General features: G+C 49.2%; 2 protein-coding genes across 2 annotated transcripts; both read right to left on the reverse strand.

Moving 5' to 3' along the window:
* Window positions 1–45,912: 45,912 nt before the first annotated feature.
* LOC123142623 (uncharacterized) lies at window positions 45,913–46,990 on the reverse strand. The gene has a single exon (XM_044561454.1). The coding sequence runs from the start codon at window positions 46,988–46,990 to the stop codon at window positions 46,118–46,120; it is 873 nt and encodes a 290-aa protein (XP_044417389.1). The 3' UTR covers window positions 45,913–46,117.
* An 839-nt stretch (window positions 46,991–47,829) lies between these two features.
* On the reverse strand, window positions 47,830–53,013 carry LOC123145268 (probable L-type lectin-domain containing receptor kinase S.5). The gene is made up of 2 exons (XM_044564638.1): window positions 51,552–53,013; window positions 47,830–49,123 (listed from the first exon to the last, which is right to left on the reverse strand). The coding sequence occupies exons 1-2, from the start codon at window positions 52,903–52,905 to the stop codon at window positions 48,252–48,254; spliced, it is 2,226 nt and encodes a 741-aa protein (XP_044420573.1). The 5' UTR covers window positions 52,906–53,013; the 3' UTR covers window positions 47,830–48,251.
* Window positions 53,014–72,089: the final 19,076 nt, after the last annotated feature.

A 72,089-nucleotide genomic window follows, 5' to 3' on the forward strand; every position in this document is an offset into this window, starting at 1 on the left:
GGAATCGAACTCATACCCTACATTCGTAGGGGTGTTTGGCTAACCACTGGAGCTTCGCGTTGCAAGTGACAGAGACAGCGCTAGTACGTTAAGAACAACCATGGCCACTCATAATTGATTTTCTTTAAAAAAAGAAAGTTCACAAATTTCAAAAAAAGTTCATGAACATGCAAAAAAACATTGCACTATTCAAGAAAAGTTCATTCATTCTAAAAAAGTTCAACAATTTTGGAAAAATATTCACAGAAGTTTGAGAAACTTCATCAATTTGCAAACAAAGTTCAACAAAATTTTGAATTTTTTTCACCAATTTCAAAAAAAAGTTCATTGAATTGAAATAATTCATCAATTTTGAAGAAAGAGCTCATTTATTTTTAAAAAAGTTCAAAAACTGAAAAAGGTTCATCAATTTTGAAAAAAGTTCATCAAATTTTGAACATACTTCGTGCAATGTGGAAAAATGTTCACAATTTGAATAAAAGTTCCTAGATTTTTTTTAAAAAAAGTTCATCGGTTTTGAAGAAAAAAATCGTGAATTTAAAAAAATTTCATCAATTTTGAAAACAACCTCATGAATTTGGAAACAAAATATCGCACATTTATGAAAAACAAAAAATAGGAAAAGGAAAAAAGAAAAACCAAATAAAACCGTCACTAACTGAAAACCAGGAAAGAACCCCACGAGCTGAACAAAGAAAAAAAAGCAAGTGTGCACAAGCATGGAAGATAGCCTAATGGTTAGTGTTGTTCCCTTTGTACGCAAATATTGCAAGTTCGAACCTTGTTGCTGATTTGGACCTAAGATCCAAGAAAAAACAAAGTAACTCTTATGACTAAGAATTATAATGAAATCTCTTGATAACACCTTCTTCGTGGTATCAATCTCTGCTCGAAGAAATACTCCAAAGACTTCGATAAAGAGGCTGCAATTGGACTGGAGCAATGATGTTGTCACTCTTTCACTCGCACGAACATTACCAATAATGGCTTTTCAAAGTGCTTGAGTTGCCCATCAAAAATATGTGAAGTCTTGATCGATGAACGTTCTTGGGCCGGGGATGATCCCCTAGAAGTGCAGGCCGTCGAATCACTAAAATTTCACCATGATATCGATTAAAGATTTCACCTTCATAAAGAATCAGACCAACAAAAAAGCTCGACACAACATCAACTCATCAGATTCCAATAATCGGATCTGCAAGGACAGAAAACTCTCTAACCTCATGGCACCGCCAGAAAAATGAGAGGAAATTTATTCTCACAAACATAGAGGTCTTGAAGATCCAAGGTCCCCCCACCTCTGAGCGCCAAGATGGCAGCCTGTTACTATTGTTTTTCCGAACGAGAGGACTCATCGCTATTAGATGGGCCAGGCCATGTAGACATCCTTTTGCATAGATTTTAGGAAGCTTGCACATGTATTCAAATATTTATCATTTCGGTTTTCTGGGCTTTTGTTGCTCCTTTCTTTGCTTTCGCTTTTATCTTTTTTTGTTTAATGGCTTTTTTCAACTTCACGATCATATTTAAATTTTTGTAGAAGTTTTCAAATTTGTAATATTTTCCCAAATTCATTTTCTGTCAATATGTTTTCAAATTTGTAAACATTTTTTCGAAATTAGTGAACTTTTTTAATATTTATGAAACATTTTTGAAATGCACAGACTTCTTACAGATATGTGAACCATTTTTTAGAACCCGTGAACTTTTGCAAATCTGCGATGTTATTTTAAGTATGTGAACTTTTTTTCAAATGCATGATTGTTCTCGAATTCAATTACATTTTTAAAAAAAAATCGTGTTTTTAATAATCTGCAAACATTGTTTAGATTTATGAACCTTTTCCTAATACACGTTTGGTCGATATCACTTTGTTTGGTTTAATGGGTCGGCCTACTAGTAACTTTGGTCGATATTACTATGTTCTGGTCTACTGATTCGATGAGGTTCAACCATGGGCGGACGTACGCATGAAGTTAGAAGAGAAAATCGTTGATCAACGCAACACATGCATCTCCATCTACTGTCTTAAAGAAACCTTCAGCCAATTTTGGGAAACATGAAGGAGCTTCCAGCCGAGTATATTATTTATTTATTTGTTGTCCCCTTTTTTCTTAATTTTAGTTCTCTTTAATGAACATTTTGAAATATCATTTTCTAGTTTTCAAATTCATAAACACTTTTATATTCATTAACATTTTTTAATTTGCCATATATTTTTTTCATATTTGTGAACTTTTTCATATTCATGAACTATTTCAGGTTAGGGATGTTTTATATGAATCTGTGAACATTTTTTGAATTCATAAACATTTTCAAAAATCATGAACACTTTGAAATTCACGAACATATTAATAAATTTGTGAACATTTTTCAAGGACATGATTTTTTTGCGAATTTGCAAACTTTTTCGTATCACAAACTTTTTTGTGAACATTTCCTATTTCAGGAAAAATAGCAAAACTAAAAACCTGCTAGCCATTTTCTCATAAGCGAGCGTTGTAGCAGAAAGAGCTTAGCTAACATTAGCATGGCAGGAGGAAAAAAAAAGCATAGCAAACCACGAACCGTAGAAGCTCTCGCTTGAAGCGTCTATAGTAACGGGCTGGCCGATTATAGCATACTAAAAATAAGTAAAGTAGAAAAAGGGAACGCGTGGGATCAATCCCAGGATCTCCTATTTGCTTCATAGCCGTGCTAGCCAGTGAGTTCCCGTCGGGTTCATCTTTTGTTGTTTTTCACCATTTTTTCTCCATTTCCTTCTATTTTTTTACTGGTTTTCTTTTTCTTTTCTTTCGTTTTCATTTGTTTTTCTTCGGTTTCCTCTGTTTCTTTCTCGGTTTTTTGCTTTCCTTTTTTTGTTTTGTTTGTTTCTTTTCTCACTTTTATCGCTTTTCTTTTGTTTTCCCTCATGTTTTCACTGTTTTGCTATACACATTATTGTATATATCCCATACATTTTTCTACACGTCAAATATGTTTCAAATACAAGATTAACATTTATTGCATACATGGTCAATATTTTTTCTACGCACGCTTAACATTTTCGAATACAAGATCTAGACATGTCAAATACGAGATTAACATTTATTGCATAAATGTTAAAGTGCTTGGTTAATACTTTTCAAGTAGCAGATTAACATTTTTTCTACATGGTCAACACTTTTTTGATACACATTTAATATTTTTTTCAAATGTTTGATCAACATTTTTTAATACGAGTTTAACAATTTTTTAATACATGGTCAACATTTTGTCTATACACATTTAACAATGTTCAGTTGTTTGATTAATAGTTTTTAGTACCATATTAACATTTTTAATACTTGGACAACATTTTTTTATACACATTTAACATTGTTTTTCAAATGCTTGATTAACATTTTTCAAATACAAGTTTAACTTTTCTACATACATATTTAATAAATGTCAAATGTTTGATTAACATTTTCAAATACTTGTTCAACATTTTTTAGATGCTTGAATTAATGTATTTTAAATACATGATCAACTTTTTGACACGCATTGTATATTGTTTTGTATAGATTTTCCGTATACATTAGAAGCATTTTCTCAAATGACGTTACTTTTAAAATGCTTAGTTAGGAGATTTATTTTAATTGTTTTGTGTAAAGCTTTTTTAATATATTTATTTAGAATTTTTGGAACTATAAGAGAAAGTAAAGGAAGAAAGTAAAATATCAAAATCAAAAAAATGTGAAAACAAAACAAGAAATACGAGGCTGTAAGGCTTCCCTTGGTCTCGCTAAAGGCGATATATAGCTGTGTATGGGAACTCCAAGTCAGCGCCTTTAGCGCTGCCTATCCAACTGGTGACCACGCTCAAACGCTTTGGGACAACCTAGTAAACCTAGTAAACGAGATGTTAGATGAAAAATTTTGAAAGCTTAAAAAACTGTTAGCTTTTTGAAAGACTACGAGACATTTGACCGTTAAGCTTTGAAAAAAGCTGTTTTTTTTTAAAAAAACAAAAGTTTTAAAAAGTTGAAAAAAGTTTGCAAAATAATAAAGTTCACAAATTCGAAAAAACTTCATGATTTTCAGGGAAAGAAAAAATTCATCAAATTTGGAAAATGTTTGCGTTTTTTTATTTAAAATCGTGTATATGGTAAAAGTTCATCAATTTTGAAAAAAAAAGTTTGCGAATTAGAAAATTCATGTATTTTGAAAGAAAGATCACTAATTTTAAAGAAAGTCTATCGGTTTCGGAGACAAAGTTCACAAATTTAAAAAGTTCACAGGATTTTTTAACAAAAGTTTCTGAATTTTAGAAAGTTCGTCGATTTTGAAAAGAATGTTCATGAATTTGAAAAAACTTCATCAATTTTGAAAAATAATCATGAAATTGAAAAAATATACGTATTTCGTAAAAGCTTACGAATTCTAGAAAAAGTTTCGAGTCAGTTTGCTCTTTTTCTTTTAGGTCATTTAGCAGTGGGGAGCCCAGATAATTGAATGAAGGTTGAGAAAGAATTCCAAGATAACAGATCCTTTCCTACTAGTTTGTTGTTCCGGCTATTGCTGCTTTTTTTTAATCTAGTTTCGATTATTCTCGGTTGTATATGGCTTTGTCGTCTAGTGATACCCCTATTGCCTAGTGGTTCAGGACATCTCTCTTTCAAGGGGGCAGCAGGGATCCGACTTCCCATGTTTTCTCCGAAGGGTGAAGGAGGATTCTTTGAACTTAAAATAAGGGCGAAGCATACATACAATATGCCGCGTCTAAAGTGTGTCCCGAAAAAGCCCAACGAGAAACTAAGAATCCTGTATAGAGAAAAAAGTAACTATCATTCCTTTTCCCAATAGCTTCCGCCTTCCTCTCTTTCATTTCATGTCGGTTCAGCCGAGCCAATAGATTCCATAGGTGGGAATGTTATGGAAGGAGACCCATCATTTTGCAATGAAAACAACATATAAAACTTTGGACAATTTCGGAACCAGCCAAGCGAACTTGGCAATCGTAGCAATTTATGTAAAGCCTCCTGATCCGGAGAAACATGCTCGATACACTTGTGGGAATGAAAAAGAAAAACATGAGATACTTTTTCTAGAAATATGAACTAATGAAAGTTTAACCCCTAAGGAAGCACTTTATGAGGCTTCTCATAATTTGATTGATTTATTTCTTCCTTTTCTACATGTGGAAGAAAAAGGGCACTGGTTTCGAAGAAAATAAAAACAAGATTCTGAAAAAAGTTCATGCATTTTTTTAAAAAGGATCATGAATAAAAAGTAATAGAAAAAATAGAAAAATTAAATACCAAACAAAATCGTTCCAAAAAAAACTAAAAAAAACCCGGATCCATAAGCCCCTAGAAGCTTTCGAAACCAACCTAGAAGCTTCTAAAAGCTTCCCAAAACCAAAATCTTCATGTCGTACGCTTGATGGCCGGCCCATTTAGTATCAAAAGAAGCGAGGGTGTGTGCGCGCGCTGTTTTCCAGATAAGCCTTTAACGGGTGTTTAAGGCGCGAGCGCCAGGGACATCAAGCGAGAGGATAGGAGGAAGCGAGTGAGCCGGCCGAACTAGGAGCGGATTTACTGGGCAAGATGTGGGTGAATCTGTGCGCCAAAACAAACAATTAGCGCCTTAAGTGATGTATAGGCGCTCCCTACGTTTCGCTATAATAGAGACATAGGAGTGCCCGTCATCCTCTGCCATGGTACATGCGAAATAGAATTCTCGGTTTGTACCATAAGATAAAAACTCTTTTCATTTTTCATCCTGAATCGCCAATGATGCTTTTGTTTTACCACTCACCTGTCTCCATGGTATAGGATTTTTTTGGGCAAAAGTTTCAAATGAAAAATCAAATTCAAAATCTTTTAGCTTCAAAACATATAGCAAGTTGAACCATATATGTTCACAATCCTGTTTTAGTTCAAGTGGTCAACCTGCCCGTCCTTCCTTCAGAAGGTTGTGAGTTTGAGCCACCCCTCGCACACCTTGGCCATGTTTTTAGGAGATTAAAGGAAGAGACGTTCACCCGACAGCTGGTTAGAGCAAACGCTTCTGAAAACTAAGGTGGCACCAGCCTTGCGTTACAATTCGTGCAACAAGATTGAACGACAACTAACATGTTTGCCTGGAGGAACAAAAAACTAACGTCAACTAAATGACATTTAAAAAAAAAACACTGCTATGCACAAGATATTATGTGTACCATTTATGTACGACAATGCAAATCAAACCGTCCATGCATAGCACTAAACTATAGCATACCACTTGATTGGTCATGTATAATGATGTACACACAAATTACCAAATTAGTACACACAAAATAGTTTCCCAATAAAGATTCAAGTAGTCAGGCTCGATCGATAATCATTGAATAATCCTGCATTACGTGGAAATTAAAGGCATATTTTTGGGTAGAGAGAAAGAGGTCCATACAAGGCTGTTGCAGACCTACGAGACTGTTTGGTTTGGAGCCCTCGGATGCCAGACCCAAAATTTGGTGTTGACCAGACTCATTGTGGCCTTTGGATTGGCACCAATAAATTGGTGCGCCCAACCCACACCGGCCATTCCAGCTCACATGCACATCAATTTGCTGAAGAAATTGGGGCGGCCAAATCGATCGCCAAGTATTTGGCGTGTCCTCACTTGGCAGGGTTGCCTTAGGCAGAAACCAAACAGCCCCTATGATTTTGGTATTGGGATGCCAAAATTTACGTATACACTCTGTAAACAACACAACTTCAAAATATCAATACAAACATGTGACAATTACATAATTTTGTATAAATATCATCATAAATGCAGCAGGTAGTCCCAAAATCGTATTAGGTTGTTACACAATTAGTGTTAAGCATACTATATGAACTATCTTACATTTTTTTGTAGGGATCCTCCTTTGGCATAAATGATCTATAATACGAGGAGGTTTCTAAACTTTAGTCAAGTGCCGCGCCATCTAACCCCTTTCCTACTGCTCCCCCCCTCTTGATCCAACCTCCGACTGTCGGGTGGTAGGTGCGACATATGCCAACGGGCGGCTTATCATTGTGGGAGCCAGTAAAACATCGCCGGTGCCTGAAAACGGGATGAGGCGAAGACATGCACGCCGGCGGATCTTACCCAGGTTCGGGGCTCTCCGTGGAGATAACACCCATAGTCCTGCTCTGCGGGGTCTCCGCATGATCACTAGATCAATACAAGTTGCTACAAGCGCTCCTTGAGCTGTTTGGATAGAGGAAGAGGAAGGGCGAGGCTAGCTCTCCTTTTCTCTCTAGGTGGTGTGTGGAATTCTATTAGATCAACCCTTTGCATGGGTGCCCTGGGGGGTTTATATAGGCCTACCCCCAGGGATACAATGGTAATCCGGCTGGGCGCGGGTCCCCGCCGTCAGTGTCTAGGCTCGCCGGCTTCTCCGCCGGTCATTGGGGCCCGCCGACTGCCGGCCTCTTGGCCGGCAGGCCGGCCCCACCGCTTGGGGGCTTTGTCGGCGGCTGATTACTGTTGCCTCGCCTCTGATGACGAGGGCTTCGTCGAGGTAAGCGTGGCTACAGTGTCGCCGCCTTGCGAGCTCTCACTGTAGCCTTACCTCGTCTTGTCCCCCTTAATGAGGCGCATGCTTCGAGGGAGGGAGGTAGCCGGCTATTGGAAGCCGGCCACACCCCTGGCCGACTAGGGAGGCCAGGCCGCCTTCGGATGTCTCTCTGGCGAAGGGGCCCGCCGCCCACGGGCCGTACTGGCGCCTGTCGTGGGTGACATCGAGGCCAACATGGCTACAGTGCCACGCCGGACGGGGGATGGCTGGCCTGTACGGCGCCCTGCGGCCATGCCTGTTCCGGGATTCGGGGGTAGTGGGCTGTACGGCGGCCACACCCCATCCTATCGCCGCCATGTGGGTACAGTCTTAGTGGGTGCAGTCTTGGCCGGCTTCTGGGAGCTGGCTTTCCTCGCGGCCGGCTCCTGGGAGCCGGCTTTCTCGTATCTTTCTTGGAGAAGGTTTCTGAGGCTGGGTCGCCCTCTGGGAGTCGGCCCTCGGCCGGGGGAAGGCGATCCTACACTTTGTATGCTTGAAGGCTCGAATGGCCTGGTAATTTTTCGAAGAGCCAGGGGGAGTCGGTTAGGCTACCCATGGCCATTTACTCCGACAGTAGTCCCCGAAGCTGGTTGGGCTTCAAGGCTGAGAGGAGGTCGAGAAGCTCGGTCAGCTTTTTATCTTGACGAGTTAGCAGCTGGGAGCCGGCTTCGATTGGGCGCGCCGTCTTGGCGAATTTTTTTTAAAGTCGGAGGGCGGGAGTCTGTTGGCGCGTGTGCCGGCCGCTCGCCGCCTGCGAACCACGTGGCGTCCCTTGGCTGAAAAGAGCCTGCCAACCCACGCGCGCGCCAAGACGTCGCCGCAGGCCGAGGGGCCGCCACTCCTACGCCTAGGCCCAGGCGCGGATTCTTTGCGGCCCACAACTGTCCGCACGTCTTCCGGCGGCGGTTTCCGCACGCTGTTTAGGGCGTAATAATCGCGGGTCGTGGGGGAGTGGGTGCAGTTAATCCCACGTTCCTCCCCACGCCTCGCCTCCTCGGCTTCGCCGCACGAGGCTATAAGTAGGGGGAGGAGGGGAAGCGGCAGACGCTCGCACGCTCCTCTCCTTTCCGCCATCTTCTTCCTCCTGCTTTCCCTCACAGCAGCGACTCGCCGCCGCGCCGTCCCACCAATCTTCACTCCACCCCGCAGCTTTGCCGCCGCGAGGCTGTGCTTTCTCCGCCGCCGCACTCTTTCTTGCCAGCCTCTTGCCACCATGCAGTACGGCGGGGACTGGGACGGCTCCAACGTCCATATGGACCACATCGAGTTCCTCCGCAAGACGCGGCGGTTGCCCGGCGCGGACCAGGTGCGGGTCCGTCTCGCGCCTGCGAAGGAGATCACGCCGGAGCCGGAGGAAGGCGAGCGGGTAGTCTTCCGCTCGCATTTCCTGCGCGGCATCGGCTTGCCGGCGAGCGCTTTCTTCCGCTCCTTCCTCGACTTCTATCAACTCCAGCCGCACCACCTCACCCCGAACACGGTGGTGCTGCTGTCCGCCTTCGTCACCTTGTGCGAAGGCTTCCTTGGCGTTCTCCCCACCCTCGAGCTCTGGGGGGAGTTCTTCCAATCTAAGCTGGGCACCCGCATGCAGGGCGTGCCGGCCCAGAGCGGCGCCTTCATCGCGATGCGGAGGCCGGCGGCCGACAACCCCTTCCCCGTCATCACGTTAATCCAGTCGGTGAAGCGCTGGCAGAAGTCATATTTCTACGTGAAGAACGTCGCCCCACAAGGCGACTACGTCAACTTGCCGGCTTACGTAGCCGGCCCACCGGCTGGGAGGCGGCCCCAATGGTCCTATCGGGCCGTGACGCTGACGCCGGCTGGAGCCGCGGCCGTCGCCCGACTGCGGGTGATGATCCAGTCGGAGGGCCTGACTGGGTCCGACTTGCTGGCCGCGTTCGTTGCGCGCCGGGTGCTTCCGCTTCAGAGCCGCCCTCACCTGATCTGTCAGATGAGCGGCCAGCTCGATCCGAGTCGGATGTGCACCAAGGACATGCCGCACGACGAGGTGGCCCACATGGTGAATTACCTTGTGAACTGCAAGCTCTCCGCAGAGTGGCGATTTGGCAAGGAGCCATATTCCCGTGCACATCCTCCGCCCACGGTATGTTCTCTTTTTCCTTTTCTTTTCTTAGTTTTGTCGCCGAATTCCTTCTGGCCGTCTCTGACCAGTCGGCACGCCTTGGCAGAGCCCTCTCCTTCGACCTGTAGCCGGGTCGGAGGCGGAGCGCCGATTCCTCCCCGACCGGGCGGAGCATGACCTGGAGGACCGCGACTTGGGGCGGCCGCCATGGATGACAACACCGAGGCGGGTGGCGGCGAAGCAGGCGGCTCCAGGCTTGGAGCCAGTTTCGACGACTGGCCGGATGACGACGAGGCGGAAATCGTCCCACGCCGCCAGCCGGCGTCCGGCCACGGCGCGGGTTCCTCCGCCGCGCCGCCTGCTTGAGGCGGCGGGCAGAAGCACCGTGCCGCGTCAGGCTTGTTCGGGAGCCGGCCGAAGAAGCCCAAGGGCGGGGCAGCGGCGACCAGGCGGGATGAGGGCCGAGGCCGCGAAGGCGGCCCGCTTCCGCAAGGTGGTAAAGCAGCCGCAGATGGTGTCGGCGTAAGTGTATATTCCTTTGTACATTCTTTCTTCTTTTCTTGGTGATTTCTGAATCCTTGCCCTTTCTCAAAAAATCAGGGCTCCGCTTTCGCTCGAGCGGGTTGCTGCCGCCTCCGTCGTTGGATCGCCGGGAGGATCCGGGAGCACCCGCCGCGTGGACCCCCGCGCCGAGCTTCAGGCGGCGACGGAGCGAAACGCGCGGGAGGAGCGGGAGGCGGAGGAGTTGAGGGCGGCTGCCGCCAAGGCGGCACAGGAGGAGGAGGCGGCGAAGGCGCGCGCCGACGCAGCGGCCAAGGCCCAAGCGGAGGCTGCGGCTGTGGCAACAGCGGAGGGGGCCTTGCTCGTCACCCCTCTGCGTGTCGCGGCGCCCGAGGTCCCGGAGCCCCCGCCAGAGGAAGCCGGCGGCGACCAGCCGGGATTGGAGAGGGAAGACGATGTCGTTGTCCCGGAGAGGGAGGCGGCACCGGCCCCGCTGACTGGGGCGGCTCAAGGCGGCCGGCCTAACGTGCCACCTGCGCAATCGGCTGGGGGCGAGCCGGCCGCGAGGACAGACCTGGTGGTCCGGTCGCCATCGCGCCAGCGCACGGGGAAGGCCGCATCGGACCCGCAGAAAGCCGCGGGCCCCAGTTCGTCGGCCCAGGACGTGGTGGCGGCCAGCGCCAGCTCGGGGTGGACGCCGGGTGGAGGGACGGCTGTGGTGAACGTGGCAGCGCAGGACATCCGGAACCGGCTTCAGTCCCAGGCTGCGGCGCTGAGGAAATACAATGACGAGTTCCTTGCGACGCGGGCGGCCATTCGGGTTAGTCTTCCTATTTTTGCTTTTTTTGATCTTGGTTTCTTCCGTGGGGGCGCGTCAGCGCACCCACTGGGTGTAGTCCCCGAGTTCCGAGTCGGCTGCTGAGCAGTCGGCTTGGAACTTCTTAGCGGGCTTTGTTTTGCTATCTTGTTCTCATTCGCTCCTCTGCCTGACTTTGCAGGACTACCACAACCTCCGCGTGGCTGCCTTCAACTCCCAGGCTCGGGAGCTGACCCAGAAGAATGCTGACCTATCTGAGAGCCGGGGTAAGTGCTTCGTCTTTTATCTTACGTGGGGGCGCGTCAGCGCACCCACTGGGTGTAGTCCCCGAGATTCGGGCCGACTGCTGAGCAGTCGGGTCGGATCTTCCTTGACGACTTCTTCCTTATTGCTTCTTTCTTTTCTGCCATCCCTGTAGCGGCCAACGCCAGTCTGAGGGAGCAGCTGGGCGGGGCTCAGGCCGCCCTCCGTGTTAAGGAGGCCGAGTTTGATGCCTTGGCACAGGAGCGTGACCGCCTGGCCAAGAGGTTGGCCGACCAGGAGAAGAGCCACAAGGCGGCCCTGAAGGCGGTGCAGGACAGCGAGGCCGCCCTCCAAGCCGAGTATGAGACAGAGGCGGCCAGCTGGGCCGAAGCGAAGCAGACGCTGATCAACGGCTATGGCCAGATCGAAGACTTGGTTGACGGTAGGCCGCCTTCTTCTTCGTCCTTGCTTGCCGCTTGCCGTTTGGCTCATTTTCTGACTTGGTGTTTTTCTCTTCTTTCTCTTTCTTTCTTGCGCAGAGTACTTCCCTGGCTACTCTACCGCCGCCAACCAGGTCGTCGAGGCCCACCGCGAGGCACGAAGGCAGGCTGGCGCCGAGATCGCGCCGAACGCTCGCCGGTCGCTGGAGGAGCAGCTCTTGGCGATTCAGGCCCGCCTCCAGCCGGCTCATCGCATGCTCCGCCGGCTTCAGCGTGTTGGGGCGCAGGTGTTGGCCGCTCTCTGGCCTGGTGAGGTGATTCCCCGCACCCCCAGTCGGACTGCCGACTGGCTGGAGGTGGCGGTCGGCCGCTTCGAGGCCTGGAAGGCTTCTGCGGCTCGGTCCGGCGCCAGGCGGGCGCTGGAGTTCGCCAAGGCCTGGTATCCCGAGCTGAGTCTGGACCAGCTGGCCACCTGGCGGCAGGAGGCCGACACGGAGCTGGAGCCGGCGCGGCCGGCTATCATCCAGCGGGCTTCGGCGATTGCCGACTACACCGACACCAGCGCCTTCGCTCCTGAGGTGGACGACAACGGCGTTGCCCAGCCGGAGGAGTGGTTCGGGCTGAACCCGGCAGACGGCGAGGACTCGGCGGAGGAGATCGACTCCAGCGACGAGGGCGAGGAGGAGGAGGAGGAGGGTGAAGACGCCGCGCCAGATGGTGGAGCGGCCGGTCAGCCTCAGCTTGACCGTGCCTCCAGCAACAAGGCACGCGCGGGTGCACCGCCTGCAGCCGGCGATGATCAAGCCGAGACCCGCCAGCCGGCCACTCCTCCAGCCGGCGGCGCCGTCTCCACCGACCAGCCCGGCTCCCCTGCTGCGCCCTTAGTCTAGTCTGCTGCCTCTACTTTCCTGTTTCACCATTCTTGGAACAGTATTTTGTTAAGTTTGCACAATTCCACCCACTGGGGGTGTATTCGAACTATATTGACTGCCGGCCTGTTGGGGGCCTTATGTGTAAATATAATTATGCATGCGTTTGGCTTTCCCTTGTTCTTTGCTTTTCATCCTTCGGCTGTTTCCTTTGCCGCCCTCCCTTGGTTGCCGCCTTCCCAGCCGGACAGCTGCTCTGCAATCTGTGGCTGGGGAAGTGCTTGGGAGGGCAAGTACTCTAGCTTTGTTGGATTATAGCGAAGTGATTGGGAGGCCGGCCAGCCGGCTGTTTTGACAGCCGGTAGGCGTGGTTGGAGGCCGTCTTTGCGTTATATAAGTTCGTTGGTCCTTAGCCGTTTTTCGTGTGGGCATCCTTTCTGCCTTTGGCTCTTGCCAGTCGGACAGTCGGTTCTTCGAGCTGCGACTTTCGACAAGAGAGGGCTCGGGTGCCGGCACACTACTTGTCTGACTTCAGGTAGAACTTTTAATATAACTTAAGGCGGCCAGTCCCCGGGCCGACTAGTCGAACCCGGTGCCAGACAAAAAATCAAATGTAATAATACATTCATGAGTATGACACTCGTCATTCATAGATAAAGGAGGGCAGTTCCCGAGTGTGCCTCGGGGGGCCCGTTTGTCTCATATTTAATAAAAACGGTAGCATGATACATACTGCTTTCAACTGTAAAATCTTCTCAGGAGGTTTGCGTTCCATGGTCGCTCCGACTCCTTGCCGGAATCATCCCTCTTGCGTGCTCTTGGTTTTTGTGCGTCGATCAAGTAGTAGGAGTCGTTGCCTAGTGCCTTGCTGATGACGAAAGGGCCTTCCCAAGGGGCCGAGAGCTTGTGCTGGCCGGCTGTTCGCTGGATCAGCCGAAGCACAAGGTCGCCCTCTTGGAAGGATCTTGGCTTGACCTTCCGGTTGTGGTAACGGCGCAAACCCTGCTGGTAGATGGCGGACCGGCTGAGTGCTAACAGCCGGCCTTCTTCCAGCAGGTCGACGCCGTCCTCTCGCGCTTCCTTGGCCTCCGCCTCCGTGTACATGGTGACCCGAGGCGAGTCGAACTCGATGTCAGTCGGGATGACAGCCTCGGCACCATATACAAGGAAGAACGGAGTGAAGCCGGTTGACTTGTTTGGGGTAGTACGCAGACTCCAGAGGACAGCCGGCAGCTCGTCGAGCCAGCAGCCGGCCGAGCGCTCCAGTGGTACGACCAGGCGGGGCTTGATGCCGGAGAGGATGAGGCCGTTTGCTCGCTCGACCTGGCCGTTTGACTGTGGGTGGGCAACGGACGCTAAGTCCAGTCGGATGCCTTGTGTCGCGCAGAAACGTGCCAGTGCTCCTTTGGCAAAGTTTGTGCCGTTGTCGGTGATGATGCTGTGCGGCACGCCATACCGAGTAGTGATGTCGGCAATAAATGTCACGGCAGTCGGCCCGTTCAGCTTCTTGATCGGCTTCGCTTCGATCCACTTGGTAAATTTGTCCACGGCGACAAGCAGATGTGTCAAGCCGCCGCGGGCTGTCTTGAATGGGCCCACCATGTCCAGCCCCCAGACGGCAAAGGGCCAGGTGAGGGGGATGGTCTTGAGTGCGGAAGCCGGCAGGTGTTGTTTGGAACTGAAGACTTGGCATCCTTTGCAGCATTTGACTATCTCTTTGGCATCTTCCAAAGCAGTCGGCCAGAAGAAACCGTGGCGGAAGGCTTTGGCCACAAGTGATCTTGAGGCTGCGTGGTGGCCGCATTCGCCTTGGTGGATATCCTTGAGGATTGCTACACCCCTTTCTGGCTCGACGCAGCGCTGGAAGACCCCAGTGACGCTGCGCTTGACAAGTTCTCTGTTTATTATTGCATATGCTCCGGCTCGGCGTTGCACTAGTCTTGCCGAGATCTCATCAGTCGGTAGCTCTCTGTTGACTAGGAAGTTGAGGATGGGCTGGGCCCATGATGGAGCTGTGACTTCTTCTACTGTTAGTACGGCCACTGTGACTCGGGTGGGTGGGTTGGGTGGTGGAGGGTTGGAGTCGGCCACCGCTTCTTGTGTCGCTGCAATCCCCGGGCCGACTGCTGCAGTCTCCGGGCCGGGTTCTGAAGTCCCCGAGCCGGGTGCGACTACGGCAGTCCCCGGGCCGCTTGTCGAAGTCCCCGAGCCGCCTGCTGGGTTCCTCCAGTCGGATCCGGCTGCATCGGGGGCGGGTGGTACGAAGATAGAGTCCGATTCTGGAGACGGCTTGATAGATGGTTTGAGGAGGCGCTGGAGAGAGACACCGGTTGGTATAGCCTGTCGGGTGGAGCCGATCCGTGCCAGGGCATCTGCTTGGTCGTTGTCGGCCCGTGGCACGTGAAGGAACTCGCACCCTTCGAAGTACCCACTGATCTGCTGGACGAGGAATCGATAGCTCGCCATGTTTGCATCCTTGGCGTCCCAGTCGCCAGATGACTGCTGGACCACCAAGTCTGAGTCGCCATAACACAGGATCCGGCGTATGCCGAGCTCTTTGGCTAGCCGGAGCCCGTGTATGAGCGCCTCGTATTCAGCCACGTTGTTGGAGGCGGCAAAGTGGATTTGCAGCGTGTATCTGAGCTTGTCGCCTTTGGGAGAGGTGAGGACGATGCCGGCTCCCAAGCCGGTGCGCATCTTGGACCCATCGAAGTGCATCCGCCAATGAGTAGAGTCGGGAGCCGGCGGTAGGTACTGGGTCTCGGCCCAGTCGACGAGGAAGTCGGCCAATGCTTGGGACTTGATGGCGGTGCGGGGCTGGTAGAAGATTGTGTAAGGTGCAAGCGCAATGGCCCATTTAGCCACCCGGCCGGATGCATCCCGGCTGCCTATGATCTCGGCAAGCGGGGCGGTGCATACGACCGTGATGGGATGCTCTTGAAAGTAGGGCTTCAGCTTCTTGGCGGCGAAGTACACTCCATAGCACATCTTCTGGTAGTGTGGGTAGTTTTGCTTTGAGCTGGATAGTACTTCGCTTAGATAATATACCGGCCTCTGGACTAGCTGGGCTCGGCCTTCTTCTGGGCGCTGGACCACGACGACTGTACTGACCACTCGGCTAGTTGCGGCAATGTAGAGGAGCATGGGCTCCTTCTCAGTCGGCGCCGCCAGGACAGGTGGAGTGGTCAGCATCTTCTTCAACTCATGGAAGGCTTGGTCTGCTTGGTCATTCCACTCGAAATGAGTGGATTTCTTCATGAGTCGGTACAGGGGGAGAGCCTTCTCTCCTAGCCGGCTGATAAAGCGGTTTAGGGAGGCCAGGCACCCGGTGAACTTCTGTACGTCTCGCAACTTGGTGGGAATCTCCATTCTCTCAATGGCCTTGATCTTCACAGGGTTGCACTCAATGCCGCGTTCGGAGACCAGAAAGCCTAGAAGCTGGCCGGCTGGTACTCCGAACACGCATTTCTCGGGGTTGAGCTTGATCTGGAATCGGCGCAAGTTGGCAAATGTTTCTTTGAGGTCTTCCAGCAGGGTGCCGCGCTTTTCTGTCTTCACCACAATATCGTCTACGTAGACGTGGGCATTTCTGCCGAGTTGCTTGAGGAGGCATTTCTGCATGCAACGCTGAAAAGTGGCACCGGCATTCCTCAAGCCGAATGTCATAGTCAGGTAACAGAAAGCTCCGAATGGTGTGATGAAGGCGGTCTTCAGGCGGTCTGCTGGGTCCAACTTAATCTGGTGGTATCCTGAGTAGGCATCCAAGAAACTCAACAGCTCGCATCCGGCTGTGGAGTCTATTACTTGATCAATCCGTGGCAGAGCAAACGGATCTTTGGGGCAGGCCTTGTTGAGGCTAGTGTAGTCTATACACATACGCCATTTGTTGTTCTTCTTCAACACCAAGACTGGGTTGGCAAGCCACTCTGGGAAAAACACTTCCATAATAAAGCCGGCGGCAAGGAGCCTGGCTATCTCTTCTCCTACGATTCTTCTCTTCTCTTCGGACAGTCGGCGGAGAGGCTGCTTGACCGGCTTTGCGTCCGCTCGGACGTGTAACTTGTGCTCGGCGAAATCCTTCGGAACACCCGGCATGTCCTTTGGGGACCATGCAAAGATGTCTCGATTCTCACGGAGGAAGTCGACGAGCTCGCCTTCCTATTTACTGTCCAGGTTTGCACCAATGACTGCAAACCTCTCCGGGTTCTCCGGGTCCAGAGGTATTTTCTTCGTCTCCTTGGCCGGCTGGAAGGAGCCCTGCGCATCATATTCCTTGGGGTTGGGGGACAAAGCCGGCTGTTTGCCGGCCATGACCACAACTCGCTCCAGCATCTTCTTCTCTTCTGCCACTACGAGGGACTCGGCCAGCCGGCTGCTGGCTGCAGCGCACTCGATGGACTTTTTGTAGTCGCCGGCTACAGTGATGATCCCCTTCGAGCTCGGCATCTTCATCTTCAGGTAGGCGTAGTGGGGCACAGCCATGAACTTGGCCAGAGCAGGTCGGCCAAGCAAGGCGTGGTAAGGGCTTTCCAGATCCACTACCTCGAACCAGATTGCTTCTCGGCGAAAGTGATCCTTGTCTCCGAAGAGAACATCCATCTTGATCTTGCCGATCGGGGAACAGGACAGGCCGGGTACGATGCCATGGAAAACGGTCCGGCTTGGCATGAGCTGCTTCGCCTTGAGGTTCAACTTCTCCATGGTGTCGCGGTACAGTATGTTGATACTGCTTCCGCCATCAATCAGAACGCGGGAGAATCGGGCAGCCCGCCTCTCTGTTGCGAGGGTGACATCCAACACCAATGCGTAGGAGCCAGGGGACGGCATCACCTCTGGGTGATCGGCCCGGCTCCAATTGATAGGCCTTTCGGACCAATGCATGAACTCGGGGCTGCTGGAGGCGACTGCGTTGACCTCTTGGTGCTGTCGGCGCCGGCTGCGCTTGTCTTCAACCTGGCTCGTGAAGACGACGTAGGCGGCGTGCTCATCAGGGAACTCATCTTGAATGGCTCCGACTGCTGGTCGAGCAGCCGGCTGCTGGGGGGCTGGAGGCGGCGGGCCGGGAGGCGGAGGCGGCACCAGCCCCTCGCCCTTGGAGATCCGGGTGAGCCAGTGGCACTTTCGGGTCGTGTGGTTGGATGGCTTCGCGCCGCTGTGGAACTTGCAGGGGGCATCGAGAGTCTGCTCGTAGGAGAAGGCCGGCTGCCAAGCCGGCCTGCCGCCCTTCTTCTTGGGAGCGGGCCGCTCTTCGGGCTGCTCGTCTTCGACTGTGGCCACCTGCCGACTGGTGGAAGGCGGCATAGGGGCCTTGCGCTTGTGGTCGTTCTGGTAGGGGCGCCGATTGGAGTCGCCAGCCGGCGTCTTAGGAGCCGGAGCGAGCACCTTCCCAGAGGCGTCCACTCGGAGCTCGGTCTTCATCGAGGAGTCGGCTGTGGCGTACTTGTCTGCAATGACCAGCAGCTCGTCGAGGGTAGCCGGCTCATCGCAGAGGAGTCGGTGCTTGAGGAGGGTGCCCTCTCGGCACCCGGCGGTGAAGTATTCGATGGCCTGCACCTCGTGCACCCCCTCGCAGGAGTTGCGGAGCTCGGCCCACCGCGTGAGGTAGTCGCGGGTCGATTCGCTGGGCCCTTGGACGCATAAGGAGAGCTGGCGGGGCTTGGGAGGCCGCTTGTACGTGCTGGTGAAGTTGCGGACGAAGACTTCCGTGAAGTCCAGCCAGCTGTTGACGCTGTAGGGCTTGAGGCTGTTGAGCCAGGTGCGTGCCGTGCCTTGCAGCATGAGAGGGACGTACTTCACTGCTACGCGCCTGTTGCCGTTCGCTATACTGATGGCGGTAGAGTAGTCGATGAGCCAATCTTCCGGCTTCACAGAGCCGTTGTACTTGGGCGTGTCTCTGGGGAGCGAGAACCCTTTGGGGAAGGGCTCGTCGCGGATGCGGGGGCCAAAGCATGGCGGCCCGACATCGTCTTCTTCTTCTAGCGCCAGGGATCGAGCTAGGCGGTCGATCCGGTGGCGGGCGTCGTTCTCGCCGACTCCCTCGCGGCGGCCTAGTCGGCCACCGAGAGTCGGATGCGTGACAGGCGGCGGGGTGGGACATCTCTCTCCACGGGGCGGGGGAGGAGGCGGATTGCCCTGGCGCTCCACCGCTCGAGGGCGGCCTTCCGCGTCGCGCTCGATGGTGATTCGAGTCCGGCTGCGGCTAGCAGCCGGCTCCTTGTCCTTCCTTGCGCGGGCGCCGCTCGCAGTCGGCGACCGGGATGTCGCGGTGTGCTCTCGGCGTGGGGGAGGACTCTCAGCGCGGGCGCCGGCTTCATGCCGTTCTGCGGCCGCATCGATCAGCTGCTGGATGCGCCTTGTCATGTAGGGGAGCTCATCAGCCCCCAGCCCATTCAGCTCTTCTGCTGCCGCCTGAGCAGCTCGCAGATTTTCGAGCGGTGTGGCGTAAACGGGGCGGTCCGCCCCCAGCATGCTGGCGATGGCCGCGCCGCGCTTCTTGACAAGGCCGACTCGGCTCGGCCCGCCGTGAGGCGGCGTACCAAAAGCAGCGCGGTCGACTTCGCGCTGGTGGGCCTCAGTGAGGCGTCTCATGGAGGCTATCTTCTGGCCCTCCGCGATGAGGGCGAGACGACGTGCCTCCAGGGTCTCGGCGTCGGCATCGGCCGGGATGGGGACGGACAAGTCATGCATCGCCGCCTGTAGGGCGTCGTGGGCGCTCTCGCCCGAGTCGGCGACGTGGCTGATGACCAGCACCTCAGTGACAGCGCTGCTGCCGCTGTCAGCTCGAGGGAGAGGGTCGTCGAAGACTACCACGTCGGAGGGGTAGGCGTCGAACGATGCCGTGTTGGAGTCGACAAGCATCGGGTCGGTGGAGCCGACCGACTCCAAGTCTACAGCAAGCTCGCTGGAGACGTGAAGCTGGTCGAGGAGGCTGACGAGGCGGCTCTCGGGGTAGTCCGTGCCCGCGTCGGACGCGGGCTCGTCGGAGATGCGAGTCTCGCCAAGAAGATCGGCGAGGCAGCTTGCCGCGCAGGCGTCGTCGACGCCTTGCAGCGCGTCGGGGCAAGCGCCGTCGGGCGTAGCAGGCTGGCTGCGCTCGCGGGGGAGAAAAAGGGTTCCCGTCCAGAACAGGTCTCCGGACGACGGTGCACCTGGCCCCACGGTGGGCGCCAAATGTCGGGTGGTAGGTGCGACATATGCCAACGGGTGGCTTATCATTGTGGGAGCCAGTAAAACATCGCCGGTGCCTGGAAACGGGATGAGGCGAAGACATGCACGCCGGCGGATCTTACCCAGGTTCGGGGTTCTCCGTGGAGATAACACCCCTAGTCCTGCTCTGCGGGGTCTCCGCATGATCACTAGATCAATACAAGTTGCTACAAGCGCTCCTTGAGCTGTTTGGATAGAGGAAGAGGAAGGGCGAGGCTAGCTCTCCTTTTCTCTCTAGGTGGTGTGTGGAATTCTATTAGATCAACCCTTTGCATGGGTGCCCTGGGGGGTTTATATAGGCCTACCCCCAGGGGTACAATGGTAATCCGGCTGGGCGCGGGTCCCCGCCGTCAGTGTCTAGGCTCGCCGGCTTCTCCGCCGGTCATTGGGACCCGCCGACTGGTGGGTCCCGCCGGCTGCCGGCCCCTTGGCCGGCAGGCCGGCCCCACCGCTTGGGGGCTTTGTCGGCGGCTGGTTACTGTTGCCTCGCCTCTGATGACGAGGGCTTCGTCGAGGTAAGCGTGGCTACAGTGTCGCCGCCTTGCGAGCTCTCACTGTAGCCTTGCCTCGTCTTGTCCCCTTAATGAGGCGCATGCTTCGAGGGAGGGAGGTAGCCGGCTATTGGAAGCCAGCCACACCCCTGGCCGACTAGGGGAGGCCAGGCCGCCTTCGGATGTCTCTCTGGCGAAGGGGCCCGTAGCCCACGGGCCGTACTGGTGCCTGTCGTGGGTGACATCGAGGCCAACATGGCTACAGTGCCACGCCGGACGGGGGATGGCTGGCCCGTACGGCGCCCTGCGACCATGCCTGTTCCGGGATTCGGGGGTAGTGGGCTATACGGCGGCCACACCCCATCCTATCGCCGCCATGTGGGTACAGTCTTAGTGGGTGCAGTCTTGGCCGGCTTCTGGGAGCTGGCTTTCCTCGCGGCCGGCTCCTGGGAGCCGGCTTTCTCGTATCTTTCTTGGAGAAGGTTTCTGAGGCTAGGTTGCTCTCTGGGAGTCGGCCCTCGGCCGGGGGAAGGCGATCCTACACTTTGTATGCTTGAAGGCTCGAATGGCCTGGTAATTTTTCGAAGAGCCAGGGGGAGTCGGTTAGGCTACCCGTGGCCATTTACTCCGACACTGACAGAGACCGACCCCCACTCCTTGCCGCTTCATGCCCTGGCCATCCCTCTAAACCTCCTTCTTCATAGGAGCTGACAACAACCCCGCATATGCACTTCACCGTCAACCTAGACTCATCTTCTTTGGCGATGCTATGACGTCCCCGCCTTCCGCTCATTGTTGGCTAGCCCTCGCCGCGGTCGACAACACCATTTCCATTTCCGGCTCGGAGTTGTGCTTCCTCGGACCATGGAAATTGACTGGAAAGTTGATTTTTATTTTTCAGCTGCATGAGGAATAGCAGTTGCGAATAACAACAATTTAAGAGCAACTTGATATGTCCATTTTGCATCATGCTTTTATATCGATATTTATTGCGTTATGGGCTGTTATTACACATTATGTCACAATACTTATGCCTAATCTATCTTATTTTACAAGGTTTACATAAGGAGGGAGAATGCCGGCAGCTGGAATTCTGGGCTGGAAAAGGAGCAAATATTAGAGACCTATTCTGCACAACTCCAAAAGTCCTGAAACTCCACGAAAGTTATTTTTGGAAATAATAAAAAATAATGAGCGGAAGAAATACGTCAGGGGGCCTCCACCTGTCCACGAGGGTGGGGGCGCGCCCTACCCCCCTGGGCGCGCCCCCTGCCTCGTGGGCCCCCTGTTGGCCCTCTGGTGGCCATCTTCTGCTATATGAAGTCTTTCGTCCGAAGAAAAATCATAAGTAAGCTTTCGGACGAGACTCCGCCGCCACGAGGCGGAACCTTGGCGGAACCAATCTAGGGCTCCCGCAGAGCTGTTCTGCCGGGGACACTTCCCTCCGGGAGGGGGAAATCATCGCCATCGTCATCACCAACGCTTCTCTCATCGGGAGAGGGCAATCTCCATCAACATCTTCACCAGCACCATCTCCTCTCAAACCCTAGTTCATCTCTTGTATCCAATTCTTGTCTCCAAGTCTGGGATTGGTACCTGTAGGTTGCTAGTAGTGTTGATTACTCCTTGTAGTTGATGCTAGTTGGTTTATTTGGTGGAAGATCATATGTTCAGATCCTTTATGCATATTAATACTCCTCTGGTTATGAACATGAATATGCTTTGTGAGTAGTTACGTTTGTTCCTGAGGACATGGGAGAAGTCTTGCTATTAGTAGTCATGTGAATTTGGTATTCGTTCGATATTTTGATGAGATGTATGTTGTCTATCCTCTAGTGGTGTTATGTGAACGTCGACTACATAACACTTCACCATTATTTGGGCCTAGAGGAAGGCATTGGGAAGTAATAAGTAGATGATGGGTTGCTAGAGTGACAGAAGCTTAAACCCTAGTTTATGCGTTGCTTCGTAAGGGGCTGATTTGGATCCATATGTTTCATGCTATGGTTAGGTTTACCTTAATACTTTTGTTGTAGTTGCGGATGCTTGCAATAGAGGTTAATCATAAGTGGGATGCTTGTCCAAGTAAGGGCAGCACCCAAGCACCGGTCCACCCACATATCAAATTATCAAAGTACCGAACGCGAATCATATGAACGTGATGAAAACTAGCTTGACGATAATTCCCATGTGTCCTCGGGAGCGCTTTTCTCTATATAAGAGTTTGTCCAGGCTTGTCCTTTGCTACAAAAAGGATTGGGCCACCTTGCTGCACTTTATTTACTTTTGTTACTTGTTGCTCGTTACCAATTATCCTATCACAAAACTATCTGTTACCTATAATTTCAGTGCTTGCAGAGAATACCTTGCTGAAAACCGCTTATCATTTCCTTCTGCTCCTCGTTGGGTTCGACACTCTTACTTATCGAAAGGACTACGATAGATCCCCTATACTTGTGGGTCATCAAGACTCTTTTCTGGCGCCGTTGCCGGGGAGTGAAGCGCCTTTGGTAGGTGGAATTTGGTAAGGAAAAATTTATATAGTGTGCTGAAATTTACTGTCACTTGTTACTATGGAAAGTAATCCTCTGAGGGGCTTGTTCGGGGTATCTTCACCCCGACCAGTAGAGCAAAGAGTTGCTCCTCAACCTACTGAACCTACTGAAAATGAAAATGTCTACTTTGAAATTCCTTCGGGTATGTTAGAAAAACTGCTAGCTAATCCTTTTGCAGGAGATGGAACAATGCATCCTGATGAGCACCTAATCTATGTGGATGAAGTTTGTGGATTATTTAAGCTTGCAGGTATACCCGATGATGTTATTAAGAAGAAGGTCTTCCCTTTATCTTTGAAGGGAGATGCATTGACATGGTATAGGCTATGTGATGATACGGGGTCATGGAACTACAAACGATTGAAATTGGAATTTCATCAGAAGTTTTATCCTATGCATCTTGTTCATCGTGATCGCAATTATATATATAATTTTTGGCCTCGCGAAGGAGAAAGCATCGCTCAAGCTTGGGGGAGGCTTAAATCAATGTTATATTCATGCCCCAATCATGAGCTCCCAAGAGAAATAATTATTCAAAGTTTTTATGCTCGGCTTTCTGATAACAATCGCACCATGCTCGATACTTCTTGTGCTGGCTCTTTTATGATGAAGACTATTGAATTCAAATGGATTTATTGGAAAGAATTAAACGCAACTCTGAAGATTGGGATCTCGACGAAGGTAAGGAGTCAGGTATGACACCTAAGTTTGATTGTGTTAAATCTTTTATGGATACCGATGTTTTCCGTAAATTTAGCACTAAATATGGACTTGACTCTGAGATAGTAGCTTCTTTCTGTGAATCTTTTGCTGCTCATGTTGATCTCCCTAAGGAGAAGTGGTTTAAATATCATCCTCCCATAGAAGTAAAAGTAGCTGCACCTATTAAAGTTGAAGAAAAGACTATCACTTATAATGATCCTATTGTTCCTACTACTTATGTTGAGAAACCACCTTTCCCTGTTAGGATAAAGGATCATGCTAAAGCTTCAACTGTGGTCCGTAAAAGCAATATTAGAACTTATACACCTCCTGAGCAAATTAAAGTTGAACCTAATATTGCTATTGTTAAAGATCTCTTGTCTGATAATATTGATGGGCAGGTTATTCATTTCCATGATGAAATTGCTAGAATTGCCAAACCTTGTGCTAAAGATAAACATAGACATGTGGTAGGCATGCCTGTTATTTCTGTTAAAATAGGAGATCATTGTTATCATGGCTTATGTGATATGGGTGCTAGTGCTAGTGCTATACCTCATGACTTATACAAAGAAATTATGCGTGATATTGCACCTGCTGAGATAGAAGATATTGATGTTACCATCAAGCTTGCCAATAGAGATACCATATCACCCATTGGAATTGTCAGAGATGTTGAAGTCTTGTGTGGGAAAACTAAATATCTTGCTGATTTTCTTGTTCTTGGTTCCCCACAAGATAGCTTTTGTCCCATTATATTTGGTAGACCCTTCTTGAACACTGTTAATGCTAAGATAGACTGCGAAAAGGATGTTGTTACTATTGGCTTGGGTGATATGTCTCATGAGTTTAATTTCTCTAAATTTAGTAGACAACACCGTGAAGAGGAATTGCCTAGTAAGGATGAAATTATTGGTCTTGCTTCTATTGCCGTACCTCCTAGTGATCCTTTAGAACAATATTTGCTAGACCATGAAAATGATATGTTTATGAATGAAAGAAGGGAAATAGATGAAGTATTCTTTAAACAGGAACCTATCCTGAAACACAATTTGCCTGTTGAAATCCTAGGGGATCCTCCTCCACCCAAGGGTGATCCCGTGTTTGAGCTTAAACCGTTACCTGATACTCTTAAATATGCTTATCTTGATGAGAAAAAGATATATCCTGTTATTATTAGTGCTAACCTTTCAGAGCATGAAGAAGAGAGATTATTGAAAACTCTGAAGAAGCACCGTGCTGCTATTGGATATACTCTTGATGATCTTAAGGGCATTAGTCCCACTCTATGCCAACACAAAATAAATTTGGAGAAAGATGCCAAACCAGTTCGTGATCACCAACGACGGCTGAATCCTAAGATGAAAGAAGTGGTAAGAAAGGAAATACTAAAGCTCCTTGAGGCAGGTATAATTTATCCCGTTGCTGATAGTCAGTGGGTAAGTCCTGTCCATTGTGTCCCTAAGAAGGGAGGTATTACTGTCGTTCCTAATGATAAAGATGAATTGATCCCGCAAAGAATTATTACAGGTTATAGGATGGTAATTGATTTCCGCAAATTAAATAAGGCTACTAAAAAGGATCATTACCCCTTACCTTTTATCGATCAAATGCTAGAAAGATTATCCAAACATACACATTTTTGCTTTCTAGATGGTTATTCTGGTTTCTCTCAAATACCTGTGTCAGCCGATGATCAATCAAAGACCACTTTTACTTGCCCTTTCGGTACTTTTGCTTATAGACGTATGCCTTTTGGTTTATGTAATGCACCTGCTACCTTTCAAAGATGCATGATGGCTATATTCTCTGACTTTTGTGAAAAGATTTGTGAGGTTTTCATGGACGATTTCTCCGTTTATGGATCCTCTTTTGATGATTGCTTGAGCAACCTTGATCGAGTTTTGCAGAGATGTGAAGAAACTAATCTTGTCTTGAATTGGGAGAAGTGCCACTTTATGGTTAATGAAGGTATTGTCTTGGGGCATAAAGTTTCTGAAAGAGGTATTGAAGTTGATAAAGCCAAGGTTGATGCTATTGAAAAGATGCCATGTCCCAAGGACATCAAAGGTATAAGAAGTTTCCTTGGTCACGCCGGTTTTTATAGGAGGTTCATTAAGGACTTCTCAAAAATTTCTCGGCCTCTGACTAATTTATTACAAAAAGATATACCATTTGTCTTTGATGATGATTGTGTAGAAGCATTTGAAATACTTAAGAAAGCATTGATCTCTGCACCTATTGTTCAGCCACCTGATTGGAATTTACCCTTTGAAATTATGTGTGATGCTAGTGATTATGCTGTAGGTGCTGTTCTAGGGCAAAGAGTTGATAAGAAATTAAATGTTATTCAATATGCTAGTAAAACTCTAGACAATGCTCAGAGAAATTATGCTACTACTGAAAAAGAATTCTTAGCAGTTGTATTTGCTTGTGATAAGTTCAGACCTTATATTGTTGATTCTAAAGTAACTATTCACACTGATCATGCTGCTATTAAATATCTTATGGAAAAGAAAGATGCTAAACCTAGACTTATTAGATGGGTTCTCTTGCTACAAGAATTTGATTTGCATATTATTGATAGAAAGGGAGCTGAGAACCCCGTTGCAGACAACTTGTCTAGGTTAGAAAATGTTCTTGATGACCCACTACCTATTGATGATAGCTTTCCTGATGAACAATTAAATGTCATAAATGCTTCTCGTACTGCTCCATGGTATGCTGATTATGCTAATTACATCGTTGCTAAATTATACCACCTAGTTTCACATACCAGCAAAAGAAAAAGTTTTTCTATGATTTGAGACATTACTTTTGGGATGACCCACATCTTTATAAAGAAGGAGTAGATGGTGTTATTAGACGTTGTGTACCTGAGCATGAACAGGAACAGATCCTACGCAAGTGTCACTCCGAGGCTTATGGAGGACACCACGCTGGAGACAGAACTGCACATAAGGTATTGCAATCCGGTTTTTATTGGCCTACTCTCTTCAAGGATGCCCGTAAGTTTGTCTTATCTTGTGATGAATGTCAAAGAATTGGTAATATTAGTAGACGTCAAGAAATGCCTATGAATTATTCACTTGTTATTGAACCATTTGATGTTTGGGGCTTTGATTATATGGGACCTTTTCCTGCCTCTAATGGATACACACATATTTTAGTTGCTGTTGATTACGTTACTAAGTGGGTAGAAGCTATTCCAACTAGTAGTGCTGATCATAACACTTCTATTAAAATGCTTAAAGAAGTTATTTTTCCGAGGTTTGGAGTCCCTAGATATTTAATGACTGATGGTGGTTCACATTTTATTCATGGTGCTTTCCGTAAAATGCTTGCTAAATATGATGTTAATCATAGAATTGCATCTCCTTATCACCCACAGTCTAGTGGTCAAGTAGAATTGAGTAATAGAGAGCTCAAATTAATTTTGCAAAAGACTGTTAATAGATCTAGAAAGAATTGGTCCAAGAAACTTGATGATGCATTATGGGCCTATAGAACTGCATATAAAAATCCTATGGGTATGTCTCCGTATAAAATGGTTTATGGAAAAGCATGTCACTTACCTCTCGAACTAGAACATAAGGCATATTGGGCTATTAAAGAGCTCAACTATGATTTCAAACTTGCCGGTGAGAAGAGGTTATTTGACATTAGCTCACTTGATGAATGGAGAACCCAAGCCTATGAGAATGCCAAATTGTTTAAAGAAAAAGTTAAAAGATGGCATGACAAAAGGATACAAAAGCGTGAGTTTAATGTAGGTGATTATGTATTGCTATACAACTCTCGTTTAAGATTTTTTGCAGGAAAACTTCTCTCTAAATGGGAAGGCCCTTACGTTATCGAGGAGGTCTATCGTTCCGGTGCCATAAAAATCAACAACTTCGAAGGCACAAATCCGAAGGTGGTGAACGGTCAAAGAATCAAACATTATATCTCAGGTAATCCTATAAATGTTGAAACCAATGTTATTGAAACCGTAACCCCGGAGGAATACATAAGGGACACTTTTCGGAACATTTCAGACTCCGAAAAGGAATAGGTATGTGGTACGGTAAGTAAACTGACTCCAAAACAGTTCTAATGGCAATTTTTCTCCATTTTGGAATATTTAGAAAAATAGAAAAATAAGAAGCAGTCCGGGAAGGACACGAGGGCTCCACGAGGGTGGAGGGCGCGCCCTACCCCCTGGGCGCGCCCCCTACCTCGTGGGCACCTCGTGTGCTCTCCGGACTCCGTTTTCTTGCACGTTACGTATTTTGGTCGGTAAAAATTCATTATATAATCTCCCGAAGGTTTTGACACCCGTATCACGCAATTGTCTTCTGTTCTTGTTTCGAGTTGTTGCTGCTGCAGATTAGAGCAAGATGTCTTCTCAAGAGTCAGTCGGGGAGAGCCGGGTGTCTCATCCGGCATCGAGATCAAGGACAAACAGCGATGCTGACCACTTTGGGCCAGCAACGGAGGAAGAGATGGAGGCTGATTTGATGAGGATAGATGCCATGGAGGAGGATCAAGAAGTCACTTCTCGCTTCCGAGCTGGATTCACGATGGGGGAACTACAGAGCTCAGCTATTCCAAACTCGGTTATCCCTTCCAATGTTAGATTTCTTTCTTATGAAAATATGAAGAAGAGTGTCACTTGTTCTCCCGCAGCTATGCAACACCCTTGGGTGCAAGGAGCTTTAGCCGTTACAGGAAAGCTTCGTAAGGAAATAATGGACCTCAAGCAGCAAGTCAATAAGCTCGAGGAGGAGAATCGTATCCTGAGGGGCATCATCGCCAAGAATATCACACCATCACCGAAAAAGGAGACATAATCACATGGGTATGGGCACTCCCCTTGGCAACTGCCAAGCTTGGGGGAGATGCCCCGGTATCGTATCACCATCACATCTCCTATCTTTACCGTTTTTCTTAGTTCGATCATATTAGTAGTATCTTGATCTAGTAGAATAAAGTTTTGGTATGATCTAGTTTTGAGTTTTGCTTTATGATCCTCTATGTAATCGAGTCCGTGAGCTATATATAATAAAGATTAGTGTTGAGTCAAGGGCTTGATTATCTTGCTATGATCTTGAGTGAATAAAAGAAAGAAAGAAAAGAATAAAAAAGAAATAAAAAGAGATCATATTGATCTTATGAAGAGTAATGACTTCACATAGAAAGAGTATGATGATTAAAATTGTTGAGAGTTGACAAACATAGCTTTGGTCATCGTTGCAATTAATAGGAAGTAATAAAGAAAGAGAGGTTTCACATATAAATATACTATCTTGGACATCTTTTATGATTGGGAGCACTCATTAAAATATGACATGCTAAAGAGTTGATGTTGGACAAGGAAGACAACGTAATGGGTTATGTTTTCTTATATCTGAGATAAAGTATATTGTCATGGATCATCCAACATGTTGAGCTTGCCTTTCCCCCTCATGCTAGCCAAATTCTTTGCACCAAGTAGAGATACTACTTGTGCTTCCAAATACCCTTAAACCCAGTTTTGCCATGAGAGTCCACCATACCTACCTATGGATTGAGTAAGATCCTTCAAGTAAGTTGTCATCGGTGCAAGCAATAAAAATTGCTCTCTAAATATGTATGATTGATTGGTGTGGAGGAAATAAGCTTTATACGATCTTGTGATGTGGAAGAAATAAAAGCGACGGACTGCATAATAAAGGTTCATATCACAAGTGGCAATATAAAGTGACGTTCTTTCGCATTAAGATTTTGTGCATCCAACCCTGAAAGCGCATGGCAACCTCTGCTTCCCTCTGCGAAGGGCCTATCTTTTATTATTATCTTCTACCTTATGCAAGAGTCATGGTGATCTTCACCTTTCCTTTTTACATTTTATCCTTTGGCAAGCACAGGATGTTGGAAAGATCCTGATAGATATATCTAATTGGATGTAGGTTAGCATGAATTATTATTGTTGACATTACCCTTGAGGTAAAAGGTTGGGAGGCGAAACTATAAGCCCCTATCTTTCTCTGTGTCCGATTAAAACTCCGTAACCACAAGTATTGCGTGAGTGTTAGCAATTATGAAAGACTAAATGATAGTTGAGTATGTGGACTTGCTAGAAAGCTCTGACATAGACTCTTTCTGATGTTATGATAAATTGCAATTGCTTCAATGACTGAGATTATAGTTTGTTGTTCTCAATAAAGTTTCTGATTCATACTTTGCATTGTGAATAGATTATTACTTGAGCATAAGAAATCATATGACAATATCCATATATGTTGCTGTTATGAGAATAATCATGATGCCCTCATGTCCGTATTTTATTTTATCGACACCTCTACCTCTAAACATGTGGACATATTTATCGTTATCGGCTTCCGCTTGAGGACAAGCGAGGTCTAAGCTTGGGGGAGTTGATACGTCCATTTTGCATCATGCTTTTATATCGATATTTATTGCATTATGGGCTGTTATTACACATTATGTCACAATACTTATGCCTATTCTCTCTTATTTTACAAGGTTTACATAAGGAGGGAGAATGCCGGCAGCTGGAATTCTGGGCTGGAAAAGGAGCAAATATTAGAGACCTATTCTGCACAACTCCAAAAGTCCTGAAACTCCACGAAAGTTATTTTTGGAAATAATAAAAAATACTGAGCGGAAGAAATACGTCAGGGGGGCCTCCACCTGTCCACGAGGGTGGGGGCGCGCCCTACCCCCTGGGCGCGCCCCCTGCCTCGTGGGCCCCCTGTTGGCCCTCCGGTGGCCATCTTCTGCTATATGAAGTCTTTCGTCCGAAGAAAAATCATAAGCAAGCTTTCGGGACGAGACTCCGCCGCCACGAGGCGGAACCTTGGCGGAACCAATCTAGGGCTCCGGCAGAGCTGTTCTGCCGGGGACACTTCCCTCCGGGAGGGGGAAATCATCGCCATCGTCATCACCAACGCTCCTCTCATCGGGAGAGGGCAATCTCCATCAACATCTTCACCAGCACCATCTCCTCTCAAACCCTAGTTCATCTCTTGTATCCAATTCTTGTCTCTAAGTCTGGGATTGGTACCTGTAGGTTGCTAGTAGTGTTGATTACTCCTTGTAGTTGATGCTAGTTGGTTTATTTGGTGGAAGATCATATGTTCAGATCCTTTATGCATATTAATACTCCTCTGATTATGAACATGAATATGCTTTGTGAGTAGTTACGTTTGTTCCTGAGGACATGGGAGAAGTCTTGCTATTAGTAGTCATGTGAATTTGGTATTCGTTCGATATTTTGATGAGATGTATGTTGTCTATCCTCTAGTGGTGTTATGTGAACGTCGACTACATGACACTTCACCATTATTTGGGCCTAGAGGAAGGCATTGGGAAGTAATAAGTAGATGATGGGTTGCTAGAGTGACAGAAGCTTAAACCCTAGTTTATGCGTTGCTTCGTAAGGGGCTGATTTGGATCCATATGTTTCATGCTATGGTTAGGTTTACCTTAATACTTTTGTTGTAGTTGCGGATGCTTGCAATAGAGGTTAATCATAAGTGGGATGCTTGTCCAAGTAAGGGCAGCACCCAAGCACCGGTCCACCCACATATCAAATTATCAAAGTACCGAACGCGAATCATATGAACGTGATGAAAACTAGCTTGACGATAATTCCCATGTGTCCTCGGGAGCGCTTTTCTCTATATAAGAGTTTGTCCAGGCTTGTCCTTTGCTACAAAAAGGATTGGGCCACCTTGCTGCACTTTATTTACTTTTGTTACTTCTTGCTCGTTACCAATTATCCTATCACATAACTATCTGTTACCTATAATTTCAGTGCTTGCAGAGAATACCTTGTTGAAAACCGATTATCGTTTCCTTCTGCTCCTCGTTGGGTTCGACACTCTTACTTATCGAAAGGACTACAATAGATCCCCTATACTTGTGGGTCATCACAACTCCAATGGGGCGACCCAAACGGACGGCGCATTTGTCCGCTTTTTGTCCGTTTGGGTTGGCCGCCCGCCCGGCGTCCGCCCAGTTTTGCATTTGGGTCGGCAATGCGCCCAACGCGCCGACCCATTTCATGTACGCATTCAACTTTTAAATAAAAAAGGCTCGCGGCCGATCATGCCAGCGGCCATGTCTTATGCCGGCACCATGCCAGCGCCGGCATACAATGCCGGCTTCAGAAAATACCACAGTTCATGCTGGCGCACTCACCAGCTGGCCGGCACACATGCCAAGACACAAGAAATGGTGGGACTTGAGTTCGACCACGCCATCGCGGCTCCCGTGGTCATGCCGGCACACCTGCCAGCATACAAAAAGATGGCCCTCGACGCCATAGATCACTCGTCGTCGAACTTGAGCATGTCGGCCTGCATCTTCCCAAACCACGACCTCTTCCTTGGCGACAAGGCGTTGAGATCCACCTTCATGATCTCTGTGACGCCCGGGTAATTGAGCTACAGTAACCCCCCTCGTAATGATGCCACGTCACCCCAGTTACTGTTGACAAATCTCGCGTTAGTTCAAAACGATTCGAATTCAAATTTGAATTAGAGGCAAACAACAAAATTTTTCAAAATATTAAACTAAAATGTTCAGAGTGTGCAAATAAATGCTTAGGTATTTATGGTGAGGGAACCATGCTTTTATAAAAACCTAAATACATAAAATGAATTAAAACAGAAAAGAGAAATAAATAAAAGAAAAGGAAATACAAAACAGAAAACAAAAATATAAAAGAAGAGAACCCCCTCCCCACTGGGCCAGTTGGCCCGGCTGCTAGCCAGGCCGGCCCCAAACCGGCCAACCCACCCGCACGGCCCAGCCGGCGCCCCACTCCCCTCCTCCATATCCCTACTCCGGGGGGAAACCCTAACCCGTAACCCCCACTCTCTCTCGCACGACCCCCCCACTCTCTCCCGATTCCTCCCGCGCCACCACCACGACGCACACACACACACGCCGACGCACGGAGGAGGGACGCTCCTGTTCGATCCCCTCCTCCCGCACGCCCACGCCCGTTGCAAGCCGCCGCCGGTGCTGCCCCTCCCGGACTCCTCCGCGCCCCTCCTCTTCCTCGTGCGGCTCCCGCCTGAAGCCGTGGCCTCGCCTCGTCGCCGACACGATGCCGTCGCCCGTCGTCGCCACCACCACGTCGCCGGAACGCTTCCTCTCCGGATCTCCTCCCCACCGCGTGTCGTCCCCATCCCCCTCCTTGACAACCGCTGCCTTGACCCTACGGCCCGCGGTGAGGCTCTGACCTTATCTCCTCCCTCTCCCCCATCGACGACCGCACCGGAGCTCTGCTCCCCCTCGTGCTCCGGCCACCCCCACTGCTACCGCTTGCTCTGTTGGATGCGCACGAGCGCCAGCGCTTGAACGCCCTCTTCAGCGCGCCGATCCATCGCCGGACGGCGAGTCCCGGCCCCATCCGCCCGCTCACCGCCGACCCCTGCCGCTGCTCCCTGCCGCCGTCGCCGTGCCCAGCCACCACTGCCACAGCCCCGCGGCGCGGTTCCCCCTGTAGCTCACCGCCAACCCGCTGCTGCTGCAGCGCTCGTCGCGCTCGCTGCACTTCTGGCGCCCTAGTGCCGGCGCACCCGCGCCCCATCTCCGGCCGCCGCGGCCGACCGTCCCGCCCGCTCGCACCCCGGTCATCCTCGGTTGCGTGCACCCGCCCGGCGCTCCTCCCGAACCCCCCCCTTCGCAGGCTGCCGCTCCGCCGCGCCCTGTCAGTGGCTCTGGCCGCCGGCGCCGGTGTGCGTCGTGCGTGCCCAGCGCCCTCTCGGTCTCGTGCCCGTTCGGGCGCTCACTCCACTGCCCGCTAGTGTCCGCCCCGCTAGGCCCCGATGGGCCACTCCCAGGGGGCCCCACTCCCCTTTTGATTAAAATATAATAATAATAAAATAAATGAATAATAATTTAATTAGTTAATTAATTAATCAACTTAATTAATTTAAATTAATTAAACTAAACAACTAATTAAACTAATTAATCATGATTAGTTAGTCTAGTCAATGACGAACGGGACCCACACGTCAGTTTGACCAGTCCACACCCCTGTTGACTGCTGACGTCATGCTGACGCCAGCATGCCCTATTCTGGATAATATTGAATTAAATTAATTAAATAAATTCTAAAAATGATTTAAAACTTTAGAAACATATAAAATAATCCGTAACTCGGATGAAAATACTTTCTACATGAAAGTTGCTCAGAACGACGAGACGAATCAGGATACGCAGCCCGTTCTTCCGCCACACATCCCTAACATATCGAACTCGTAACTTTCCCCCTCCGATTCATCTGTCCGAGAACGCGAAACACCGGGGATACTTTCCCGGATGTTTCCCCCCTTCGCCGGTATCACCTCTTACCGCGTTAGGGCACACCTGACACCGCTGTTTGCTTTGTCATGCATCGTTATGCATCTGTTTGCATTATATTCATTGTTTCTCCCCCTTCTTCTCTCCGGTAGACTACGAGACCGACGTCGCTGCTGGTGCCCCGACCGACTACGCTGTTGACGACCCCTGCTTCTTGCCAGAGCAACCAGGCAAGCCCCCCCTTGATCACCAGATATCGCCTATTCTTCTCTATACTCTTGCATTAAAGTAGTGTAGCATGTTACTGCTTTCCGTTAATCCTATTCTACTGCATAGCCTGTCTTTGCCACTACTGTTGTTATCTTTACCTGCAATCCTACATGCTTAGTATAGGATGCTAGTTTTCCATCAGTGGCCCTACATTCTTGTCCGTCTGCTGTGCTATACTATCGGGCTGTGATCACTTGGGAGGTGATCACGGGTTTATACTATATACTTTATACATTATACATGTGGTGACTAAAGTCGGGTCGGCTCGTGGAGCACCCGCGAGTGATTCACGGATTGGGGGCTGAAAGGACCTTTGTTCCGACGGCCCTCTGGGTGGATCTTTGTGGCGGAGCGACAGGGCAGGTTGAGACCGCCTAGGTGAGAGGTGGGCCTGGCCCTGGTCGGTGTCCGTGGTTACATCAATGAACACGCTTAACGAGATCTTGGTATTTGATCTGAGTCTGGCCATTTGGTCTGTACGCACTAACCAACTACGCGGGAACAGTTATGGGCACTCGACGTCGTGGTATCAGCCGAAGCCTTCGTGACGTCAGCGACTGAGCGGCGCGCGCCAGATTGGACCGCGTAACCTGACTTCCTTTGTAATGGAGGTTGCTAGGTCTCCTTCCGGCCGCCCACGCAACGTGCAGGTGTGCAATGGGCGATGGGCCGAGACCCCTGCGCGCTTAGGATTAGACCGGCGTGCTGACCTCTCTATTGTGCCTAGGTAGGGCTGTGACGTGTTGATCTTCCGCGACCGGGCATGACCCAGAAAAGTGTGTCCGGCCAAATGGGATCGAGCGTGTTGGGTTATGTGGTGCGCCCCTGCAGGGAAGTTTATCTATTCGAATAGCCGTGTCCCTCGGTAAAAGGACGACCCGGAGTTGTACCTTGACCTTATGACAACTAGAACCGGATACTTAATAAAACACACCCTTCCAAGTTCCAGATATAACCCGGTGATCGCCCTCTAACAGGGCGACGAGGAGGGGATCGCCGGGTAGGATTATGCTATGCGATGCTACTTGGTGAACTTACCATCTACTCTCTTCTACATGCTGCAAGATGGAGGCTGCCAGAAGCGTAGTCTTCGACAGGACTAGCTATCCCCCTCTTATTCTGGCATTCTGCAGTTCAGTCCACCGATATTGCCCCTTTACACATATACCCATGCATATGTAGTGTAGATCCTTGCTTGCGAGTACTTTGGATGAGTACTCACGGTTGCTTTTCTCCCTCTTTTCCCCCTTTCCTTCTACCTGGTTGTCGCAACCAGATGCTGGAGCCCAGGAGCCAGACGCCACCGTCGACGACGACTCCTACTACACCGGAGGTGCCTACTACTACGTGTAGCCCGCTGACGACGACCAGGAGTAGTTAGGAGGATCCCAGGCAGGAGGCCTGCGCCTCTTTCGATCTGTATCCCAGTTTGTGCTAGCCTTCTTAAGGCAAACTTGTTTAACTTATGTCTGTACTCAGATATTGTTGCTTCCGCTGACTCGTCTATGATCGAGCACTTGTATTCGAGCCCTCGAGGCCCCTGGCTTGTATTATGATGCTTGTATGACTTATTTATGTTTTAGAGTTGTGTTGTGATATCTTCCCGTGAGTCCCTGATCTTGATCGTACATGTTTGCGTGCATGATTAGTGTACGATTGAATCGGGGGCGTCACAAGTTGGTATCAGAGCCGACTGCCTATAGGAATCCCCCTTCCACACTCCTTGGCCGAAGTCGAGTCTAGACATTGCAAAACTTTTTGCTAACATGGTTGTGTGTCTTACGGGCCCACGTCCCCATTGGGTGGTACTAGGATCTTTTACTCCTCGACCTTTACTCTGGGACTCTGAACTCTCTCCTATTCGGGTTAAATGAATTTTGCTAAATCTAACATTAGGATCTCGTTATCACTTTCACCCGGAGAGCCCCTTATTACTGATGATCGTCTGCTGCACATGAAGACCCTGAAGACACTCTCCGCTGTTAACCCGAGAACTTGTGTTCATCGCTTTTGCAATTCCCTTCCATCGATAAACTCCTATGGATAACCACGTATACTCGCCATTCATACAATGTTTCCCAGTTGATCTTGTTATTACAAGATACCCCGAAATTCTCTCTGTTGTTACGAGAATCCTTTGAGCTTACTGCCTTACTGTTCTTTGTCACCTGAATACCCCTACGGATAATTCTCGCACTTACCGAGTATCCGCTCATCCCCAGTTGATTCAAGTATTTCACAAAAGTGTTCAAAATACCATTCGATCTTCCGAAAATCCTCAGGAGCCTTTTTGCTCTTGAAATTCTTGCTTACTTGCATTATGATTAATCTTAAGTCTCGTAATCTTTGGCATCTCTTGTCATTATCATTTTGAGTCCGTTGATTCAATTTGTTGCGAATGCTCGCAATCCTCAATCAGATCATAGAATTCATCCTTCCGGCTCAGACGTCCTTTGAAACGTGAGCTGGTTCTTGCCAATCGAATTGTCGTCGATTGTGCCCCTATGTCTATTGTACTTATCCATCCTTGATCAGAGCGTCTGTTTCTGATCCTTCGCTTTGTAAATCATAATTCCTTTGCAATTGAGCTCTAAGTTACTTAGTTGTTTCTATAATCCAAGGTCTTTGCATTGATTCTTCCTCTGGTTGTGTGCCGATACTCACATCAGATCCTTTATGGACCATCAGAACCTTGTTGGATTTTATCCGACAACGTCCTTCATATTCAATCACTTTGGAAGTTCTTTCCCTGATACATAATGCCTTTGGTAAATCCTATTCCTTGATTTGGCCAACCATGCTCTGCTTTCGAGCTGGTGATATTTACTATTGAAGCTTGTGGTATATGTTTCCAAGATGCCCCGATGGGTTGAACCTATGCCTTCCATAATATGTGTGAACTCGAAAGTTTTCATGAGTCATACTCTTCTGGTATTTTGCCAGATAAAATTTTCAACACTGCAACTTCATCAAACGCGAGAAGTGAATGAAAGGTTATGCATTGAAGAAGTGGGAGTCGACCTTGAACTTTGCGTTCATGCCCATGGACACGATGTAGATCTTATCACCGAAGCTTCTCGCAAAATAGTTACCCCCTTGTTATAAGTGCTTGTATCTGTGGTTTGATCATTTACAAATGTGGTTCTGACCATATTGTTCCCCTTTGAATCAATTTCTCAGACAAGTTAAAACCACTTGTCCTCTACAGATCAATGCACCAGTCCAACCTTTACTTTGATCTTTCGTCGAGTATTACACCCTGGTATCTCGAGATTATCACGGAACTGCATAACTTCTTATGAGTTCTCCATCAAGTATTACATTCTCATTGATTCCAATTTGTTCACGGGCTCTAAGTCATTAAACACTCAAGGAACATCGATAACTGAATCGAGTCCGCATCGCGATTAAACAACTCTTAGTAATCTCTTTGCTTACGAGTTCGTACTCCATCATGTCATCCCTAGCCTTCTCAGCTACATCATTATCATGGCTAATTTTAACTGTGCTATCTGGTCCTCTTCTCCAGAGCACAAATTTCGACAGTGAGCTAATCTTACGTCGATCTTTCCTCGCCATATCATTTCTCCTTGAACACCAAACTTGATTTCGAAGTTTGTGTCGTACCCATGGTTCCAATAACCCTTTTGCTTGATCATTCCCTTTGACTTGATGTCATCGCCGATCGATTACATCTTCATGAAATTCTCTCGTCAAATGTGTCGTGATCATCATCAGCATTCCGAGCGTCTTCCAGGATATCAATCGAATTCATGATGAGAAAGACCATCCTTGCCCCCATGATTACTTTGTAACATCGACAACATTCTTGCATTTCCGCAACACAAAACTGGTTCACGGTTTGTGTTGTACCTTGAGTTCCTTGCTATCCAGCATTTGTTCTTTACCTTGGAGTATTACCATCTTTTATGTCAAGAATGTTGTGAGAATTTCACCACCTCTTAAGAATTCTTGATAAAGTGATGCTTCTCGACATCACCATTCTTCTTGGTCCCCGTGTTGTTTCTAACCGGAAAACCGACAATTGAACTATGATGTGCGACTTCAAAACTTCTAGCAACCCTATTGCTTTGAAGTTAATGGTCGATATTTCATTCTTAGACCATTGGTTATCGAATCACCATTCTAACATTGATCATTCTACCTAAGCCCATATTTTGGGTGCACCTTTCAACCAATGTTTAATTGTGTATGTTTTCCTCGAGCATACCTCATTATATCATTTGATCTGACAAATGTTATCTCCTTGTTCACATAAGTGTGGAAATCCCTCTTTTTGGAAATCTCGAGGAATTGTCGCTGAGTCGCATCAACCACCCTCCCCATCCTCTCCTTGGCTTTAATGAGGGAACTCTTGTTCGGAACTCGCTTCCATAGTTCATTTCCCGAGAATCTTACAATGTCATCTCGTCAATTGGTGTGCACCTTTTTCTTCTCAGGCATCCCTAGTCTGAGGTATCCTGACACCAATCAGATCTGAATCTCGGTCAGATATGATGGTTGGAACATTTTCCAAGAGTCATAACATTGGTCTTTTATAAGACCGGTAGGGTGATGACATGCCTAGCACAACCTGGCCGGAGGACCTATTGTTATAGTTTTCCATTTTAGCAAGGTTATCTATTCTTCCATGAGGAAATTGTAAGACTTATTCTACAAGTTGTTCCTGATGGATCCTTTCCTGCTTTCCAAAGTCCGACCTTTGCCTGTTGACCATGTCAATGCTATCTCGAAGCATGTCTATGGTACTCCGATTTTCAACAGGAACATTTGAAGCCCAGTGCTAAATGTTTCTTGCTCAATTATCCAAACACCGTTGTTTGGGTAATGTCATGAAACTTCCTCTTCCCTAACCTAAATGGTTCTCTTCTAACCATTGTCCTTGGGAAGGATATACCCCTGAAATATGTGTTTAAACACATTTTCCTTTCCATTGTTCTGTTTAATCTGATAATCATATTTTCCTTTCCATTGGTTGGTTTAACGTTTCTGGTGATCATTATGATCTAAGCAGTATTAATTCCCTGCTTGTGCAAACACCTCGGTGTACAACTCTGTCAGTAAGACCCTGTTACTATTGTTGGTGACATTCCGGTAACCACCGATGGACGATAACTTTGCCTATTGGTCCGCCTCGTTTCAACGAGCAGGAAAATGGTTCTCTTCGTCCCTCGCCCTTGGTACCGACGATGTTGCTGACATATAACTGACAGGCTACCCTCTGACATGCCTTGCTATCATGATCGTGCAAGATGTCACCGCCCTTCCTACTTTAACCACATGGTGGGCCCATAACCCACAGTTCCACAGGATCAAAATCTGACTCTCCTGTGCACCCCCTGTTCCCAAATTTATTCATCGCGCGTGGCCTCGTATGTAATTCACGGACCACCAACCTACTGATCTATACTAGCATCAGACATAATACTTATTCCGATTGCTTTGAACCCCTTTCACACTCTGTTTCAGGCATCAAACAATTGCCTGCCGCTTGAAACTTCTCATGACACCTTCTTGCCTTGCTCTCGATATTTTCTAAAGGTCTTTAATTCGAGAGTTACTTCCCCCACCTCCCCCGATGTTATCAACACGTTAGTCAACCTTGCAGAGGTCTGTTTTCCCAGCCCCTTTATTCTTTCGTAAGTACGATGGAGTTCCCAAAGAAAGGATGCCAACTTCATCATGAGAACTTGAAGCAGAGAAATGAAGACATCAAGGTTATGGATCGGCCTCTTTGAGAAGAGCAACCAAGACCGAGAACACTCGCTAGAAATTCATAACCAGAACCTTCTCCCTCTAGTCCGCCTCTTAAATCTCGGGACGAGATTTCTTGTAGTGGAGGAGAATTGTGACGCCCGGGTAATTGAGCTACAGTAACCCCCCTCGTAATGATGCCACGTCACCCCAGTTACTGTTGACAAATCTCGCGTTAGTTCAAAATGATTCGAATTCAAATTTGAATTAGAGGCAAACAACAAAAGTTTTCAAAATATTAAAATAAAATGTTCGGAGTGTGCAAATAAATGCTTAGGTATTTATGGTGAGGAACCAATGCTTTTATAAAAACCTAAATACATAAAATTAATTAAAACAGAAAAGAGAAATAAATAAAAGAAAAGGAAATACAAAACAGAAAACAAAAAGATAAAAGAAGAGAACCCCCCTCCCCACTGGGCCAGTCGGCCCAGCTGCTAGCCAGGCCGGCCCCAAACCGGCCAACCCACCCGCACGGCTCAGCCGGCGCCCCACTCCCCTCCTCCATATCCCTACTCCGGGGGGAAACCCTAACCCGTAACCCCCACTCTCTCTCGCACGACCCCCCCCCACTCTCTCCCGATTCCTCCCGCGCCGCCACCACGACGTGCACACACACACACGCCGACGCACGGAGGAGGGACGCTCCTGTTCGATCCCCTCCTCCCGCACGCCCATGCCCGATGCAAGCCGCCGCCGGTGCCGCCCCTCCCGGACTCCTCCGCGCCCCTACTCTTCCTCGTGCGGCTCCCGCCTGAAGCCGTGGCCTCGCCTCGTCGCCGACACGATGCCGTCGCCTGTCGTCGCCACCACCACGTCGCTGGAACGCTTCCTCTCCGGATCTCCTCCCCACCGCGTGTCATCCCCACCCCCCCCCCTCGACAACCGCTGCCTTGACCCTACGGCCCACGGTGAGGCTCCGACCTTATCTCCTCCCTCTCCCCCATCGACGACCGCACCGGAGCTCTGCTCCCCTCGTGCTCCGGCCACCCCCACTACTACCGCTTGCCCTGTTGGATGCGCACGAGCGCCAGCGCTTGAACGCCCTCTTCAGCGCGCCAATCCATCGCCGGACGGCGAGTCCCGACCCCATCCGCCCGCTCACCGCCGACCCCTGCCGCTGCTCCCTGCTGCCATCGCCGTGCCCAGCCACCACTTCCACAGCCCTGCTGCGCGGTTCTCCCTGTAGCACACCGCCAACCCGCTGCTGCTGCAGCGCTCGTCGCGCTCGCCGCACTTCCGGCGCCCTCGTGCCGGTGCACCCGCGCCCCATCTCCGGCCGCCACGACCGACCGTCCCGCCCGCTCGCGCCCCGGCCATCCTCGGTTGCGTGCACCCGCCCGGCGCTCCTCCCGAACCCCCCTCGCTGGCTGCCGCTCCGCCGCGCCCTGCCAGTGGCTCTGGCCGCCGGCGCCGGTGTGCGTTGTGCGTGCCCAGCGCCCTCTCGGTCCCGTGCCCGTTCGGGCGCTCACGCCACTGCCCGCTAGTGTCCGCCCCGCTAGGCCCCGATGGGCCACTCCCAGGGGGCCCCACACCCCTTTTGATTAAAACGAAAATGGAAATTAAAAAATAATAATAAATAAAATAAATGAATAATAATTTAATTAGTTAATTAATTAATTAACTTAATTAATTTTGATTAATTAAACTAAACAGCTAATGAAACTAATTAATCATGATTAGTTAGTCTAGTCAATGACGAACGGGACCCACACGTCAGTTTGACTAGTCCACACCCCTGTTGACTGCTGACGTCAGCATGCCCTATTCTGGATAATGTTGAATTAAATTAATTAAATAAATTCTAAAAATGATTTAAAACTTTAGAAAATCATATAAAATAATCCGTAACTCGGATGAAAATACTTTTTACATGAAAGTTGCTCAGAACGACGAGACGAATCCGGATACGCAGCCCGTTCGTCCGCCACACATCCCTAACATATCGAACTCGTAACTTTCCCCCTCCGATTCATCTGTCCGAGAACGCGAAACACCGGGGATACTTTCCCAGATGTTTCCCCCCTTCGCCGGTATCACCTCTTACCGCGTTAGGGCACACCTGACACCGCTGTTTGCTTTGTCATGCATCGTTATGCATCTGTTTGCATTATATTCATTGTTTCTCCCCCTTCTTCTCTCCGGTAGACTACGAGACCGACGTCGCTGCTGGTGCCCCGACCGACTACGCTGTTCCCCTGCTTCTTGCCAGAGCAACCAGGCAAGCCCCCCCCTTGATCACCAGATATCGCCTATTCTTCTCTATACTCTTGCATTAAAGTAGTGTAGCATGTTAATGCTTTCCGTTAATCCTATTCTACTGCATAGCCTGTCTTTGCCACTACTGTTGTTACCTTTACCTGCAATCCTACATGCTTAGTATAGGATGCTAGTTTTCCATCAGTGGCCCTACATTCTTGTCCGTCTGCTGTGCTATACTATCGGGCTGTGATCACTTGGGAGGTGATCACGGGTTTATACTATATACTTTATACATTATACATGTGGTGACTAAAGTCGGGTCGGCTCGTGGAGCACCCGCGAGTGATTCACGGATTGGGGGCTGAAAGGACCTTTGTTCCGACGGCCCTCTGGGTGGATCTTTGTGGCGGAGCGACAGGGCAGGTTGAGACCGCCTAGGTGAAAGGCGGGTCTGGCCCTGGTCGGTGTCCGTGGTTACATCAATTAACACGCTTAACGAGATCTTGGTATTTGAACTCAGTCTGGCCATTTGGTCTATACGCACTAACCAACTACGCGGGAACAGTTATGGGCACTCAACGTCGTGGTATCAGCCGAAGCCTTCGTGATGTCAGCGACTGAGCGGCGCGCGCCAGATTGGACCGCGTAACGTGACTTCCTTTGTAATGGAGGTTGCTAGGTCTGCTTCCGGCCGCCCACGCAACGTGCAGGTGTGCAATGGGCAATGGGCCCAGACCCCTGCGCGCTTAGGATTAGACCGACGTGCTGACCTCTCTGTTGTGCCTAGGTAGGGTTGCGACGTGTTGATCTTCCGCGGCCGGGCATGACCCAGAAAAGTGTGTCCGGCCAAATGGGATCGAGCGTGTTGGGTTATGTGGTGCACCCCTGCAGGGAAGTTTATCTATTCGAATAGCCGTGTCCCTCGGTAAAAGGACGACCCGGAGTTGTACCTTGACCTTATGACAACTAGAACCGGATACTTAATAAAACACACCCTTCCAAGTGCCAGATATAACCCGGTGATCGCCCTCTAACAGGGCGACGAGGAGGGGATCGCGGGTAGGATTATGCTATGCGATGCTACTTGGTGAACTTACCATCTACTCTCTTCTACATGCTGCAAGATGGAGGCTGCCAGAAGCGTAGTCTTCGACAGGACTAGCTATCCCCCTCTTATTCTGGCATTCTGCAGTTCAGTCCACCGATATTGCCCCTTTTCACAGATACCCATGCATATGTAGTGTAGATCCTTGCTTGCGAGTACTTTGGATGAGTACTCACGGTTGCTTTTCTCCCTCTTTTCCCCTTTCCATTCTACTTGGTTGTCGCAAACAGATGCTGGAGCCCAGGAGCCAGATGCCACCGTAGACGACGACTCCTACTACACCGGAGGTGCCTACTACTACGTGCAGCCCGCAACGACGACCAGGAGTAGTTAGGAGGATCCCAGGCAGGAGGCCTGCGCCTGTTTCGATCTGTATCCCAGTTTGTGCTAGCCATCTTATGGCAACTTGTTTAATTTATGTCTGTACTCAGATATTGTTGCTTCCGCTGACTCGTCTATGATCGAGCACTTGTATTCGAGCCCTCGAGGCCCCTGGCTTGTATTATGATGCTTGTATGACTTATTTATGTTTTAGAGTTGTGTTGTGATATCTTCCCGTGAGTCCCTAATCTTGATCGTACACATTTGTGTGCATGATTAGTGTACGATTTAATCGGGGGCGTCACAATATCCACCCCGGTCATCATGCTTGCAAGAGCCACTTCTTTCGCCTTTGTCTTGGCGTTGGCGGCCTCGATCTCTAGCATCTTGGCTTGCTTCTCCGCCTCGAGCTCGAACATCTTGGCTTGCTTCTCGGCGTCAAGATCAAGCCTCCTCCTTTGGATCTCCATGAAAGCATCCATTTGCTCCGCCTTGAAACGCCGGCGCTGTTGGGGAACGTAGCAGAAATTCAAAATTTTCTACGCATCACCAAGATCAATCTATGGAGTAATCTAGCAACGAGGGGAAGGGGAGTGCATCTACATACCATTGTAGATCGCGATGCGGAAGCGTTGCAAGAACGCGGATGAAGGAGTCGTACTCGTAGCGATTCAGTTCGCGGTTGATTCCAATCTAAGCACCGAAGAATGGTGCCTCCGCGTTCAACACACGTGCAACCCGATGACGTCTCCCACGCCTTGATCCAGCAAGGAGAGAGGGAGAGGTTGGGGAAGACTCCATCCAGCAACAACACGACGGCGTGGTGGTGATGGAGGAGCGTGGCAATCCCGCAGGGCTTTGCCAAGCACCGCGGGAGAGGAGGAGGAAGAGGGATAGGGCTGCGCCAAGAGAGAGAGAGGTTCTCGTGTGTCTGGCAGCCCCAAATACCTCCAGTATATATAGGGGAAGGGGAGGGGATGCGCCCCCATCTAGGGTTCCCTCCCCAGGGGTGGCGGCAGCCCCCAAACCCATTTAGGGTGCGGCCAAGGGGAGGAGAGGGGGGCGCCACTAGGGTGGGCCTTAAGGCCCATCTGGACCTAGGGTTTGCCCCCTCCCACTCTCCCATGCGCCTTGGGCCTTGGTGGGGGGGGGGGGGGGCGCACCAGCCCACCTGGGGCTGGTCCCCCCCCCCACACTTGGCTCACGCAGCCTTCTGGGGCTGGTGGCCCCACTTGGTGGACCCCCGTGACCCTCCCGGTGGTCCCGGTACATTACCGATATCACCCGAAACTTTTCCGGTGACCAAAACAGGACTTCCCATATATAAATCTTTACCTCCGGACCATTCCGGAACTCCTCGTGACGTCCGGGATCTAATCCGGGACTCCGAACAACATTCGGTAACCACGTACATACTTTCCCTATAACCCTAGCGTCATCGAACCTTAAGTGTGTAGACCCTACGGGTTCGGGAACCATGCAGACATGACCGAGACGTTCTCCGGTCAATAACCAACAGCGGGATCTGGATACCCATGTTGGCTCCCACATGTTCCACGATGATCTCATCGGATGAACCACGATGTTGGGGATTCAATCAATCCCGTATACAATTCCCTTTGTCTATCGGTATGTTACTTGCCCGAGATTCGATCGTCGGTATCCTGATACCTTGTTCAATCTCGTTACCGGCAAGTCTCTTTACTCGTTCCATAACTCACATCATCCCGTGATCAACTCCTTGGTCACATTGTGCACATTATGATGATGTCCTACCGAGTGGGCCCAGAGATACCTCTCTGTTTACACGGAGTGACAAATCCCAGTCTCGATTCGTGCCAACCCAACAGACACTTTCGGAGATACCTGTAGTGCACCTTTATAGCCACCCAGTTACGTTGTGACGTTTGGTACACCCAAAGCATTCCTATGGTATCCGGGAGTTGCACAATCTCATGGTCTAAGGAACTGATACTTGACATTAGAAAAGCTCTGAGCAAACGAACTACACAATCTTGTGCTAGGCTTAGGATTGGGTCTCGTCCATCACATCATTCTCCTAATGATGTGATCCCGTTATCAACGACATCCAATGTCCATGGTCAGGAAACCGTAACCATCTATTGATCAACGAGCTAGTCAACTAGAGGCTTACTAGGGACATGGTGTTGTCTATGTATCCACACTGTATCTGAGTTTCCTATCAATACAATTCTAGCATGGATAATAAACGATTATCATGAACAAGGAAATATAATAATAAGCTATTTATTATTGCCTCTAGGGCATATTTCCAACAGGCGCTCCTCCTCCCTTGATTCCTTCTTATTCATCATGCCGTCCACGCTTGCGATCAAGGCGTTGGTGGCCGCATCTCGCTTGTCCTCCTTCTTGGAGTTGGTCTTCCCCCATGGCCGTGCCGGCTCGCCCTCCCCAAGATCCTCCACGGCGCCCTTCCCCCCATGTGCCTTGAGTGCGGCATATTGTGCCTTGAACTTCTCTTCGTCCTTGATGACCCGATAGCAATGGGAGAGGTTGAAGCACTTGCCATTGTGTTGAACCTTGAATGCCTCGAAAGCTTGAAATGCCTACAAAATGTTTCCATGCAAGCATATGGGCAAGTGATAGCAAATGAAGACATAAAAGGATGATCTTGATGGCACAAAAGAGGGCGGCTTGCTTGCTATCATACCATGTCTTGCACGCCGATGCCGCTTACGGGGCGGGCCTTGACGCTCTCAAGGGTGGCGCAAAACTTGTTGCACTCTTGTTGCATCACCCTCCACCGCTTGGAAATGGAGACCCACCCGCGCGTGCTCACAAATTGGTAAGGTGGAAACTTCTTGCGATCATGAAACTCGCGGTGCACACGAGTCCAAAAGGTCGAATGCTTTTGCTCGGCGCCCGTCTTTGGGTCTTGTCCAATGTCTCGCCAACACTCGCAAATAAGCTTGTCCTCGGCAGCTGTGTACGCCTTCGTGCGCTTGCTCTTGCGCTTTGGCTTAGGACCGGCGGTTTGGTTGGCGAGCTCGTCCTCGAACAAAGACTCCACTTCGATGTCGCACTCGTCCTCTTCCTCTAGCCCATAGTCCTCCGGGAACTCGTGGTCAAAGGGGAAGCCATCCAGGTCGATGCCGACCTGATCACGCATGAAGGCCGCCTGATCGGGATCATAGCCAGCGGCCGGCGTGAATGCCCCGCGACCGTCCTGGCTTTGTGTCTCGTCGGGATCGTAGCCAGCGCCCGGTGCACCATCCTCGAAGATGAGGTTTTGCATGTAGTCCTCGTCGACGGCGGACGGCATTTCCTCGAACAGGTTACGGGCGTCCGGGAGCCCGCCGGCCGGCGTCTGTCGCGCGCGTTTCCTCGTGCCGCCGAACGACGAGCCACCGACCACCGGGGTGGCATTGAGGTCGATGGGCGCGGGCGCGGGCGTGGAAGGCGCGACCACGCTCACGTCGGGTGAGCACTCCCCGGAGAGGCGGGAGGCCTGCGGGTAGACGTGGAAGCCGGGGACCGGGTTGCAAGTCGACGCGCGGGGTGAGTCGGGCAGCACCATCCGAGGAAACGTCGACGAGCCGGTGCTGGCCGCGGCAACGGCGGCTTGGAGGACGCTGTGCTGGCTAGGGTTTACCCCTAGCATGTAGAGCGCCTCCCTCGTTGCCGCGGCGACGCGGGCGTTGGTGAACTCCTGCTGTGCGGCGACGGCGGCGGCGGCCTCATCCCTCGCATCCGTGGCGTGCCTCCGGCCCTTCCTCTTGGCCAACTCCCTTGCCCGCTGTTCGGGCGTCAGCGCCTTCTTCGGCTTGGTCGCGGCGCCGGTCTTGCGCGGGGCACGAGGCTTGCCTTTCCCGGAGGGGGCGACGGCGCCGGACGAGGCGAGGGAGGGGAGGCCGGCAGCGGCGTCGAGGTCGAGGTCGATGGCGTCCTCCATGGCTGGTTGGGGGCAGGAGCGCGCGCGGGCGGGAGCATTTTTTGGGAAAATGGGGGGAATGTTGGTGGCTGCCACCGACCGGCAGGCCTGGGGAAAGGAGTAGGCGCGGGCGTCCGCCTCGTGTCCGCGCAGACGCAAATCCGGCTTAAAATTGGGTCTGGAATGGGTCGCACGCGGACGAAAAACGGACGCGCGTCCGTTTGGATCGTCGCGTTGGGCCGCCACTTTTGTCCGCGCCGATCCAAACAGACGCGGACAGACGAAATGGGTCGCCCCATTGAAGTTGCTCTAACGGTACAAAATCACTGCTTCGCACTGTGGTACAAATATTAGCTCTTCTACCAATTGAAAGCCAGCACGGAGAGCCGGTCACCTCTCATTAGAAACACCGACAAGTCGGCTAGCTATTTACATACGGTCGCAATCGGACACGACGGCAAATGGCAATCAACAATAAGATCAGGTTGAGGTTGTACTAGTACCCACTTTAACCCAGAAATAAACAGTTTTGCTAGAACTCATCTAGATAAAATTTAATTTGGTCTTATTCATCTTTTATAGCCACTGGATGTGATGCTATAAGATGCGTGTATGCTAACGTGGGTTGTATCCGTTCTTGTTTTCCAGGTGAATGAGACTCTCATCTAGATGAGTTCTAGGTACTCCAGAAATAAAAAGCTATAGCTCCCCAATCCAGACACAGCTTGATCACAACTTGGCATGCACACTGATCACTATCTACATCTTATTCGCCACGTCGGTGTCAAGAACTCACCATCGTGAACACACGATCGACTGATTCCTCGTTGATATTGATCCCGCTCGCCGTTGACTGACTCAGTCGTACGTCCTGGCACGGCGGCCGGCAGGCTCGCCGGCGGTCAACTCACGCCGTGGGCATGTCCCTGTCCGTCACGTCGTGCTCCCTGGTCAGGAGGTAGTTCTGCGTCGTCCACCCCGCCGACGAGGCGTAGTACGACGACGATGAGGTCAGCGCCGTGCTGGTCCCGGACACCGGCATCTCCCCGTCGTCGTCCCCGAGCACGACCGGCAGCGCGGGCCACATGAAGGCCGGCTTGGACGCCGGCACGTCCGGCGGCGGCGCGGAGCGCGCCAGGATCTGCACGATGGCGCGCGCCCTCGGCCGCTCCCCGGGGTTCGGGTGGCTGCACGCGAGGCCCAGCAGCAGCAGCCGCTCCGCGTCGCCCTCGTCGAACTCCCCGGGCGCGAGCCGCCGGTCGACGGCCTCGAGGATGCGGCCCCCGCCGGCGCCGTGGAGCTGCCACACGCCCTCCAGCAGCTGGCTGCACCCGGCGGCGTTGCTGCAGGAGATGCGGCGGCCGGAGACGATCTCCAGGATGACGGCGCCGAAGCCGAAGACGTCCGACTCCCGCGTGGCCCGGCCCGTGTGGAAGCACTCCGGCGCGATGTACCCCAGGGTGCCGGGGACGCCGAGCTTGTCGGTGTAGGAGGTCTTGTCGGTCTCGAGCGCGCGGGCGAGGCCGAAGTCGCCGAGCCGCGCGTTGAAGGCGGCGTCCAGCATGATGTTGGACGGCTTGATGTCGCGGTGGATCACCCGCTGGTCGTACTCGTGGTGGAGGTAGTTGAGGGCGGACGCCACGCCGGCGACGATGTTGTAGCGGTGCCCCCAGGTGAGCACCGGGGCCTCCGGCCCGCCGCCGAAGAGGAGCCTGTCCAGGCTGCCGTTGGGCATGAAGTCGTACACCAGCAGCAGCACGCCATCCTGGTGGCACCAACCTGTATTAGAGAAATGTGAACAGTTAATTAGAGAGTTATATACTGTATCTTTTGTGAAGCCACATATCGCTCCCCAGGTCGCTCCCGCGGGCGGCCCGGGAGCGAACCCTAGCCGCCGCCAGCGCAGGCCCCTCCGGCCCTCCTCCCTTCGCCGCCGGCGGCGGACGTCGATGGGCAAGCCCGCGCGGCTCGGCGGCGGCGGGGCCCTTCCCTCCTCCAGCTCGAGCAGGGGCGGCGCGGGCTGTTCGTTCGGGCGGGGACTCGGCGCGGCGCTCGCGCGGGTGCGCGCACCGGCGAGGGTAGCCGTGTTCAGGACGGCGTGGCGAGGGCGCGCAAGGCGCGGTGCGGGCGCGTTCGGTTTCCGGCGGCGTAGACGGTGCAGGGGGCGTGTGACGGATCTGAGGTTGCGCCTCCGGCGGGTGGCGGCCGTGGGAGCGTCGTCGGCAGGCCCCAGGGCTGCGGCCTGGTGGTTTCTGCCCGACGAGTTTGGGCGGGGTTGCGGTCCCCCCTCCTGCCTCCTGGATCTCCGTCACCATCTGGCTGCGTCGGCCTCGGTCTGGGCTCCGGCGACGGCGTGCGTGCGCGTGGCGGCGCTCGGTTCCAGATGCGTGCGTGGCGGTTGTGGTGCGGGCGTCTCGGCGGCGCCCGATCCAGATATGAAGGCCTCCGTCTACTTCAACCAGGGCTGCCTCCGATGGTCCTGCTTTGGGCGGCCTTTGTCGCCGGAGTTGTACCTGTTTGGCGGCTGGAGGTGGGAGGTGGCTCCGGAGAAATCCGAGGCCAGCAGTGCTGGCCACGACGGCGGCGACGCCCGAGAGCGCCGTACCCTTCTTGTAGGCGCCGTCCAGGTGGTCTCCTTCCCCTCTTCCTTCCACCCAGCTCGTATGACGGGCGAAAGCCCAAATCCTTGCCGGATCGAGCGACAGCGGCGCTCCGGGCGTCGTCACCCTCTTGGGGGTGTCGTTCGTGGTGAGCTTGGGGTGGATGTGATGCTTTGGTTGCTTGGCGGCGGTTGGTGGCGTGGTCGGAGTTCGTCTGGTGGCGGTGCGTTGGCGCTCTGCCGCCTATGTGCTCAGCCTCGGAGTCCTTCCACGGTGCTTGGTCTTCAGCAGCCTTGCCGGACTCGGCGGAGCGGTGCTTCATCCTACTCATTGATGGCGGCGTATCTCGGCGGCGTGGCGCAGTGGAGATTCGGCGTTCGATGTGTAACGATGGACTCGCGCAGGAGGACGAAGCTGTCTGGTGTCGTGGTGACGTCGATGGCTGAGTGGCCAGACAAGGTAGAAGCCTCAATATTTGCTCTGAAGACGGACCTGTGGAAGATGGCGGCGACGACACACGAGTGCGTCGGACCGGTTTGTGCCCAGACCCGGTATGTGGCTCGGCTGGGGCTTCCGACTTTTGATGTTAGGCTTAGGTGAGTGGTCTGGGTAGTGGCCCAGCTAGCACCCCTTCATCATTTTGATGTTAGGCTTAGATGAGTGGTCTGGGTATGTGGCCCAGCTAGCACGCCTTCATCATTTGGATAGGAGTAGGGGCATATGTTGCCAAGATGGCGGATTCAGGCATATTGTTGTAATACTTTGTAAGGTCCTCGAGAATAATCAATAAAGTGGCCGCATGCATCTCCCAGAGATGCAGAGGCCGGGGGTCATCCTCCTTTTCTAAAAAAATACTGTATCTTTTGTCCAAGTCAGACATGAGTGCTGCTCACTTTGCCCGGCATACTTTGCAACCATACTACCACCAAACAGTACTTCAGAATGTTTATTAGTTATCCCAAAGCCAGTAAAGCATCAAGTACTGTAGACGGGTCAAACATTGCATCGTCAAATTGGCATCCGGGCATTTTGTCATATGCATTGCTTGCAGTTCAATCATGATCCCAAGTCCCAAACCATATCATATTAGCAACAAACCTTCACTAGCTAGTCACTGATATTTGGGTGCCAACTCCAACTGGAGCCGTCAGCTTGAAATCTATACCAGCAGTACTAAATTCTTGGTAAGGTAAGCAATTGCGGGTTTATTATAGTTGTTTTGTTAAATTAAACCATCAGTATCTCGCATCTTTATCCTTTGATGAAACGTAATCTGAAAATGCCCGTACTTTTGTCTATCCATAGACGGCGTTTGACATTTCCGACTTACATGAGCAGCTCATTTTTCACGCGACCAATTTTTTTTTTGGCATAATCAAAAGTTCACTTTCATGTGCTAGCCCTTTTGGCAACGTCTTTTTAGTCTACTTTTATCAGCACTATTGCAAAAAATAACTAGACGTTTCCGTACAAAAAATCTAGGCATATCCTATGATGTACTCCTACGAATTCCCTGCAGAATCTCTGAATCAAGCACTCTAAAACAGAGCAGTGATGAACGGAAATCTTTGATTGAGAGATGAGCAGAGAAAGAAACAATTCCTTACCGAGGAGCTTGACGAGATTGCGGTGGCGGAGGAGGTTGATGATGCTGAGCTCGGCGAGGAAGTCCTCCTGCCCCTTGGTGTTGGCCCCGGAGAACTGCTTCACGGCGACCTCCATGCTCTGGCCGTGCTCCCCGACCACGGTGGCGCGGTACACCACGCCGTACCCGCCCTGCCCCAGCTTCATCTTCTCGTCGAAGTTGCCCGTCCCTTTCCTCAGCTCCTTGTAGTCGAACTCCTTGGGCACCCCGGGGATGCTCGCGAAGTTGATGGTGCTCCGGACAATCGAGCTCGAGTCGTCCCCGATCCTCCCCCGCCTTTTCTTGATGTACAGGCCGGCGAACAGCCCGAGCGCCAGGGCGAAGGCGCACGGCACGCCGATGGCCAGCCCGAGCTTCCAGCCGGAGAGCGGCTGCTTGCCGGGGCTGCTGCCGTCGGGGAGAAGCTCCACCGTCATGTCCCAACTGTGCAAGCAGTTGAGCTGGTACAGCACGCCGGTGGACGCCGAGAAGCCGAAGTATGCCGTCTTGCCGAGGAGGACCTTCGAGAGGTCCAGCGGCGCGTCGAGCACGGGAGTGCCCGGCCTGCTGCCGTTCTTGGCCATGTACACCCACACGTGCCTCGCCGTGCCGTTGTACTCGATCCAGACCATGTGGCTGCCGTCGTCGTTGGTGTTGTTGGTCGCGAGGTCGATGCCGAAGGGGGTGAGGGAGGCGGCGACCTTGGACCGGACGCCGTTCACGTCGAGGCCGACGTGGTTGTCGTCGGGGTCGTAGGACTGCTTCACCGTGTCCAGCTCCACGGCGGCGAACCCGTTGGCGGCGCTACCGTCGGTGGACGCGTTGGTGAGGCCAAGGTAGCCGCCGTGGCTTCCGGGGGGCGGTGGGGCGCCGCCATCGGACGCGATGAGGAACGCGAACCCTTCGCCCTTGACGGACGGGGTCGCGCGGAAGAGGTTGACCTTGAACACGGTGGAGAAGGAGGCGACGCGCCGGCCGTCGGCGCTGGTGTTGGACGCGTTGGAGGCCCAGAGCACGTAGGCTCTGGGGTACATGACCCGGCCGGTCTGGTTGATGAGGAACTTCTCCGGGTCGTTTCTGGTGTCCGGCGTGATCTGCAGGGCGTTCCCGTTGACGGTGGCGTTGCCCAGCACGGTGAGGTTGCCGGGGAGCTGCCGCAGCGAGTTGCCGAAGGAGGGGAAGGAGAAGGTGCTGAACTCGCTGCCGTTGCGGATGCTGGTGAAGGCGGTGGCCTGGGCGCGGGCGGCGGGGAGGAGCGAGCATGCGGAGATGGCGTAGAGCAGGAGGAGGACGGCGAGGCCGGTGGCGGCGCGTTGACCGCGGCGGGAAGGCGCCATGGGTTTGGGTCGTCACGCTCACGCTTCGCTTTCTCAGGGGAAGAACCGGAGAGGTGAGGGGAGATGGCCAGAGCAGACCAGGTGGTGGAGAAATGGAGGGAGTCGTGGTGTGCATGCATCTGTACAAATAGAGGTTTTCGGGTTGGTAGGTCTTCACTCGTCAGTCGTGAGTACCTGGATCGGACTGCCGCCTCCGTTTTGTTCCTTGTGTGTTGGTGTACTCATGCACACTTGCTGTTTTGCGATTTTGTTTCTTTCAATAAAGGGTCTTTTCATCACTGAACTTAATGAAGCATGGTTTCTTTGGCGTATCTATATCCATATTTGTATCTATACTCTTTATCTCTATCTATATCTCTACTCTACTACTCTCTGTCCTTATCTTTATCTCTACCTACTTAAAACATACGTAAGGTTCCTTTTCGGCAGAATTCTTCATCAACCGCTTCCTCCCCTCTCATTACGCCCCTCCATCGGGTTTTTTCGTCCAGCCGGTTTTATTGTTCCACCATGCCTTTTGTCCGTTGTTTCATCATAATTTACCTACCTTTGACGTCAATTTCACGTATCACCGCAATTTATTTACCTTTGTATCAATTTCATAATTGACGTACCATGCATGGCCCAACCTATCAAACTATGAGGGCGCCAACGCCAAACTTTTGATTTTGATAAGTAAATCACAGGCATGATTTGATAAATATTTGTTTACACAATCATATTAATATAGACAGGTAAATCATAGGCTAACATAATTGAATATTTATAACCTGCTGCAACACACATGACAATTATCTAGTACTACCAATATATGAATACTCCCCACCCAATCAAGAAACGAGACGAGACCGTTCCGAACCTCCTCCCGCCCGGCCCCATGTCCCCCCCCCCCCCCCCCCCCCCCCCCCGCGGGCGGCCCGGGCGCAAGAACCCTAGCCGCCGCCCCCAGACCCCATCCTCCTTCCCTCCCGCCGGGCAGGTGGCGGCGGGATCTTCCCTCGCCTCCCTGGAGCAAGGCCGCGGGGCCGGTGCGTCGGGCGGGGCGCGCTGGCAGGCGGCGGTTAGGTAGATACCGTATCATGTAATTAATATATTCCCTAATATCAACATGTGTTGCACATATGCTTTTAGTAGTAGAACAAAAAGAGTTCAAGACACCCAACCTTTGAAAATCAATGATGTACACCGGCACAACAAATGCTCACAATCGCTCATGTTGATTAAAGACATTCTTGGCCGCTTGCTCCATATGAACACACTTCACCATAAGCTGGTGTCGATACTTCAGACAATTTCGACACCAGACCCGACATCCCTAGCTTGCCAGGGACAATGCATCAAATCATGGACGCCTGCAAAAGTTGGTGTTTGGGTGTGGGTGCGGGAGCTGGATCGCCGGTGCTAAAGGAGAGGTGATGATTATGTGGATGGCAGGAGCGGGGGCTCCCGGAGGAGACAGCTCGGGCAGACCAGGAAGCTGAGGCGGCGCGACAACAAACATACGGTTAGGCCGGTGTAAGAGGTCAGGTCGATGTGTTGGGGCGACACGGGGAAGAAGAAGGCTACGTGGCAGGAGGAACGGGAGTGGCGGAAAGGGATTCAATATGAACTCAAGCATAGGTGCTCCCATAACCTTGCCTTGTCATTTTTATTTACTCTCCTGTTCCACACCCCTACTATGAATGGGAAATGAGGCGAGAGAGGTTTTCTTTCGGCTGGTTCAGATCTCGTAAAACCAAGATATTCCAAGCAAAGTTTGCGGGTCTTAATTATTTTTTTGGCAAGGAACAAGAAGACTAAATCCGTCCCTGAAACGAATCCTGCGTAAAGCACACACGAAAACGAAAGCTTTTTGTATAGAAACGGAAGGAAGGAAAGGCGAACGAGTACCGACAGTCAAGTGGCCATTCATTATCTTGGCGTTTAAGAACTGGATCCGGGTTAGTAGATTAAGATGCTGTGCTGTGCTGGTGTGGCCTCAGCGACGTCTTTGTTCCCATGCAGACCATATGGGCCAGTAGTTCTTTATTCCCGTTCTAATCCCACGGTCAAACTTTGAATCCACGGCGATCGCCCCGTGCCTTGCGCCTTCCTCCCATCCTCGGTCAAATCCTTGTGCAGTGCTCTCTCCCTCTCTCTTTTCTCAAATCTCCTCCATGGCGACACGGTCGAGCAAGCAACGGAATACGCGTCGCTACATTCTGCACTACGTACTTACATGCCCAGAGAGATGATGCAACGGAGCGGTGCCGATCCTGTCGCCGTCGTGTGCGCGTTCCGTTCGGATGACCAGACCAGACCGAAGGTGGTTAACTCTTCTTCTTGTGTAAAACAAGGGGTAGCTCCTTTCTCTGACGCCGCCAAGTGTAGATAGCTTCTGATGACTGAGTTCTGAATTCTGATGCGTGACGGATTCATTGCCTGATGGCCGAGGAAGCCTGGTTCTCCCGACGCTTCTGCGGTGCCTGCGGGCACGAGCGAGAGTTTTCTTGCGGCTCTTTGGTTAGTGTGGGCTGCCGATCGATCCCTGCGTCAGCGAACCGCATTTGAAATTGCAAAACTGACGTAGTTGCTCATGACGTTTGTTCCTTGCTCCTGAGCTTTCGCGCCGTTGTTCTATATAGTGACAACAGTAGTATGGGAAAGTGTGTACTACGTGCGTTTGCTCTGAAGCTTGCCATGGCTGTGCAAGTTCCGGCATGATCATCTCTGAAAAGACTTTTGGAGGATTTCTTTTCCTGCGATGGTCGTTTGATTCGTATGATTGAAATCGTTATGATTTTTTTCTTAGGATTCATTTGTATTACATTTTGGAGCAAAATTTTCCTCCACTCAAACCTCTTTGTTGGGTTTCTTTGTTTTTCTTGTGCTATCAAACATTCTTCCAAATCCTGGAGGGTACAAGAGGACATAACACTCTACTCCTGCGTTTTCCTATTTCCGCATTTTCAGAATGCTACTAATCAAAGAGGTCCTAAACTCAATGGCATGTTCAGCTTGTTCTGAAAGCGGGCTTGATATCTGTGGAGAACATGCATGCACCTGCTGCTTTGGTCGGCAACAAGATACTCCTCGACAAGAGGGAGTGAGCAAAGTTCAAGAGCATAAACAGAGTGGCAGCCTTATGATATTTCGGATTACCCTTCCGTCATGGAAGGCGCCAGCGTGAGCTTCAGGAGGAGTATTCATTCTGATCCCCTGATACAGTTAGGTTCTCTCCGGAATTACTCCTATGCCAATCCCTGCAAGACAGCAACTGAAGAATTTATAAACCTATCAACTGTGTATTAACAATTCAGTGACAGCTACCGTGCGGCATTTCCCAAAATTTGAATAACAAAATTTGGTGACAGCTCAGACTCACGTAGGTTGGTTTAACTGGTCAACTTATGCCATCACCCTTGAAGCCCTCTGCATATTGAGTTCTCTTTTCTTTTCTCAAGGGACTCAAAGTCTTGCACAGCCAATTGACAGTATTGAATGATTAATGGCTAACCATCAACAGCCAACATGTGTCCTCTATTCTGGTAAGATAAGCAGCAGCTTTCCCTGTGGACAGCAAACTATTTGTCTCGGTTTGCAACCCAACCATATTTTAGCATATTACCGTTAATTAAATGATCAACTAACATTAGATGCTTCGATGACTTGCCATCAAGCTGCTCCCTATCTGCTCAGATTTAGCCGAATTCGCCAACTTCGGCACTATAACAATTGAAAAAAGCATATACCCGAGTCCACCTTATGTTTCTGCGAAATTTGGGTATGAACTATCAAGAACTGTGACAACCAATTCAACAAGAAGGGCATATGGAATTATCTGGCAGTGTGATTAAACCTGTCAAAGAAGCCAAAACAATAAGCTAGCCAACCTCGCAGTCTTGCTCATCCCCTGGCAAGCTGACACGTCGTAAACATATTTAATCATTTGTTTAGCATACATATTGATTCATTTTCAAGTTTAATCGCGTATTTCCCTGCGTTTCTGTTGAATATTTATTAGACAGATTTCCGTTTTATATTGCTTCTTTGATACTCCAAGAAAGGGCGAATTGTCGCCAATTTTCATAAACACCAACTGCTCTCTGATGAGGTGTGAGTAGTCCACCTTAGACTATGAGTTTGTATTACTAGTAGATGTATACTCATCTCTCTCTTTGTACTCTAATGTCTACTCCCTCCGTTCCTAAATATTTGTCTTTCTAGAGATTTCAAATAATGACTACAAACGGAACAAAATGAGTGAATCTACACTCTAAAATATGTCTATATACATCCGTATGTGGTGACCATTTGAAATCTCTAGAAAGACAAATATTTAGGAATGGAGGGAGTAGATACTATAAGCCACCGAACATGATTACGACCATCTATGTAATTCTTGTTGTGAATCTTTTGATATTTGCTGAACTCAGTGGTATGTTCAAGTTTGTTCTGAAACTGAGGTTTCTATTTAAGGCAAACATGTATTCCGGTCATCGGCGGAGCTTAGTGCATTGCTGGGGGGCTGTGGCGCCCCCAAGATTGGCACATGCATGCTTAATTAATTTGGAGAAAGTGCTTAGATTATGAAGTTTTGTGTGTTTGCCCCCCACCCACCCCCACCCACTAGTCCATATATTCTATTTGGCCCCCCAAGGAACTTGGTCAAGCTCCGCCACTGATTCCGGTTGACAACAAAGGACACCATGGGTTAAATGAAGTAGCAAACACTTCGGAACATAAACAGATTAGGAACCTTTAAAACGAAAATACCCAAATGAACCTTTGGTCTAGGTACACACTAATTGTTAAAAAAAAATCAGAAAATGTCAAACAATTATGTAACTTTTTTGTAACGAATATGGTCTAGTGTTATACTACTCACATGTAAAGTTTCGAAAAGAAATGACTCATGTGGTCCTCTGTGCGAAAAAACAAAACCGTTTATACAAAAGTTAGTATTCAAGTTTTTTGAAGTTGCAATTTTGTTTCTTTGGCCCAGAGGAACACCAAACTCATTTCTTCGCGGAACTTTATATAAGAGTTGAACATTCCACAATGTTCGCCACAAAAAAGTTTGAGAATTACTCCTATTCTAATCCATGCAAGACAGCAACTGAACAATTTAGAAGCCTATCAACTGTGTAATAACAATTCAGTGACAGCTTAGACTCACGTAGATGGGTTTAACCGGTCAACTTATGCCACCTGGCTTGAATACCTGCAGAAGTCCTCTTTAGTTAACAGCAGCTGGCCCGCCCTCTACACATGGAGCTTTTCTTTTCTCAAGGGATTTGAACTTATTTGACGCTGACCGAATAGCCAGTTGACACTAATGAATGATTAATGGTGGTTCACCATCAGTAGCGCTGCATTTTTCCCGTGAGGGATGGGCTACACGCGGGGATGTGCCTTCAGTTTCTGGTAGACTAAGCAGCAGCTTTCCTTGTGAACAGCACACTAGTTGTCTCAGTCTGCAGCCGAATCATATTTTACAGTAGCATATTAACACTAATTAAACGATGAACCAACATTTTTGTTGAGGGGAAATGAATCAACTAATATCCCCCCATCCATATAAGAAACACTTTTTTTTTAAAAGGAGGACGACCCCGGCCTCTGCATCTGGACGATGCATACGGCCATTTTACTAATTATTGACACAAGACCTTAAAGAGTCATACAACAATAAGCCTAAAGCCACCAAACTAAGCAATATCTGTCGCTATCCCTATCCAGTTGATGTAGGGGCGCTAAAAGTCTTGGCCTAATACCAAACAGACCTCGCAGCCAAACCTAACATCTAAGACTTGAGGTCCCAACTAGGACGCCTGCCGGGTATGAGCACCCATCAGTCTGGCGTGCTTCTCAACCAGGACGCCTGCCGGGTATGAGGCCGCCGCAGCCACCTGCCACCAATCCATCTTCAGAGTTGTACTGCTGCATCAACCTTGCCCGATCTAACTGCCGCCGACGCCACCATGACGCGAAACACTTGAGTAGAGACAGGTTTCAATTTTGAAGTTTTGTAGAACCGGAAAAACATTCTATCTTACCCAGATTCAGCCGGGTGAGAACAACTGAAGAAGTACCCCACCTCGAGTCCACCGGGAAGTTGTTGTAGGAACAAAAAAGACAGTCAACAGCTGGGCAGTTCATGTAATGTAGAGATCTAAAAGCTCTTATATTTTTTCACAGAGAAAGTAATGAGGTACTTAGAGCATCTATAGGTGGATATGTCAAATATAGCCAGGTTAAATAGATGGATTGGGGGCTGTTTGGTTGCCACCCTGAGCTCGATTGCCTGGCCGGAGCCCTTGCCTGTAACCTGCCTGAGGTCTGTTTGGTTGGTGTCCTGACAGTTTAGCCTGAGAATTATTGCCTGTGCAAAGTTGCCTGTCTCAGGCCTATGAAATTGGACGCCTGAGCATGGCCGCGTCTCCTCCCTTTTCTGCCTGAGCACCTACAATAAAATACTACTTTGAATGCAACTCAGGCCACTTGACAAGCCAAACACAGCATGTACACCGTACATGTTCAGGCGTGGTTTCAGGTTATCAAGCAAACACTGCCTGTATAGAAGATGTGCCTGATCAGTCAATTTATGATACAACATCAGGCCACACTCAGGCATGAGAAAAACTCAGGCATGCTCCTCAGGGTTGCAACCAAACAGCCCCTTGGCCTCGGGTGGCCCCTTCGTCAGTCCTATGTGACGGGTGCGTCCATATCCGCCTCATGTTTGGGATGGATATTAAGGGCGCCGGTCAGTCTAGATGTTTGAGCCCGTTTAAGGGAACCATCTGGGTCAAAAATCATGACTGGACGGCCCGTCCAGGCATATGAGACGAGTTTGAGACGCTCAGTTGTAGATGCTCTTACTCAACAATTGCCTCACTGTAGGTCATGCTGAGGTGGAATATGATATAAACACGTAACTAGGGATTGTCTCCCTTGCCGATTCCAGTTGAAAAGTCGTGGCACGTGCTACTACTAAACTTACTTCCAAGCAGTAGTTGTCCATTCGCCATCTGACTGATAAAATGAGTTCTGAAAGAGCTGATCGGCAGAATTGTACTTCCTTTGTCCGGAAATATTTATCGTCAAAATGGATATAAATGGATGTATCTAGAATTAAAATACATCTAGATACATCCATTCTTCGAACAAATATTTTCGGACAGAGGGAATACAAGAGAGCAGGGAAGGCTTGGCTACAGGTCGCGGGTGAATAATGTACATCTTTTTTAACACAGTATAATCACAGATACTCACATATACTCATTCATATAAAAGCATACACGCACATCTTATCTCTGTGCTAACCATGTGACGTTGCACTGATGTAAAAGGCACGTAATATGCGGTATGCAGACAGTGTCACGGTTCTAGCATGCAAAAACAAGTATTCATACCTTATACATGTCCCAACTGCTTTTTGGCGGGTGCATTACCTAATGATGTGCGGTTAAATACAAAAAGGTACTCCCTCCGTCCCATAATATAAGAACGTTTTTTACAGGCTAGTGTCAAAAACGTTCTTATATTATGGGACGGAGGGAGTAGACATCATCCTCAACTCGTGTCAAATCAGCGAGTAGCCATGTTGCTCTGTACTTCACCTTAATATTCCGTAGAAAATAAATTAACGAGCGAACAGTTGGGTCCAGTAGTTTTATACTGTATAATTTACGTCCATTTGTGGATGGATGAGTGACGTGTTTGGTAGGTTGCATAAAGCTCAACCAGATCCGGGCGGGATGAAAAAGGGTCGTTTGGTTGCATGTAAGGAGGGCTGACTCTCATCGGCACGAAACTTAAAGCACCCGAGAGCCTGGCTTGTCGGGAACGCTCGAATCGGCCGTTTCCAGCCAGCCAGTCTGACTCGGGTGCAAAAGCTGGCCCGGCGTAAGGCGCGGTGCAGGGGGAATTCGTGCGGAGATGGCGGGAGAGGTAAATCGACGGTGGCGGGATGGCGCGAAATATACCCTCACCCCCCCCCCCCATTTAATCGATCACCCATGGCTTAATGAAAAGAGCACCATTTGCCAGACTTGTGCAGACCTTCAGGAGCAGGGGGACTGCTACAAGATAGCATCCACACTAGTGTGGAAGAGCAAGTAGCCATGTTCCTCCATGTCGTTGGTCATAACCAGAGGTTCATGGTTATGCACAACACCTTCAGAAGATTAATGGAGACCATCTCTAGGTACTTCATGCAAGGGCTCCGTGCTGTTGGGGAACTCAGAGGAGAAATGTGTTGGGGAACGTAGTAATTTCAAAAAAATTCCTACGCACACGCAAGATCATGGTGATGCATAGCAACGAGAGGGGAGAGTGTGTCCACGTACCCTCGTAGACCGAAAGCGGAAGCGTTAGCACAATGCGGTTGATGTAGTCGTACGTCTTCACGATCCGACCGATCAAGTACCGAACGCACGACAGCTCCGAGTTCAGCACACGTTCAACCCGATGACGTCCCTCGAACTCTGATCCAGCCGAGTGTTGAGGGAGAGTTTCGTCAGCACGACGGCGTGGTGACGATGATGATGTTCTACCGACGCAGGGCTTCGCCTAAGCGCCGCTACAGTATTATCGAGGTGGACTATGGTGGAGGGGGGCACCGCACACAGCTAAAAGATCAACAGATCAATTGTTGTCTTTGGGGTGCCCCCTGCCCCCGTATATAAAGGAGCAAGGGGGGAGAGGCGGCTGACCAGGAGAGGGGTGCGCCAGGAGGAGTCCTACTCCCACCGGGACTAGGACTCCCTCCCTTCCTTGTTGGATTAGGAGAAGGGGGAAAGAGGAGGAGGAGAAGAAGGAAAGGGGGGCGCCCCCCCTCCTTGTCCAATTCGGACTAGAGGGGGAGGGGGCGCGCGGCCTGCCCTGGCCGCCCCTCCTCTTCTCCACTAAGGCCCATATAGGCCCATTAATCCCCCCCGGGGGGGGGGGGGGGTTCCGGTAACCCCCCGGTACTCCGGTATATATCCGATAACCCCCGGAACCATTCCGGTGTCCGAATATAGTCGTCCAATATATCAATCTTCATGTCTCGACCATTTCGAGACTCCTCGTTATGTCCATGATCACATCCGGGACTCCGAACAACCTTCGGTACATCAAAACATATAAACTCATAATATAACTATCATCGAAACTTTAAGCGTGCGGACCCTATGGGTTCGAGAACTATGTAGACATGACCGAGACACGTCTCCGGTCGATAACCAATAGCGGAACCTGGATGCTCATATTGGCTCCCACATATTCTATGAAGATCATTATCGGTCAGACCGCATAACAACATACATTGTTCCCTTTGTCATCGGTATGTTACTTGCCCGAGATTCGATCGTCGGTATCTCAATACCTAGTTCAATCTCGTTACCGGCAAGTCTCTTTACTCGTTCTGTAACACATCATCCCGCAACTAACTCATTAGTTGCAATGCTTGAAAGGCTTAAGTGATGTGCATTACCGAGTGGGCCCAGAGATACCTCTTTGACAATCGGAGTGACAAATCCTAATCTCGAAATACGCCAACCCAACAAGTACCTTCGGAGACACCTGTAGAGCACCTTTATAATCACCCAGTTACGTTGTGACGTTTGCTAGCACACAAAGTGTTCCTCCGGTAAACGGGAGTTGCATAATCTCATAGTCATAGGAACATGTATAAGTCATGAAGAAAGCAATATCAGAATACTAAACGATCGTGTGCTAAGCTAACGGAATGGGTCAAGTCAATCACATCATTCTCCTAATGATGTGATCCCGTTAATCAAATGATAACTCATGTCAATGGCTAGGAAACATAACCATCTTTGATCAACGAGCTAGTCAAGTAGAGGCATACTAGTGACACTCTGTTTTGTCTATGTATTCACACAAGTATTATGTTTCCGGTTAATATAATTCTAGCATGAATAATAAACATTTATCATGATATAAGGAGATAAATAATAACTTTATTATTGCCTCTAGGGCATATTTCCTTCAAAATGACCGTGTCACCATCCGGCCAGACTCCTACTAAATTCGAACTAGCCCAAGATGGTATCCATACTTCAAGGTGAGCACTGACAGGATGTAGTTCATGCCTTCACATGCTTTTATTGTTCTGCTATAGCCATAACACCATCTTATAATGCCATTTCAGGATTGCATTGGGGCAATAGATGGTACTCATGTCACTTTCAGAGTATCGAGGTCACAATCTGCAACATATAGAGGGAGGAAGCACTACAGAGGCCAGAATGTGCTTGTTGCTGTTGACTTCGATCTGAAGTTCACATACGTGTTGGCTAGCTGGGAAGGATCAGCACATGATACTAACATTCTAAGGCCCCGTTCGGAAGTCCACTGGCTTCTCCAAGAGCCAGCTTCTCATGGCGCCCAGCGAGCGTTAGGAAACAGCGAAACATTTTCTCTCGCTACAGCTCTTCGGAAGGGCAGTATCGATGTAATTAGTGAGAGAAAATGGTTCGGCTAGCACTTCGGAAGGGCACTCTCATGTAATAACGACCAACTCCTACTCCTCGTTTCCGCGAAGCTGCGCGACAGCTGCTCCAGAAAATTGCACTGCGCCGTTCGGTTTCTCCAGGAGCTGGCTTCTAGGAGCCGTCGCGTTCGGCCAGCTTCTCGCCCGCTTCTGGAGAAGCGCAGAGGCGGAGGACTTCTGAACGGGCCCTAAGTGTCAGCATGTGTAGACCCGATGACATCAACATACAAGATGACAAGTTCTACCTAGGAGATGTTGGCTATGCATGTCGGCCAGGTGTTCTTCCACCCTTCAGGCAAACCAAGTACCATCTGAACGAGTTCTCTGGTAGAAACTATCCTAGGACTCCTCAGGAACTATTCAATCTCAGACACTCCAACCTTAGAGTAATGGTTGAGAGGGCATTTGGAGCTTTGAAAAACAGTGTCGTGGTATGCTCACGACAGATGCCATGGGTAGGCTTATCGAACGTGGTTGGGGCCAAAGGATGCCGGTGGGTTCCAGAAGTGAGATTGGGGACAAACGGTGTGAGATACTCGATGTACCCAGGTTCGCCCCCCAGTGGGAGGTAGCACCCCTAGTCCTGCAAGATCTACTGTATGGGTCACAAGAGGGCTACAATGGCACTCCTCGAGCTGTGTTGGGTGGAGGAGGAAGAAGAGCTAGTTCTCTACTTCTCCTTGTGTGAGAATGTGTGTGTGTGGGAAGAGTGAAGCCATGGAAGAACCCCCCTGCATGGAGGGCTCCCGAGGGGTCCTATAGGCCGCCCCCAGGGCACAATGGTGAAACTGCAGAAGGATGGGGCCCTGATGTCATCGTCTTGGTCTTCGCATGGGACCCGCCGGCTGCTGGGGCCCACCGGTGTAAGTGCATCTAGTGCCCCTTAGTGATTTTGGTGTATTGAAGACTTATAGGTTAAGGTACTAATGCGTTTGTGAGTGTACACGGGTCTATAAGCCTATGAGGAGTTTGATATTTACAGAGAAAGTCGACCCCTAAAAATGAAGTTCTTCGACTGAAGACTTTGGTATTTCTGAAGACTTTGAAAGTGAAGAAATTGGTGTGACCTTGAAGACTTGGTATTCATTTGAGGAACATGAAGCGTGAATACTTTTGTTTTTGTAGTTTCATTTTCTCTTTCTTGAGTCATAGGAAACACCATACTGTTAAAGAGGGTCGAGGAAATACTAAGGAAAAATTTCCATGTGATGCTCAACTCAAAATCCTACACCTACCAATCCCTTCGAGTGAAGCCATTGGAAATCTCATACAGTTCAGTCATATTCTTCAGTGATAGAGACGAAGTTCTTCTGGTCTCTGAGGAATTTGTTCTGACTGAGGAGTTAGGAATTCGCCAGTGCGGATTGCCTACACAGTGAGGAACATGATAGCCCTGAGGAATCTGAGCCTAAAATTTCCGACCGTTGCTGTGCTATGCGCCAGCTGTCCCAAAATATCTTATCCACCTAACGGTCATATCATTGAAGGGCATTTATGTCTTATCATGTTGGGCTGCTCCCTAGGCTATAAATAGCCGCCCCCTACAACCACTAGCTGGTTGGCTGCTCCGAGAGAAACTGACACTTGTCATTTGAGAGCATCCCATCCTCCGAGGACTTTGAGCGAAAATCATCAAGTGAGGAAAACCCCAAACCCAAACACCTACAAACCCAAAGTGATTGAGCATCACTGAAGAGATTGATCCTGCGTGTATCCGACGCTTGTTACCTTTGAAGACTGTGCTTCTTCCAGACGGTTAGGCGTCATGGTCTAGAGCATCCAAGAGGAAATTGTGGATCGCCGAGTGACCGAGTTTGTGAAGGTTTGGAAGTCACCTGAAGACCTACCACGAGTGATTGGACGAGGTCTGTGTGACCTTAGTTCAAGGAGAATACGGTGAGGACTGTGTGTCCAGGACTGGGTGTCCTCAGGTTTAAATACCTAGCCGCTCCAACCAGACGTACAACTGAGACAGCAGTTGGAACTGGTCTACCAAATCATTTTCTTCACCAAGCTTACTGGTTCTATTTCCTCAACTCTTTCATTTCCTCATTATTGTGTTGTATGCTTGTTCATATCTGTGTTTGAAGACTTTGACTGAAGATTTTCTCAATTTCCTCAGTCTGTTTGTCTTCATCCTGTGTTATCCAGTGTTTATGCTTTCTGTACTCTGTGATTGTTTTCATTTCATCATGATGACTATGCTTGTGCTCTGCTATGCATACTTTTGAGTACTTATTCCGCTGCAAGTAGTTCTTCGCTAAGGAATTTCCTCACCCACAAATTCCTCAGTGAAGAATTTATAAAAATCGCCAATTCACCCCCTCTAGTCGATATAACGCACTTTCAATTGGTATCAGAGCAAGGTACTCCCTTGTTCTGTGTGATTTTGGTTTAACCGCCTGGAGTTTTAGTTATGTCGACCGCAGGTATGAAGAAAGTGACATGTCCCATCTTTGATGGTCATGATTATCCCAAGTGGAAGGCCATGATGAAGAAGCGCCTCATGGCGATGAACAGTGAACTGTGGACCGTCACTGAGATTGGTCTTGCCGATCTGTGCAAGACGGCAGAAGCTGATGACATTCGCAAGTACACTCTTCTCAACCTCACGGCGAAGGGCGTCATCTGCTCCTGTCTGTCTCAAAATCAGTTCAGGAACGTCATGCATCTCGATCATGCGAAGCTTATCTGGGACCGTCTCTCTGATGTCTATGAAGGTCATCGAACCCGTCATGATCCTTGGTTTGAGGACTTCAAGGAATCTCTCAAATCAATGACATTCGAACCAGAATCATCATCCTCCTCACCATGCCTTATGGAAGATGGTGAAAAGGTAACTGAATGCTATCTGTCTGAATCTAGTGATGATGAATTAGGACCCAGTTATGTCAAACTTGTTTCCCTTGCCGCTAAACAACAAAGAGCTTTGGAAAAGGTTCAAAACATGCTTAGTAAGAGCGATGATATGTTGGGTGAAGAAATGGATCAGTCAAAAGCTTTGGCTGAAAGTCTTCAGAGACTTCTTCAAGGTCATCATAACACTCTCTTGTCTGATCATGAGAAGCTTTCTTATGAATTTCTTCAAAGAAAGCAAGATATTGAGAAGCTAAAAGTGAGTTATGAAGATCTTCAGAAGGAGCGCGATTCATTACTTGCTCAACAAATCAGCGCTGCTCAGGAAGAATTTGTTCCTCCATGTTTGAAATGCATTGAACGTGAATCTGCTAATTCTTCACCTGAATGTTCAAATGCTTCAAATGCTACAAATTCCTCAACGGTCTCTGCTATCACTAATTCCTCAGCTGAGGACATTGCTAGTATCACTAACGATGCAGGGCTGAAGGAATTGTACATGACAGGCATGTTCAAAAGCCTCAAAGGGCATCAGACTCTTTGTGATGTGCTTAAAAAGCAGATCCTCAACAGGAACCCTAGGAAAGAGGGTATTGCCTTTGAGAGGAAACTCAATGCTGATGGTACATATTGGAAGCCTGAGCAGTACCGCGAAACCTCATGGGTTGCTGCAAAGGGACCTCCAGTTGATCCATCTAATTTATCTGGCTTTACATGTGAATCTTCTCATTCTTCTGATGAGTCATTTGACTCCAACTACAAACTGTTTAAAACTCAGAATGGTGAAGTATTTGCTAGATATGTTGGCACTAACTGCAGGAACGGTTCCCCTATGAAGAAAATCTGGGTTCCCAAAAGGTGCCTTGAAAGTCTTCAGGTGAATGTCCTCATGACACCACCTGTGAAGAATAGGAACCCTAGATCAAATTCTTCATATGGATCCAAGTCCTCATACGGACCAAATTCCTCACATGGATCATATTCCTCAAGAGGATCAAAGTCCTCATATGAACATCATCGTGCTAACAACTCTGTTTCGCAGGGAAGAGCCAAGGGCTATGAATATGAGCATTATTCTTCTAATCATTATGTTCATAAGTCCTCGAAGAATTTCTCTGCTTATTCATATGCTTACCCTAACTTCTCTTATGTGAAACGAAATGGATTGGCCTCTATGCCACCTTTCTCATATGGAGCTCGCAGAGTGATGAACTCTTTGCCATCCCTTCAGATGTGGGTGGTGAAGAAAAAGAACTAATCTCTTCTGTAGGGTCAGGTCTCCAGACGTGCTTGAACGTCTGAAGAATTTGCTGGAGACCTGAAGAGTGTCTGAAAGGACGCAGGCTAATCATGAAGCAATGAACTTTCATTTCTCACGTCCTCATACTATTTCTAACTGTTGCATTGCTTGATGAAATTGGTCTGATGAATTGTGATGTCATATTCTTCACTGATGAAGTATATGAAGTTCGTAAGCTGCACTAATTCATCTGCAGGATGATCAACCCAAAGCCACTGAGTGGGTCCTCGATAGTGGATGTACAAATCACATGACTGGTGACAAGAATCTATTGATTGATGCTCCCTTATCACCATCGCATCTGAAGCATATCATCTTCGCTGACAAAGGCAAAAGTCAGGTATTGGGTCTAGGTAAGGTTGCGATCACAAAGGATCGACACATGGACAAAGTCATGCTTGTCGAGTCCTTAGGATACAACCTCATGTCTGTCTCAATGCTTTGTGATCTTGATATGGTAGTTGTCTTTGGCAAATATTGTTGTGTTGTGGTTATGGAAGCTGACAATTCCAAAGTCTTCGAAGGCTTTAGGAGAGGAGACTTGTATATTGTTGATTTCTCTACAGGACCGCAACCAGCCGTGTGCCTACTCGCAAAAGCTTCAGAAGGTTGGCTATGGCATCGACGACTTGGTCATGCAGGCATGAGAAATTTGCACACGCTTGCAAAGAAGAAGCATGTCATTGGCATTGAGAATGTCAAATTCCTCAAGGATCACTTGTGTGGAGCTTGTGAAGCTAGAAAGATGACCAAGGCTAAGCATCCAGCGAAGACTATCATGACCACTACTCGACCATTCGAATTGCTTCAGATGGACCTCTTTGGTCCTAACCATTACTCAGCTGTCACAAATGACGCATCTCTCTATGGGCTTGTTATTGTTGATGATTACTCTCGTTACACATGGGTACACATTGTTACTTACAAACATGAAGTGCAGGAAGTCTTCAAGCGATTTTCCTCAAGGGCTTCAACAAACTTTGGTGTGAAGATCAAGCACATCAGAAGTGACAATGGAACTGAGTTCAGAATTCTGGTCTTGATGACTATCTTGATGAACTTGGTATTACTCATGAGTTATCTGCTCCTTACACTCCTCAGCAGAATGGCGTCGTGGAGCGCAAGAACAAGACTCTTGTTGGGATGGCTCGCACTATGCTTGATGAGTACAAGACGCCTCGTCACTTCTGGATTGAGGCAATTTATACTGCGTGCCGCATCATCAATAGGGTATATCTTCACAAATTCTTCAAGAAGACTGCCTATGAACTTCTCACTGACAAGAAACCCAATGTGAGTTATTTCAAAGTCTTCGGTACTAAATGTTGGATTAGAGATCCTCATCACAATGCTAAATTTGCACCAAAAGCACATGAAGGTTTTATGCTTGGTTACGGAAAGGACTCGCACACCTACAGAGTCTTCAACACCGTTCTTCACAAGGTTGTTGAAACTGTAGATGTGCGGTCCGATGAAACTAATGGCTCGCAAAGAGAGCACCTACCCTCTGTGATAGATGAACCAGCTCCTGAGGAAACTATCAAGTTCAAGGCTACTGAGGATGTCATTCCTACCGAAGAATCTGCTGAAGAATTCATTCCAGAACGTGAAGAACGTCGAGCTAATGCACCTGAAGAAATTGCTGAAGAAAATGGTGCTGAAGAAAATGCTGATCAAATTCCTCGACGACAACCCACTCATCCTCGCGTTGCAAAAGAAGTGCAAGTTGAAAAGATCATCGATGACATTGAAGCACCAGGTCCTCTCACACGCTCAAAAGCCTCACATTTATCTAACTTTTGTGGGTACTATGCTTTTGTCTCTATCACAGAGCCCACTAATGTAGATGAAGCATTTCTGGAGCCTGAGTGGATTCAGGCCATGCAAGAAGAATTACATCAGTTCGAGCTCAACAACGTTTGGGAACTGGTCAATCGTCCAGATCCTCGCAAACACAATATCATTGGCACAAAGTGGATCTACCGCAACAAGCAAGATGAAAATGGCCTTGTGGTGAGGAATAAGGCACAACTAGTAGCTCAAGGCTACACACAGGTTAAAGAAATTGATTTCGATGAAACTTTTGCACCTGTTGCTAGACTTGAAGCTATTCGCCTATTACTTGCTTATGCTAACCATCAATGATATCACTTTATATCAAACAGATGTGAAAAGTGCATTCCTCAATGGTAAGCTTGAGGAAGAAGTATATGTTGCTCAACCCCCAGGTTTTGAAGATCCTAAGCATCCTGACCAAGTCTTCAGACTAAATAAGGCCCTCTATGGCCTCAAGCAGGCCCCTCGGGCGTGGTATGATACTTTGAAGGAATTCCTCATGAAGAAGGGCTTCAAACCCGGTTCACTCGACCCTACTCTTTTCACTAAATCATATGATGATGAATTGTTTGTATGCCAAATATATGTTGATGATATCATCTTTGGCTGTACTGACCAACGTTATAGTGATGAATTTGCCTATATGATGAGTGAAGAATATCAAATGTCTATGATGGGAGAGTTGAAATTCTTCTTAGGTCTTCAAATTTGTCAACAGCGCAATGGCATATTCATATCCCAGGAGAAATACCTCAAGGATGTACTGAGGAAATTCGGCATGCAAGATTGCAAAGGCGTCAAAATTCCGATGCCCACAAATGGCCATCTGTGCACTGATGAAAATGGTATTGACTTCGATCAAAAGGTATACCGCTCCATGATTGGTTCTTTATTGTACTTATGTGCATCTAGGCCAGATATTATGCTTAGTGTTTGCATGTGTGCCCGATTTTAAGCTACACCGAAGGAATCACACCATAAGGCTGTGAAACATATTCTTCGATATCTAGCTCACACACCAACACTAGTATTATGGTACCCCAAGGGCTCGACTTTTGATCTCGTTGGATATTCTGACTCTGACTATGCTGGTGATCGTGTGGATCGCAAGTAAACATCTGGTACATGTCATTTCCTCGGACGATCTTTGGTCTGTTGGTCCTCGAAGAAGCAGAACTGCGTATCACTGTCTACTGCTGAAGCTGAGTACATTGCTGCTGGTTCTTGCTGTGCTCAATTGCTATGGATGAAGCAAACTCTCAAGGACTACGGCGTCAACATGAAGAATGTGCCTCTCTTCTGTGACAATGAGAGTGCCATCAAGATTTCTCACAACCCAGTTCAGCACTCGAAGACAAAGCACATTCAGATCCGTCATCATTTTCTTCGCAATCATGTGTTGAAGGGCGACATTTCTATTGAGCATGTGAAGACTGAAGAACAGCTAGCGATATCTTCACAAAGCCCTTGGATGAGAAGAGATTTAGCAAGTTGCGGTGTGAGCTAAATATCTTAGAATCTTCGAATGTTCTTTGAAAAGGGCACTCATCCTAACACTTATGCAAAATTGATGACTTAGATGTGCAACACATGAAGAAACGTTTTTCTTCAATCAATGAAGAATAACACTCTAAGTGTGAAGAAATTAATGAAGAATTTGATTCTCAGAACCCTACGACAATTGTACGCGGTGTCTGAAATCATCATTCTTATACGGTGGGTCATGCCACCACAAAAGGTTGAAAATCTTCAATTTGAGTTTTTCCTCAGTTTTGAAATTCCTCAGTTGTTCATATTCTTCAACTTTGCAAAATCTTCACTGTTTCCGTCGTTTTTCTTCATTGGCTACATATATATATATATATATATATATATATATATATATATATATATATATATATCTATATATATATATATATATATGAGTTTATGTCCTCTACAACATTCACTTATGGCTAATTCTTCAAGTTGTTTTTTTCTGCTAAGTGAATGTGATCGGACCCTTTCCCCTCTATGCTATACTCAACCCAATCTATTCACAAATTCTTCATGTGCGTTCTATTTGAAACTCGTTCAAAATCTTCACTGTGTCCTTGTCAGCTGAAGAATTGGCGAACGGAACTTTTAACTTATCTTATCCAAATTTTCGGCTTTGCCGCTCAAACCGTTCCGCTTCCCACGATATACTTATCTATTCACCCACGATCTAACACGATCTCCACTTCTCAGTACGTGGGTGACACATGTCAAGCGAATGAGAAGGGTCAGGGGCACGTTCGTCCAATTTCTTCGGGCGAACCATTTTCACCGTGGCTATAAATACCCCCTCTCTCCTTCCTCACTTCTTTTACTCCGCTCGACCTCTGTAACGCCCACGATGCGGCTATATCTCCCACGTGTCGAGGCACGACTTAGAGGCATAACCGCATTGTAGGTATTGTCGCAAGAAGGGTCATCTTCACACAATCCCATGTAATGAACAAGAATGGGATAACGAGAGTTGGCTTACAATCGCCACTTCACACAATACATAAATTAATTCATACATCATCCAAAATCCACACATAGACCAACTACGGTCAAATCCAAAAAAAATAAGATAACCCCAAATGCTAGATCCCCGATCGTCCCAACTGGGCTCCACTACTAATCATTAGGAAACGAAACATAGTAACGACCACGTTCCTCGTCGAACACCCACTTGAGCTC

This window comes from Triticum aestivum, chromosome 6D (genome assembly GCF_018294505.1).
Source record: "Triticum aestivum cultivar Chinese Spring chromosome 6D, IWGSC CS RefSeq v2.1, whole genome shotgun sequence".
NCBI lineage: Eukaryota > Viridiplantae > Streptophyta > Magnoliopsida > Poales > Poaceae > Triticum > Triticum aestivum.

Excerpts from the sequence above, each read along its gene's own strand:
- LOC123142623 (XM_044561454.1), bottom strand. The coding sequence starts at position 46,990 with ATGGTGCTGCCCGACTCACCCCGCGCGTCGACTTGCAACCCGGTCCCC.
- LOC123145268 (XM_044564638.1), bottom strand. The coding sequence starts at position 52,905 with ATGGCGCCTTCCCGCCGCGGTCAACGCGCCGCCACCGGCCTCGCCGTC. Across the intron at positions 49,124-51,551 it reads CAATCTCGTCAAGCTCCTCG|GTTGGTGCCACCAGGATGGC; the intron begins GTAAGGAATTGT and ends TCTCTAATACAG.